Here is a 72,089-nt window from a genome sequence, read left to right on the forward strand (position 1 = left end):
ATTGTGGAATACATAAATGATTAAAATGGAGAATTACTGAAAGGAAGGGGGCACTTTGTGGATGCAACTTATTATCAATGAAGAACATTACAAAAGAAACGGCATATATAATATAATAAATGGTGAGAAATGATGATAGACAATGACTAGTTCAAAAACAAGGAATAGAAATTAAGTTCAATTAAATAATTATTACTTAATATGTCAATTCAAAACTTTAATATCTGTTTTTATATTTTACATATTATATTTATATATTTTATATTTTATATGTTTTTATATTTAATATACCTTCATTCCAATTTTTAAAATTAGCTAAAACATGAGATTTATTAGAAAATTTCACAAAGGTCTGATAACCATAATATATAGAGAATTGTTACAAATATATAAGAACAAATGCAATTTTCCATTGCTTATGGGGTCAAATAATATGAACAGATATTTCTAAAGTAAGTAAAATAAATATCAATAACCTTGCAAAAATGTTCTACACAATTAAAAATTAAGAACAATCAAATTAAAACTGTTTGGTTTTGCTATATACCCATCAAAGCAATCTTGGTTGAAGAAACAGACAGAAAAATTTATAAGAGAACTTGAACAAATGTGCTCAAAATGAAAAGAAAAAAAAACATGAATTTTTATTTGCACTTTTGAAGTACCTACATAAATGTTATATTTAATTATGATTATTAATTAATCTCAAGTAAATTGAAATATTTAAGTCTCAATTCTAAATCTCATTGCTCCTCCTGATTAGTGTTTTATTTTTAAATTACATTGGGTTATCTCATGGCTAATGAAATTGTGATAGACTACTTTGGTCCATTTCCCTGGGCACCATATTTTTTCATTTCTCTAAGGATTTTTGCTCATATTTTTCAGGGTTGCTAACTCAAGAAGTGATGAATTTAGAGATCTAAACCATTCATTTCACAGAAAGTAGTTCATCTGTACTTTGGTCCTATTCTACTTTATTCATGGTATCCGGTTAATTTTTCTTTCTCCTTCCACCATAGCTTTGAGTGAGTCACAATCACCTGAATCTTAATATGAATTTAATTTTGCCAGAATAAAAGAGCCTGTTGAAAAGAGAAATATTTAGCTAGTCAATCCATTGTTTCATTAACACAATACCAAAAAATATGTTTTACTGATTTATTTATTTTTATTGAAATGACTGATTTCTGTTGGCAATTGAAGATGTAACTCAAGTTATGGAGGTTATGTATTCATTTATTCATAAACAGGCTTTATTGTAGCACTATACCAGATGGGATTTTCTTTTGTTTTTGTGTTTTGACTTGAAGACGAAGCCTGGGGACAGTGTGAAAATATAAAAGATCATTTAAAAATAATTTACTTGTCTGTGATATCATCTATGCTAATATAATTGAACCAGGAAATAGCAACAAACATCAAAATCCTAGAAACAATTGCTGTTTTCACAATGTATTTATTAATTTTTGGGTAGGAAATATGCCTGGGTAAATATTCTCTGTCATAACATTTTAATTTCTGTGTATGCTTTTTAAAACTAAAACTGCCCTAAAAGTTTTGGGATCATATACGTGTACGTGTGTATCTATTTACATACATATTTACAAAGACATATGAGGTGATAATGAAAAATGAATAGAGTGTTGGTCTTTAGAATATACAAATCACATAGCTTTTACTATTAAATATAACTAATATCTTTGTGTCACTGATCAAACACCATATTTAAAAAAATGTTTAATTTTTCTAATTATTTGCAAAGGTAGTTTTCTACATTCATCCTTTTGAATATTTTTGAAATCCATATTTTTTTATTGCCACCCCCCCACTCTCCCCATATAGGTTACACATTACTCATGTGGAAGCACAACACTTTTCACTCATTCTTTTTGTTTTCCTGTTTAAAGTGGAGTTAATAAAACATTATACTATTTGTTGTTAGTACCCAATTAGTTAAGTGCTTTACAAAATTTAAAATTTGAGACAGTGGAGTATTGCTAAGTGGCTTTGGAGGCAAGGAACTTGGTTCAAATGAGTCTTTCATCCTTACTTCGCATGTGACCTTGGGCAAATCATTTATTCTGCTGAAATCTCAATTTCTTCATGTGTAAATTAAGGGCATCAGTTCAGATGTCCCCTGAGGTCCCTTCCAGTTTCATCTTTGTGATTCTTTGATATAACTGTCAGTTATTAATATGTACAATTTACTGCAGAATTTCCCCTCAAAGTTTATATGTGAGAATATTTTTCAACTTTTAAAAAATTAGAGTACTTAATGGTAAAATTATTAAAGGATTGGCACTCAAAGTATCTGCTATGAATTTATTGCTATCAACAACAGCAACAAAGAAAAAATACTGATAAGTAATTTCAGTTTTGGGGCAAATTCACACAATTGTTGAATTAATAAAAAGATCAATTGATTAAGACATTATCTATTTGAGGTTATAACACTTGTCAACAAAATAAGCTTCAGTCAAGGTTGAGTAAAATGGAACAAAGAAGGAATTGAATCACAATATTTTATAATATTGAAAGGTAGTGAATAATTTCAACAGGGAGTATTGAGTATAGAAACTTCATAGAATGTTCCCTAGTTCAACCTTAAAGGAGGGAAAATAAAATGATCCTCATGGACAATCAAGAGGGAATGTATTCTAGGTATCAGAAAAATTTTTTGTGAAAATGTATAATGATAGGATATAAGACTATAATGATACCAGAGAGCAGATAGAAGTTCAGTTTTGTTTGAATGTAGAGCAGTTGAAGGGAAATTATGTGAAACAATAATTTATTACTCGGAGCCCCATTTGGAGTTTTCTTTGGAAAGATAATGAAGGAATTTGTCATTTCTTTCTTCAGATCATTTTATAGATGGAGGAACTGAGGCAAATAGTGTTAAGTGATTTGCCCAGGGTCATATAGATAGTGAATATCTGAAGCTGGATATGAACTCAGAATTTGTGACTTCCAGTCCATCCAATGCACCCCCTAGTTGTCCCAAAACTGTTGTTAGAATCCAATTAGTTAAGTGCTTTGCAAAATTTAGCAAATGCTTTACATATTTTATGTTATTTGATCCTGATTTTCTTTTACCTACTATTACTATTATTTTCTGACTTTGTATATTGAGAAATTAAACTCTAGAAATTTGACTGAATTATCCATATATAGAGGTATTTTTCATACACACACATACATATATACATACACATACATATGTACACACATACTCAGAAATGTATATATATACATATATATATGTATATATATATACATATATATATATATATATATATAGAGAGAGAGAGAGAGAGAGAGAGAGAGAAAGCATCTGATATGAGAAATGAAGAATCTAACTCCAAGGTCAGAACCTTTTTCACTATGCAATGCTTTCTCTTTAATCTGACAGGATTTATTTTCTGCTGTATCCTTCTCCTAAACTTCAAATAGCCAAATTTTTACTATATTTTAGAATAAAAACGTTCCCTCTAGTTTTCTAACATTTCTTTCATTCCATTCTATTTCATTTTTACTTCCACTAAACAACCAAACAAAACATCATGTATGTTTTGCCTTCAATTAGACATTATTCTCTTATTCCTCAACCTGTTATATTGTTTTCTCCAACCCCCACCACCACACCACTGTGATTGATTTTTCTGTATTTTTTCTAATTACATGAAAAGATAGTTTTTCAATATTCATGTATTTGCAAATTTATGAATTCCATATTTTACTATCATCCTCCCTTCTTTCCCCATACCCATGGCAGTGTACACTCTAGTAATAGTAACTGATCTTTCAAAAAAACCCTGCTAATTGATAAATTAAATATATATCTAAATACTCATCTTCCTAGTTCTTTTATCCTCTTACACATAAAACAATTTCAAATGTTGTTTTCCTTCGGTTTCATAATATCTCACCATCCTTCTACTATCTTTTTCATTATCTCTTTTTTCTGGCCTCTACTCTTCTTTTTGATTCCTTAATATTTGTGACTTCCCAAGTTTCTATCTCCCACTCTCTTATCTCTATATGTACTTTCTGTCTCTTGGCAATCTTATCCAACCTCACAAAGTCATCAATCACAAAGAGTGATGGAAAAGTATAGATTGTGGTCCAGGTGTGCATGCACCAAGGAAGTAATCACATCCACCCTTCCCTTGAGGAGATAAGAGAGGGAGAATAACCAATGGGAATAAAGAGGGAGTTTTAGTACGAATTTTGTATACTCATCATTTTTATGTAGGTAACTAAAATATAACTCAAATTCTCTAGCTCTGTTCAAGGTATCATCATTAATATAGAAGTTACCTACTTTGAAAAATTTGATTTTTCCCTTCTCTTCCAACATTGTTACTTTTTTGGGTACTATCAAATATATCTTTAAAGTAATTCTTAAACCTTCAATATCCTTAAAATTCCCATTACTGCCACAATTTCATCAGCCCTTATCATCAAATGTCTGTCTAGATTATTGGAAAAGTCTGGTCTTGACAGGTTCTCTTATTCCTATTCCACAAACCATATATCACATTGGTGCTATAATATGCCTCCATTTACCAAAGTTTCATCCTGACCAACTTTTTGCTAAAATCATTCAGCAATATCTAACTTCCTTGGTGAATCTTCCATGCAATGAAGATCAGTTACCCTAAGTAATTAAACTAATACCCAATATATCTATAATCTCATTCATTCCAGTGATGCAGAAAGTCATCCAACTCAGTTCAACTTATCCAAATATTATCAAAATGACCCCTTTATTTCATTATAGGAAGTACACTAACACGGTAGGGACCATGCTTGACTTATCTTGATATTATTAAAGGAGTACCACAACTTAGAGATGGCATTGACTAGGTAAAAAGCATGTAGAAGATAAGAGTCACAAAAAGACCTTGAGTCCATAATGAAAAATAATAATTACCAAAGCATAAAGCTTGCTATGAGTCAGACACTGTAGCAGGTCCCTTACAAATACTATTTCATTTGATTGTCAGAGTAACCCATGGAAGTAGATGCTATTATCTCCATTTTACAGATAAAGTGATTGGACAAAAGCTTATGTGACATACACAGGATCACACATCTACTAAAAGTCTAAGGTAAGATTTGAACTTATATTTTCCTGAGGACAAGTCAAGCTCTCTATTCACTGTGATACATAGGACATAAGCGATTGCTTAAGTAACCAGGGAAGTTCTGCATGTAGAAGACAATATTCAGGGGAATAACTGCCTTTAAGTGCCATTATCATGTAGGAAAGGAGTTATTAGAATTAAACTATTTGATCCTACAGAACAAAATGAATAACAAAGGAGAATACTGAAACTGTCAATTTTAGTTTTAATGAAGGTGCGGAGGTGCAGAATGTAGAAAAAATTTAAGAATTGGTGAATAGAGAGTTTTCCCTCATTGAACGTACCTGATCAGAGGCTGAGTGACTGCTTGCCTTGTTGGGGATTCTTTTCAAGTTGAGTGTTAGAATGGAAGGCTACTGTGATTCTTTCTGTCTCTGAAATTCTGTTACTCTGTATTGTAACTGTATAAAAGTTCTTTTTCATGTGTGAAGGACTGATGGGAGATAATCTAACCATTTGCCTAAATCAGTTATTTCCTACAATATAAAATGAATTGAATCTATGACTGCTCTCATCAAGTGGAAACCATATGGAAGTTGATTTGATTTCAATTTTCACACAGGTGCTAGCTATATGGAAAAATTTCCCTTATTCATACGGAAGAGGAAACCAGTTTAAATTAATGGAAAGTTTGAGCTTTCAAATACTTTAATGAAGTATAAATTTATAATTTTAAATATGCTAAATAAGTTTATTTGATTAGCACTTCTATTACAAGGTCATGAATTTTAATAGACACAATCTTAAATGTCAAATGAATGAATGAATGACATAAAAAAGCAGAGTAATGCTTTATAGATCATCCTAGGCAATGACTACCATTTATGGAATTATTTGTAAATAAAAATGGTTCTCTAAAGTAGTTTATTGGAATATGAAACCTTCTACTTTACTTATGCTTGGTACTATTTCTCTTCACCCTTATCCTTACAGAGAGAACAATTGTAACCTTATGAATTAAAGCCAGATTTAAATTATTGTGAACTGAAAATGAAATACAGACCAAATTCTTGGAGTTTAACTGTAGTTGAGAAGCCAAAAGAAGATCAAAAAACTATTTTCATTGATATGTGCATATTATTAATATAGATGAATCTATATAGCTAAGTTCAAACTTTTTTTGACATGATCAATTGGATATAAATTTTGCAGTTATTCCAATGCATGAATTTTGGGAGGGAAGTGGCAATGCCTCAGCAACAGGTTTGTAGAAATGATAATTTTCATTAAGTTTTAGCAAGCCTTGAATGAATATGCTAAATAATTCACAATAAAATATGTTTTCACTGACTAGGAATATAAAATTTCATCAATATAAGAAAATATGACTGCCATGGAATCCCATACAGAATACATCTATGTGATCCTTAATAAATCAAAAACAACTGAACTGAACTGAAAAACAGTCAATCTTCCTGAAATAAAAAAAAAATCTGAATTTTCTAAACATTTTTGTACCTCTTGTACACCCATGAGAAAAACTAAAATGTCCCTTGGCATACTGACAAATGCTCACTTAACTGGAACTTGTCTTTATTTGTTTCTATCCTTTGAAAACAGTATATCCCAGGTTATATGAATCATCTGCTTCATAGATTCTCTGCAGAACTGTTTTATATTCATGATATTTGGAAATTAAACTAAAATTACAGAGTCTATATTTGTGAAAACTGATTTTAAAGAAAAGCCTAACAATAAAAATTCAGAGACAATAAAGTTTAGGAAGAATAAAAGATTCAATAATATACTTTGCTTTCAGTAGTTTTAAAGAAAGATTCATGTGGTCACTATTTGGAGAAAAATAAGGGATAAGGGAACAATAATCTAAATTAAATTAATGATACTTTTTCATGCTTTAAGTTTGTCAAAATGATGGTAGTAATGTTATAGAGAATGCCATAGAGTGGCACTTGTGGGGGCGTTGTTGTAAGATTTAGGGTTAGCAAGGGTTAGGAAGGAATAGAAGGGAGAATTAGGGGATGGAAGAGAAGTAAATAGCATGTCCAAAGCCAGAAATTAGTTAAAAATAGGTGTTAATTTGGACTGAATTTATAAATAGTTTCTAAATCTGTGAAATATGGTTTTCTGATACTAATTTAGTCTCTAAAGCTACTATATAAGTGCCTTCTATAGTTAAAATTCATAACTCTAAGGATAATTAAGTGGAGCAGTGGCTAGAACACTGACTTTGTTGTGAGGAGGAACTGAATTCAAATCCAGCCTCAGACCTTAGGTGTGTGACTTTGGGCAAGTCACTTAACCTTATTGCCTTACAAAAACAAAAACAACTCATAACTCTATGTCCATGAAGAAGAGGAGGGGATTCTTTGTCTGCTATTGGAATTCCCATGTTGAAGGATTTCTAAAGAGGGCCATCATTGGATTTTCATTTATACCTCTACTTTGAAAGATCACCTTCTAAAATTCGATCTAGCATTGTTTAGCTAGAACAAAGACCATGACAAAATAATACTTTGTGATAGAAACAATAATAAAGGTGATAAGACACTTCTGTATGCAGAACAAAAATGAGGGAAATCAACTTGTAGTTTAATAGCTGATTTGAATTAAGGCTAATGAAAGTGAAAAGGTATTGCCTATGACAATGGTATCTAAGCCTATAAAATTACTGAGCATAGTACAGAAGGTTTTTTAGCACAATGAAATAACCATAGCTTAGAGAATTGTAATGATTTACTGAGAAAAAATAATATAAAAAATTATATGTAGAAAAATATTAACTCAAGGAACCTTACTTACAAAGTTACTTTAAAAGTATAGTGCTTCAAGGTTAATTAATCTATCTTTCCAAGGAGTTAGCACTAGATAACAGAGACCTAAAGAGACAGAGAGTTAGAGATAAAGATCCCACATATACAGTGATAAAGAAACAGAGATGGAGACAAAAACAGAGAAAGACACAGATGGAGAAGCAGAAAGAGAGAGAGAGAGAGAGAGAGAGAGAGAGAGAGAGAGAGAGAGAGAAAATGTTAGTTAGCTTTTCTTAAGTACTCCCTAGTTTGCTATATGTTGAACAAGATACTAAGTACTGGAAATATATAAAACAAAGAAACAAAAAGGTAACTTCTCTCAAGGAGCATAAATTTTAATGGCAGAAGACAATATTTAAAGAGAAAAAAAAGGAAAACAGGACTTTACTCACACTGCTTATAAAGAGAACCAATGTGGCAGTGCATGTCATGGCATCATCTTCCTGATACCCTAATCTTTGATGAATAAAGGGCAAACATCAACAGCCACAACAGACTTAGAAGTGTCTGGGATTTCTAATGAAATGCCATTTCTGGGAAATGAGTCAGCAATCACTTGGCATCAAAAGAGAATTTTCCTCAGAGGGGCAAAACCAGCTGATGTACAAATAGAGTAGACTAGAGGTTTGCATAGGGAGTATCAGTATTACCTATTTAAGTTTGCGAGTTCAGGAATTAGGTATTCCTGTGGACAGCTAGGAAAACAGCAGATCTAGAGTCAGCAATCCATTCTGATGAAAGTGTACATGCATACAATAAAAGATATCTGTGTGTGTGTGTGTGTGTGTGTGTGTCTGTGTGTGCATGCGTGTGTGTGTGTACACCTATCTGTGTGGGAAAAAAGACAGAGAGACTGACATGGTATCATGCAATATGACATGCAATTTAGAGGAAGATTCACATAATGTAGTACCTGGTCACAAATTATGTGAATTTCCCAATAAGCTTCACTTATTGATATGATAGTAGAAATTCTAAAATTTCTCCAACCATGACAGGGTAGTAGTAATTTGGAGAAAAATTTTTAAAAACTAAAGACTGTATGTTGAAAACATTTACAAAGAGAAGTAAGAATAAAAAGATTTCAATTGTAGAAGGAAAAGATGAGCCAGAAAGAAGTGAAACACAATATATAATTACTTAAGCTATCATAAGAGAGAAAGAGAGAGAGAGAGAGAGAGAGAGAGAGAGAGAGAGAGAGAGAGAGAGACTGCCAAGAAGAGGTGAGTGGTCCAACTTTGAAATGTGTGGAGATGTCAAATAATAACAATGGGAAGGATTATCTTAAATTATGCAAGACATTTTGCTTATATTTGATTATAACAAGTATTTATCTCAAAGTATTTTTATTTCTATCTTGCAAAATAAAAAAAGCTGAGGTGAAGTGAAGTTAGATAACTAGAATTTGAGGTGAAATCAGAAGTCAAGTCTTCTGTATTTTTATTCATCACTCAAGTAATATTCCAGCTAGATGCATTCTAAAATTCATGACTGAGAAAAGATAATGAGATGTGACAACTTGTATTATGTCACTTGTATTTAGAATAGTTTTCTAATCTCAGTCTGTCTTGATAGCTTGAGCTACAAATAGAGAGCAGAACAAAGTGTGGTTCTCCTAGGGAACCACTGAATAAACCTCAACTTAAGGGAGAACCACAAAATTATTAATTTTTTTAGAACTATCAAGACTATAATGATCAGACTGAACTCATATTTTCTGAAAGGATGTGTGAATATTTCAATATTTTATATAAAGTCATCAAGTAAAGTTTGACTTGTTTCTCAGTACATCATCAATGACATAAAGATGTTAGATTAAGTAGAGCTCAGATTCTTTTCTTCTCATGATCTATAAATACTATGTTCTTATAAAACATTTTCTTAATCTCTTTATGTCATCGTTTTCATTAAAATTTTTACTTTTAATAATATTTCTTAATAATATTTTTAAAAACAAAAATCCTTCTTTATAATAATAATTCTGCTCAGTTAAGTATGAGATGTATATATGCAATATATGTATTATGTGTATCTATAGTATACATATATTTATATATAAATATATATATATAAACATAAACATAAATATATATATATATATATATATAAACATAAACATATAAACATTTGCAGTAAATTTAAGCTCTAAAACATCCAGAGATGATTTTCTGAAAGTCATTTTGTTTGGTCATTATCAATAAATGTTTGCTATTTTTAAATTTCTCTTAATTGTATTAATTGATTTAATTAGGAATTTCTGACGATAAACATGTGAGACTTTCACTTTAGCTATCAATTCAGTTTTGGTATATTAGAATAACAGTTATAACAATGATATGAAAAAAGTCTCCCCTTAATTCATTAACTCAGTATCAAGGAATCTGATTTTTTTAGTGATGAAAATTGCTTTTATTTCAGCTAAACAAACTCTTCTAGTATTTGTCCAAAAATAATTTGATGTTGATGCACTTAAATATCAGAATCATTTTCATTAATGATATTTTGGAAGAGGATATTTAATTTCTTCAAGTTTTTTCCTCCCAAAATCTATTTTTCTATAAAGAAAAGACTTTTATTGTTTTACATAATAATTTAGTATATCTGCAAATTCAAATGAATTATAACATATTAGAGTCATATAGAACCTTAGAAATCAACTCACCTGATCCTCTCATTTTGCAATTTCAATTAGAAGAATCTATACTATATAATCATTTATGTATTGATATATAGATATGTATATTATAACTTTTTAAAAATTGTCTGTAATACAAAGATAGATATATAAGCAAACAGACAGACAGATATTGTGGAACCTATATTAGAGTTGTTTGCAATACATAGACAAATACTGAGAATGAGACAGAGAGAGAGTCAGGCAAATAAAGAGTCAGAGAAAAAATAATCCTGGGGGGGGAAATTAATAAGTTTATGATTCATTGAGTAGATTGAGGGATAGTACTCTTCATTTAAAGATTTTTAATGGAAGTGATCAAAGGCATTCTTGGTAGATTTAATCCTTATACATAAGTGCAAATATTCATTATACTATGAGGATATGATTACCTCTTCAGAAATATGTAAATGCATGCAGAGAACTTTTATGTAATAAGTGATGTTGAACTTGGATATTTTTTCAATCCAAGAAATTTACACATGTAATTATTTTTAAAAAGAATAGAGAGATACCTCTTCTGAGCTTATTTGCACCCACCTAGACAAAAAACTATGAAAATTTTCCAAAATCAGAATTTTAAAAAGCAAGAAAAAGTGAAATGAAAATTTCAATTGGCAATGTTCTTATTGTCTTTTGACAGAAGAGCATCTACTTCCTCAAAGTAAATGTAAAGAAGAAAAATATCTGTGATCTCAGACTCTAGATAGACAAAAAAATAAGCTGAAGTGCCTAGAGTAATGTACTTCAATTCAGTAGGAAAGAAAAAAGAGGCAAATTATTTGAAAATAAGGTATAAATAGCTGTTTTATAAATTCTAATATTCTACTTCCAAGACAAGGTATTACAAGCTACTAGTCTTGTTCCATATACATTTAAAATCTTGTCAGTTCAAGCCTCTTGATGATTGGATACAATATAGTGTATCTTCTATATTTTAAACTTGGTCAGAACTTGAATTAAGAGGATTTTTCATTCCTTTCAACATGACTAGAAGGCAAACAAAATAGGTCTTTTTAGAATCCAATCATAATAGAGTTAAGGATTCAACCCTTTTCCATTCCAACTTGATATGTTTATAATATCTGATATTGTCAAGAATAACAGAACATATTAGCTCCTAATCAGGGACAGATTTTCAAAATAAACAATCAGATTAGTTTTACTTATTAGTGCAGTCTCTAGCTGAGGCCAAGTTTATGTTTGACTATTTTTATATAAACCAGCATCAAGAAATGCTTTTCAGCGAAAATGGTTTTAGCAAAAGGATAGCCCCCTTACCCAAATCCAAGTACCACCATCACCATCTATTTTTTTGAGTATCAAAAAATGATGAAATTCTTCATCTTCAGTAAAGGGATATATGCTCCTAAAACTCTAAGATCTCTTCCTTAATTATATGTACATTTTTTAATGTGTTACTTGTATGCAACTTCCAGGTTAGGACCCTTGGTACTGCCACAAAGAATGTATCTTATCCGTGAATTCCTGGAAAAGTGGTGACAAAAAGTCTGTGTGTGTGTGTGTGTGTGTGTGTGTGTGTGTGTGTGTGTGTGTGTGCTCATGTTTATTTCTAGGAAGTATAAATAAGGGGATGTTATTCTAAGCCTCCTGGTTTAAAGAAAATGCTGATGCTGGAAAAGGCTTGATCTAAGAGTAGGCTATTAGGTTCTTACGTACAAGCATAACTATGGTTGTACTCATTGGTTATAATAAAATAAAGACTTCGGATGCAAAGATATTATTCTCACATTTCCTCAATTCCACATTTTTTAATCTTTAAGAGAAAAATCACAATGGGACATGTGCATTCATCATGGATTCCCTGTGAGAATCTTTTACTCTGATCAGTTATTTTTCCTTCCTCAGTAGCCTTCTCCTGCCTAATTACATGATTTATCAAGTAGTAATTTGAATAAAAGTTAATTTTCAGAAAATTGTATATATATATAGTACTAGCAAATGAAATTATAAGGAAATTTATTCCTTGAAGCTTGAATTACAGGCACATTTTTATAAGACAATGAAATCATAGTAAGCTAAGGTGATTGGGAAGCCTACAAACAACCTGTTAGTGTCTTGCAGTGTAATACATGTTCAGGAGTCATTTGTTAAATTATCATTGTGAATATTTAGTCCTTATAAATTGGCAATTATTATAAAGCAGGGTCTGACTCCTTGTTTTAAGGACTGTCTAAGTTTAAAAAGAGCGGGGAGGATATTAATAATGTAAATTAAAATGTGAAAATTTTTTTCCTACATTCTCAGTTCTTAATTCTTTTCCCAAGAATATTTCTGCTAAATCTATCCTCTAACTGGCTATGTGGACAATAATATATGCTTAATTTATTAAGTAGATAGGTCTTCTAAGTAATAGAAAATATAAAGATATAGGGACTTTATCTGTGTAGAAGTAACAGGATTTGTGATTTAGAAAACAAACTGAGAATGCAGTATCAATTTTTTAAAAATAAAATGGTCATTAGTTACTTTCTTTGGTATTTGTACCCAGTTCTATTGTATAGAGATGAGTTTAGGTTATGGAAAGTTTTAATGGATGGTGTTAGGGTGAGGGGTGGTTAGAAAATCAACTTTGTATTCTCATTGACATCTTCTTGATTTGAGATGTAAACAAAAATTCTAGAATAATAGAATTGGAAAGGATATCAGCAGTTCTGAAAGCTAACCAACATATGAATAAAAATTTTCAAACTTGACAAGTGGTCTTTCATCCTCAGTGATGCTAGAGACAATAATACTGATCAATGCTATATGCCATTAATATAGTTGTGGTCAGACTGTCATAGTGTGATTGGATTACATTCTCAGAGAATTTTCCAGTAATTTTATAACCTATCCGCTATCAGAGAATTGCTTTAAATTCTTCATTAGGGTTAGTTCATTTTTCTTGCAAATACTTAATAACACATTTGTGCTTAAAGTAGTAGATGATAACCAAGTACATGTAGTAAAGTTTTCTAATATAAAATTGTAGTTTCTGTATCCTAGGGAATGATTTAAAGATAAATTTGCTTAGTCTAGATTTTCCAAAATCAAAACTAAGCATTAAATAGTGAATATACAATTATATTACCCCTCCTTGTCCCTCATCCCTGGAACAGCAATTGCTTTAGATTTGAAGGTTGATATTGTTTGAGAAGATTGTAGACTCAGAAAAATTTAGATAAAAAGCAAGCTTTAAGAAATTCAACTGACACCCATCCCTTATTTCCTTTTCCACATAGACTTACCCTTGAATACTTCTAAAAAATCTAAATTGATCATTTTTCTCTAATACTCTTTTTTTCTAAATTATTATTTAGCTTCTTTTTTCTTCTTTTGAAAATCGTCAGACAATAACAAAAAATTATTCCATCTCATTTGACTCTATAACCTATATAGAATTTTATGGTTTTTAGGAAATGTTTGAATCATACACTCCCGAAGAAAGTAGAAATACTCAATTATTACAAACTATTTTTCTGATTGCTTATTTATGTTTTCCTTTAAATTTTTTTTATTGCTATATTTGTATTTCAAGCTTCTGCTTCTCTCTGGGTTTTATTATTAGGAAAGCTTGAAAATCCTTTATTTCATTGAAAGTCCAGTAGCTAATTGCTAATTGTTTCCTGTATTTTTTTAGATGATTTTTAGTTTTCTCTAGCAATAGCATCATGTCATCTGCAAAGAGGGAGTTTTCTTTCTTCCTTCCCAATTATAATTCATTCAATATTTTTCCTTCTCTTATTGCTGAAGCTAACATTTCTATTACAATATTGAACAGAAGTGATGACAGCGGGCATTCTTGTTTCACCCTGATCTCATTCAGAATGCTTCTAGCTTATCCCCAATTCATATAATGCTTGTTAATGATTTCAGATAGATATTCTTTATCCTTCTAAATAACAATCCATTTATTCCTGTGTTCTCTAGTATTTTAGTAGGAATGGGTGCTGTATTTTGTCAAAGGTCTTTTCAGCACCTATTGAGATAATCATAAGATTTCTGCTAGGTTTGTTACTGATATAGTCAATTATACCTGCAGGTTTTCTAATATGGAACCATCTTGCAATCCTAGAATAAATGCTGCTTGGTCATAGTGTATTACTTGCTATAATCACTTTGTTACGATTTTATTTAGATGTTGCATTCATATTCATAAGAGAAATTAGTTTATGATTTTCTTTCTATGTTTTAACTCTTCCTGATTTAGGTATCAGCACCATATAGGTGTCCTAGAAGGAGTTAGGCAGAGTTCTGACCACCTATTTTTTTTTTAGGTTTTTGCAAGGCAATGGGGTTAAGTGGCTTGCCCAAGGCCACAAAGCTAGGTAATTATTAAATGTCTGAAACCGGATCTGAACCCAGGTACTCCTGACTCCGGGGCCGGTGCTTTATCCACTGTACCACCTAGCCGCCCTGACAACCTACAGAATTAGAATCAATTGTTCCTTAAATGTTTGGTAGAATTCCCTTGTGAATCCATCTGGCCCTGGAGCTCATTGATAGCCTGATGAATTTGTTTTTCTGAGATGGGGTTATTTAGATAATTAATTTCCTCTTCATTCAACCCGAGCAGTTAGTATTTTTGTAAATATTTTTGTAAATATTCAGTCAATTCACTTAGATTATCAGATTTATTGGCACACTTAAGCAAAATAGTTCCAAATTACCACTTCAATTTCCTTTACATTTTTAATGAATTCACCTTTTTTTCAGTTTTGATACAAGTAATTTGGTTTTCTTCTTCCTTTTTTATTTATTTATTTTTTATTTTTTTAGAGTTTTTTTGCAAGGCAAACAGGGTTAAGTGACTTCACCAAGGCCACACAGCTAGGTAATTATTAAGTGTCTGAGATGTGATTTGAACCCAATTACTCCTGACTCCAGGGCCAGTGCTTTATCCACTGCACCACCTCACCGCCCCTCTTCTTCATTTTTTATAATGAAATTAACCAAATATTTATCTTTTGTTTTTTTTCATAAAAGAAACTATTGGTTTTATTTGTTGGTTCAATAGTTTTGTTGTTTTCAATTATATTAGCTTTTCCTTTAATTTTTTAGAATTTCTAATTTGGTTTATAATTGGAGTTTTTTCATTTGTCCATTTTCTAATTTTTTTTAGTTGCATGCTTAAGTCATTGATTTCCTCTTTCTCTATTTTATTCATATAAGCATATAGACATATAATACATCCCCTAAGAACTGCTTTGGCTTTATCCCATAAGTTTTGGTATATTGTCTTGTAATTGTCATTGGCTAGGATTCCATCAATAATTTGTTGTTTGACTCACTCATTCTTTAAAAAGAGGTAACTTACTTTCTAATTAGTTTTAGGTTTAACTCTCCATGGGCCATTATTGCATGTGAATTTTTATTGTATTGTAAATATTCACTATTTCTGCCTTTCTGCATTTGATTACAAGGTTTATTTGGCCAATTACATGGTCAATTTTTGTGTAGGCCCAGAAAAAACTGTATATTCCTTTATATCATCATTCAATTTTCTCCAAAGGTCTATAATGTCTAGGTTTTCTAACATTCTATTTACCTCCTTAACTTCCTTCTTGCTTATTTTATGATTAGATTTATCTAATTCTGAGAGAGGAAGATTGAGGTCTCCCACCAGTAGATTATTGTTGTCTATGTCTTCCTGTAACTCATTCAGTTTCTCTTCTAAGAATTTGAATGCTATACTGCTTGGTATATACATATTTAGTATTGAAATTGCTTCATTTTGTAAGGCACTTTTACGGAGGATATAGTTTCCTTCATTATGTCTTTAATGAAATCTATTTTAACAGCTACTTTGCCTAAGATAAGTATCACTACCCTTGCCTTTTTCACTTCAGCAGAACCATAATATATTCTGCTCCAACCTTTAACCTTTATTCTGGTTTTTAATCCACTCTTCTATTCACTTACATTTTATGAGAGAGATCATCCCATTCATATTCAATGTTACAATTACTAACTCATTATTGCCCTCCATGCTATCTTCCCTCCTTTTGTATTTTTCCCTGTTTTTCACCTTATCCATAATCCCCAGTACTTTGCTTCTGATTACCACCTCTATCAGTGTTTTTGCCCCATTATATACAACCCCCTTTCTTTTCCCTTTCACTTTTTCCCTTCTTTCTTCCTTTCCTTTCCTTATTTTCCTCCCCCACCTTTGCCCTCTTAATATTTGAAAGGTAAGATGTTTCTAACCTTAACTTTGTGTGTGTGTGTGTGTGTGTGTGTGTGTTTCATTTTATTTTGTTTTTCTTTCCTCTACTAGAAGAGGATAATATAGTCCATAGACAGTATAATACTATCATCCTAGCTCTCTGGACTGCTGAGAGGAGCTGCTTCCATCAAGGTTGCTCATCTAACAATGTTGTTATTAATGTGTACATTGTACTCTTGGTTCTACTCTCCTTCACTTAGTATTAGTTCCCATAAGTCACTCCATGTTTCTCTAAAGTCTGATCATTAATGTTTTCTTATAGAACAATAGTATTCCATGGTATTTATGTACCATAGCCTGTTTACCCATTCCACAACTGATTGCCATTACCTCAATTTCCAATTATTTGCCAATACAAAAAAGCTACTATGAATATTTTAGAACATGTAGGATTTTCCCTTTTTTATCATTTCTCCTGGATATAGACTTAGAATTGGAACTGCTGGGTCAAAGGGTATGAACAATTTTATTCATAGTTCCATGTTCTAGAAGTCTGGATCCATTCACAACTCCATAATCAATGCATCAATATTCCAGTCCTCCCACAATCTCTCCAACATTGATCATTTTCCCTTTTCCTCATCTTGGTCAGTCTGATACCTGTGAGATGATATCTCATTATTGTTTTAATTTGCATTTCTTCGTTGTTGTTTTAATTTCCATTTCTTCAATTGAATTTTAATTTTTTTTGAGGCAATGGAGTTAAGTGACTTGCCCAAGTTCACACAACTAGGCAATTATTAAGTGCCTGAGGCTGAATTTGAACTCAGGTTTTGAACTTCCTGCTCTCTTCTAAGAAGTCTTTCTGGGCTGTAGACCAATTCATATTCTCCTCTGAAGCTCTAGTTCTCTCTGAATTATGATCATTGTCTTTGAGGAAACATTCAATGGACAGTGATTTCTAAGGTGCTTGTTTCATTTTCCTAAGATCCTCTATTAGGGAGGGACTGGTTCACAGATCATTGGTGTTGAATTCCCTAGAGACTTTGCTCCCTGGGCTTAGAAACTTCAAATGAGCCAGTCAGTAGGGGATCCTAGATACTTTCATTAGGCCTGTGGGGGTAGGAGGGCAACAGGATTCAGGATATACTAGAACAATGTGGTGTGCGCCGCCCCCCCCACAGCTATATAGTTAATAAACTCAATCTTCAACAGCACTGGGGGAGATATTCATCACACATCTGAGCCTGGGTGGGAGGGGGAGATGTGTGTGTGTGTGGGGTGGGGTCGTCATAAATGTGATTTTTCTGGGAACAAACATGGGAGCTCATGGTCCTGGTCTTCTAGACCAACCAAACTGACCGGATCGATGTCTAGCTGTTGCACTGGAGCTTTTCCACCCCAAACAGTAAACATGTCCATGCTAAACCTTGCCCTGTTACCATGCACACCCCAACTGTAAACATTCAGTAAGCTCTGGATAGTCAGCTCAGCATCATCGCCATCCTGGACTTATTTAGATTTTAGGCCCAGATTCTGTTCAAGGTATTACTGCTGTATACTTGCCCATTCATGACAATAATTATCCCATTATGATATTCCATTAGATGCTTGATTCAGACAATTTTGAATATTGCTCTTTTTTAAAATCTATTCCCAATTCCCTGATTCATTTTTGCAGTCCTGCTTGATTAGAACCATTCTGTTCTCTGATTTCAGTCCACAAACTCTTCTCTGGCCTAACTGTGAAATCTGAGAGCTAAATTTCTTATCCTGGATCCTTTGAGAGATACTATATTGCAAGTAACTGACTCTATATGCTGGCCATTCTGAAACTCAATGCCGCTGACTTGGGTCAGAGGTCATGTCCATGATCAACTCTAGGAAATTTGGTATTGCTGTCCTAGAATAGAATTCTGGATGTGGACTTCCTGATCCAACTCCTTTCCTACTATATTCACTTAACTATTGAGTGAATTTGTGATTTTCTACTATAATTTCAACTTCAGTTTTGCATTTATTATTTGATCTTACATTCTTCTGAGACTGTTGTAGTTTTCTGGAAGTAGCTGGACAATATTGTTTCCTACTACTCTAACATTTTGACAGGTTGACATACATTCTAAGATGGGGGGAAACAAGAAATATAAGGGAATAATGTCCAGGCAAGAATTTTTCACTGGTGAAGTTCCAAAAATGGTGAGATGACTTAAAGAGATTAGCTTAAAATTATTTTCCCAAAACAATAGGTAATTTTTATTTTGGTAACCACAGAAAGAAGAGGAAATTTGGGTGGTTGGGGAGGTTATTTGCTCAATGGCAAAGGAAATGGCAAAAAGATGGCTGAACTGAACAACTGAAATCATTAATAAATCTTATGAAAGTCTGAAACCAGCTAGATTGGATGAACATCATATGTGTTCACTTAAAACTTACTAAAATGATAATTTACGAGTTCCTAAAATGAATAGATTAAGTATATAAATGAATGTCTGATTAATATCATAAAGTTGATTGGTACTTAACCAAAATGAATGACCAACTATAAATCGAACTACAAGCAAAGAAGGTACTATCACATATATTGGTCACAAATAGTCCATTTAGAGCAGAGATGTCTCCAAATGAGTGCTTTTCAAGTTTCTTTTGATTTACTGAAATTCTGCTTCACTCATAGCACAGGACTCTTTTGGGTGTAGGCATGCCATAAGTGATCCTTTGCCAGTATCTCCCATGTCATGTAATCAATTCCAAAATTCTTCAGAAAGACCTTGAGAGTGTTCCTGTATTGCTTTTTCTGAGCACTATGTGAGAACTTGCCTTATGATTCTCCATACAGTAGTCTCTTACAGAGATACATGTTTTGACATCCAAATGCTATGGCCAGACCATCATTGTTACATTCTCTTCAGTGGTGTTTAGGTCTTTAGCAGTTTGGATCAAGAAAGGACTTCAGTGTCTACTACTTTGTCTTGCCAGTTCACTTCTGAATCTACCCCAAGACAAAATAAATGGAAATAATTCATTTTCCTTGCATGGTACCCTCATAATGTCCATATCTCACAGGTTTACAACGATGGAGTCAGAACAGTGACTCTATAAACCTTTGGTTTCATAGGTAGTCTAATACATCTTCTCTCCAATATTTGCCTTCAGAGTCTCCCCAAAATTGAGCTAGCATTGTCAATGCATTTGTCAAATTTACCGCCTATGTGAATTTCCCTAAAAGGTATACTGCCTAGGTAAATGTATTTATCCACAGGATTCAAAATTTGTTCATTCACTCTAACTGCTAGCTCCACATATGGATGGTGTGATGCTGGTTGTTGGAGAACCTATGTTTTTTTCATGTTAAATGCTAGGCCAAAATTAGTAGAATCAACACAGTTCTCTCTCAGCAAGAGTTCTTCATTCAGGTCTATGGGATTTTATGCTCTCCATAAACATCACACATTCTATATAACAATGGTGAGTTTGCAAAAGTTTTTGGAAACTTCTTTTGTGCTTTGATTGCAGGGAAGATCCCTGCTTAGCATGGTAAACAGAAGAGGGCTGATGACACAGACAATTTTAGGGTACTTTTCTACCCTATTCCTCATACTCAGAAGATAAGAAAGTCAAAAATTCTGCATCCAAAGTCTCCAGGAAAATATTAATTGGTCTCAGGCTATGGATGAGTTCAAAAAAGATTTTGAAAATCAAATTAAAAGAAGCTGAGGTAAAACTGGGAAGAGAAAAGAGAGTGATATGGGAAAATCACGAAAACCAAGTAAGCAGCTTGGTGAAGAAGATAGCAAAAAATTCTGAATAAAATAACCATTTTGCATGAAAAACAGTCCAAAAGATCAAAGAGGAGAAGAAAGCCATAACAAGCAGAATTGTCCAAATTGGAAAGGAGATACAAAAGTTCTCTGAAGGAAATAATTCATTAAAATGTGGATTGGAGCTAAGGGAAGCTGATGATTTGGTGGTAAATTAAGAAACAATAAGAAAGGAAAAAAAATGAAAAACTAGAGAAATTGTGAAATATTTCATTGGAAAAACAGCTGACCTGAAAAAATTATTTTATATAATTTATATAATTTAAAATTTTTCAGTAATTTAAAAATCACTGAATTATCTGAATGTCAGGATCAAAAAGAAACCCTAGAACTCATTTTTCAAAAAAATTATCCAGGAAATCTGCCCTGGTATCCTAGAAACAGAGGATAAAATAGAAATTGAAAGAACCCAAAATGAAAATTACCAGAAATATGATAGCCAAATTTCACAACTGCCACATCAAGGAAAAAAAATATTAGAAGCAGCCAGAAAGAAACAATTCAAATACTATGGAGCTACAGATAACACAAGATTTAGCAGCTTCTACATTGAGGAACTGTAGGGCTTAGAATATAATATTCCAGAAGTCAAGATCTTGAACAAGAATCAACTGAGCATGCCCTTTTGGGGAAAAGATGAATATTCAATGAAATAGGCAACATTTTGTTGGATGAAATGACCAGAGTTGAACAGATATTCAAGTACAGGACTCAGGTAAAGCATAGAGAGAGTGAATGGAAAGGGAAAATCATGAGGTACTTAACCATGCTGAACTGCTTATATTCATGGGTGGGTAGATTATACTGATAACACATGAACTTTCTTATTTACTACTGAAGTTAGAAGGAGCATGTATAGACAAGGCACAGGCGGGAGTTGAATTTAAAAGTATATTTTTTAAAAGATGCAGTAAATGGAGAATAAAGTAATGTACTGGGGAAAAGGGAAAGGAGAGAGGTAGAATGAGTTAACTTATTTCACATAAAAAAGTTAAGAAAAAAGTTTTTGTACAGGAGTGGAAGAGAGGCTAGGTAAGGGGGAATGAGTGAGCCTTACTCTCATCAAAGGTAGCTCAGAGAGGGAATAACATACACTCTCAATTGGGTATAGAAATGTCCATTAACCTAGAGGAAAATAAGAGAGAGAGGAAAGGGAAGGTAGAAAGAGGAGGGAGGGTGGAGGGGAGGGAGGGACGTAGTTGATAGGACAGAGTAGATCACGAAAGAGGATAGTAAGTTAAAGCACACTTTAGAGGAGAGTGGGTAAAAAGAGAGAGAGAGAGAAAACAGAAAAATGGGAATGGGGGAGCAGGACATAGGTAAATATATATCTAGCAATACCATATGTGGGAAAAAATATTGAAATAAGTTTCCCTAATAAAAACGTCATTTCTCAAGCATAGAGAACTGAGTCAAATTTATTAAAAAGTAAGAGCCATTCCCCAATTCATAAATGTTCAAAAGATATGAAGAGTATTTAAAATGAGGTTTTCATTTCAATTTAAATAATTTTTAATGTCCTTCATCACTATTGATAAGAGAAATGCTTGTTGCAACAATTCTGAGGTGCAACCTTATACCTATTGGATTGACTAATAAGACTGAAGGAGAAAATGAAAAATGTTGGAAGGAATGTAGGGAAATTAAGACATTGATGCACTATTGGAGGAGCTGTGAAAAAAATCCAACACTTATGTAAAGCAATCTGGAAGTATGCCCAAAGGTCTATAAAACCATTCCTACCCTTTGGTCTATTAATGCCACTGCTAAGTCTTGTATTCCAGAAAAGATAAAATACAGGAAGAAAAAAATCAATATGTAGAGGGATATTTATTGCATCTCTTTTCTGATAGCAGAGAGTTGGAGATTGAGGGTATATCCTGCAATTAAGACTGAACAAATTGTGGTATGTGATGGAGATTAAATGCTATTCTATTATTGGAAATGATGAACAGGATACTCTCAATGCAAAACTTACAGGAGCAGTGCAATGGGAAATGTACATTATACAAATTAAGAGCAATATTGCAAGATGGTCAGCTGTTTTCTTGAGATTTCTATTTTTTGTGGGGGGAATATCATGTTTACTTTTACAACATGACTATAGTAGTAATGTTTTTGCATGGCCTCACATTTTGAATCTACACCAAGTAACTTGCTTTCTCAATGAGGGGCAGTAAGGTGGGAGGAAGGGAGAGAATTCGGAATGCAAAGTTTTGAAATAAATGTTCAAAGTTGTTTTTGCATATAGCTGGGGAGAAATTTCTTTTTAAATAAATAAATACAGAAAAAAAAATTGCTCAGATATTCAGCAGTCTGCCAAATTCCACTGCTGTTTCCTGTCAGATGACCTTATGGACTTAAATGCCAATGTGCAATTTATTACCAGAACTTTCACCTTCATAGCTGTTGGAATAAATTTTTCTCATCTTTCCATTCTGTGTAGTGAAGTCTTCACAAGCTTGAGGTAGACACTTCCATAACTCTCTGAAGAGTTTAAGACCCTTTGCTTGTTAAGTACCCTCAATCTATCTGCCAAAATGGTTTACCAAGGTATGGATGCTTCTCAGGCTTCAGTTGCTTGGAGTCACAGGTGAGAATTGGATGAATCAAGTAGATGCCAAAAGTGGAAAGCAGTCTGAAAAAGGCCCAGCAGTTCTAAAATCAGAGAAGCTAGCCTTCCATGAAACCAGCCTATACCTCATCTGAGGGTACAAAAAAGGGAAGGAGCAGAGTAAATGGAAAGAAATTAGGCAAGTATAATAGTTCAATGAGCTGGATATGAAACACAATATAACAGTATCCCTTCCTTCTCATGCATGGAAGTTTGCAAACATAGGTTCAAATTACTCTGTAGCTCCTCCTCTATTCTACAGAATGGGTAATAAACCATAATTAATCTATTTACTTTTTCTTCAATCAACCAGAGAACACAATTCAAAGCCAACATATTTAATTAAAAAGATACAGTGAGTAGCTTGGCAATATATCATTTCCTTCCAAAATGTAAGACAATTCTTCCAAAATTTTCAAAAAAAAAAAAAAAAAAAAAATATATATATATATATATATATATATATATATATATATATATATATAATTCCACAAATACATTCATCATCTGTGAGAAGAGTGAGTACTTATGAGGCTCACGCATAATGGCTATTGATTAATTGTTTTATAAATATAGAAATAATAAAAATTTACTAAACATCTTTTATTTTGTGTAAAAAAGATAAAAAAATATCAGTGATACAATTTGCCCTAATAATAGTTACATTATATCTTGTGATATCTATACTAATATAATAAATGACAAATGTAATATAAAAAAGTCAACATTGGGAGAGATTTTGGAATAAAGATAAGTACAGGAGTATATCAACCCTGAAAAACGAATCTATGGATTAATACAATATGTGGAACTAAGTGTCTAGAACCAAGTAACAGTCTGGAGTTTGGAGTACATCAAAAAGTTTCTTATATCAAATGGAAAGTCTGAGTTAGGACCAATTATTCAATCCACAGAATTAAGGTGGGCATGAAGAAGCATAGTACCAAGATAATGTGATCATTAAGACAGTTCTATATAAGTCAAGATTGACATTTTTTATGATTGCAACTTAGGCTGGAGTCAATACAGTTATAATTCCCCTATGGTGTATGAATAGGACTGTCTGGATGAAGTGAAATGAGTATATACATAAGGGAATGAGGCAGTTTTTGGTGGAGAGGTCTGGACACATACTTCCAAGACTAAAAAAAGCTAAATTTTAAAAAGCAGTCTAAAATAATTTAAAGTGTATATTAAAGTGTTTTGTACTTTGTAAGGTTTTTGATAAAAGTTATTCTTTGCAGGCAAACAAAATGCCAACAGCCTCTAAGGATCATAAGGACCCAATAGCCACATTTGAGCCTCACTTAATTACCTGCAGGTGTCCCTATTAAAGGGAATTACCATCTCAATTAAGTAGAAGGTCTTACTATTAAGTATCATTAGATTTAATTTAGTTCCCAGGGATGTGTCCCAATTAAGTATATTTCCTGATTGAAAGCACATGCTTATTAAGTGGAGTGTATGGTATTTGATATTCAGAGTTTAAAGGAATAAGAAATGATGCACAAAGAATTAGCATTTAGGAAACCCTCATATCATTCTATAAAAAAGCAAACCGGAAAAAAGAATTCAAGAAAATTCTTATTTCCATTGCTTTTTCTGAATAGATAAAGATCATAGTGGCATGTTATATAATCCTTTGGTAGATTATACTTTCCCATATTGGAAACAGAGAGACATGAAAATAAGTACCAGCCACAAGTGAAAATTGAGTGAATCAGGTGATTATAAAAGGTAGAAAGAAGTCCTGAAAGGCTCTAACATCAGAGGTACAAAAGATGGAACTAAGTGTCTAGAGCCAAGTAACAGACTGGAGTTGAACATCTTACCCCTCCCCTTATGGTACAGAAAGGACAGGAACAAAGTGAATATGAAGAAAACAAATTTGTAGGACAGCTCAATGAATGGAATATAAAACACAGTACATTAGTATTACTACTTTCTCACACATAGGAATTTGCAAAAAAAAAGTTATCCTAGGTTCAAAGTATTCTGTATGTCCTCATATAATCAGAAGAATAGCTAATAAGTCACCATTCATATATTTATTTTTTCTTTAATCTGAAAACACAACTAATTCAAAGTCAACATATTTAATTTAAAAAGTCATAGTAAGGATAGTACTAATGCACATCTGACTTTGGATCTAAAATGAATATGATATATTCTTATGTACCTTACTTTCTAGCAATTTTTATTTTAGCCATATTGTTTACCTTACTTGGTATATTCTTCATTCTCATTTGGTCATTCTAAATTCTGTCTAACCTTCAATAATCAGGTTAACTTTCAGAATTCTTTGAAGTCTGGATTGATTATTGTAACACTTAAGGGACATAATTGCTACTTAATTCCTCCAGCTCTTATACCACTATTGACAATTTAATTATGCACAGTGGCTTTTACATTGTTTTATAAAGGAGGATCAATCATGCTCCCCAAATAGACAAGACAATACTTAAAGGGAGAGTTCATTTTTCTCCCATACACTGATTAGACATAATGTTAAATACAAATACTAAAATGTCTACAATACTGTGAAAATCTATGATTTTATCAATGGGATTCACCATCTGTTGAAATCTGTTTCAGTCTTTTCATACCTTAAAAAATAATTTTCATGATTTTTGGTATAGGTTAAGATTACTCATGACAATGATTTGAATGAGACTGTTTATGAGAGTTCTAGGAGTTTTTAAAATGAAGAGACTTGGTCACTTTCTCAAAAACATTTTAGCAAAGCTGTTCTAAATGAGTGATTAAATTGAAAAAGAAAATCCACACCACAAGGAAAGAACCAAAGTGAACAAAGTAGATTTATTAAAAGATATTCTATATGCCAAAACAGACCTTAGGATAAGGTTTGAAGACAAAGAAATTCTGCAAATCTTCAATTATGTAGTTATGTAGAGCATCTTTAGAAATAATCATATGATTTCTGTTAGGTTTGCTATTGATATAATCAATTATTCTGATAGTTTTCCTAATTTTTAAACTACATTCCTAGTATAAATCATATCCTAATGAAAGCTTGATGTAATTGCTTTGCTAATATTTTATTTAAAATTTTTGCATCCATATTCATTAGGGGAAATTGGTGTACAATTTTCTTTCTCTTTTTTGACTCTAACTGGTTTAAGTATCAACATCTATTGGTGTTATAGAAGAAATTTTTCAGAATTCCTTTACCCATTTTTTTCAAATAGTTTATATAGAATTGGAATTCATTTTTCTTTAAATATTTATGAGAATTCACTTTTAAATCCATTTGGCCCTGGAGATTTTTTCTTACTGAGTTCATTGTTGGTTTATTCAATTTATTTTTATAAAATGGGACTTTTAAAGTATTTAATGACTTTTGTAAATCCGAAAAAATCTATATTTTTATAAAATTCATTTCATTTAGAATGCCAAATTTATTATCATATAGTTGGGCAAAATAGGTACAAATAATTATTTTAATTTCTTACTCTTTAATGGTGAATTCACTTTTTCCATTTTTGATATGGTAATTGAGTATTCTTTCTTTTTTAATCATATTAAACAAAGTTTTCTTCCTATTTAATTGTGTTTTTTTTCAGAAAACCAACTCTTAGCTTTATTAGATCAATAGTTATCTTATTTTTTATTTTATTTATCTTTCCTTTTATTTTCAGAATATCTAATTTGATATTTAATTAAGGATTTTAAATTTGGTCTTTCTCTAGCTTTTTTCTTACTTTAATGTCAAATTCATTGATCTTCTCTTGCTTTATTTTACTCACATAAGCATTTTAGAAATATAAAATGCTACTTAATAACTGCTTTGTCTGTATAAGTTTTGGTAAGATGTCACTTTATTGTCATTACTTCAGATCAAATTATTATTTCTATGATTTGTTTTTTGATTCCCTTATTCTTTGTTTTTTAGGTTTTTGCAAGGCACATAGGGTTAAGTGGCTTGCCCAAGGCCACACTGGTAGGTAATTATTAAGTGTCTGAGTCCGGATTTGAACCCAGGTAATCCTGACTCCAGGGCTGGTGCTTTATCCACTGCGCCACCTAGCCACTCCTTGATCACCTTATTCTTAAAAGTAGGCTATTTAGTTTACAATTGATGTATAGTCTATCTTTCCATGGTCATTTATTATATGTGATTTTATTGAATCATCTGAAAAGTATTAAATATTTCTGCTTTTTCGCATTTGATTGTGAAAGTTTTATGCTCTAATACATTGTCAATTTTTGTGTAAATCCATATACTGCAGAGAAAAAGGTATATCACTATTTTTGCCCATTCAATTTTTTTCAGAAGTTTACCATTTTTAACATTCTATTCACCTCCTTAACTTCCTTCTTCTTTATTTTACATTTATAGTTATCTAATTTTGAGAGAGGAAATTTGAGATCCCCCACCAGTATAGTTTTGCTACTTATGTCTTCCTGTAACTCATTTAGCCTCTCCTTTAAGAATTTGGATGCTATACCATTTGGTGTATACATATTTAGTATTGAAATTACTTCATTGTTTATGATCCTTTTAGGAAGATATATTTCCTTCCTTATCCCTTTTAATTACCTATAGTTTTGCTTTGGCTTTCTCTGAGATAAGTATTTCTACCCCTGATTTTTTCACTTCAGTTGAAGCATATAATCTACTCTAGCCTTTTCCTTTACTCTGTTTCTCTCAGCTGCAAATGTGTTTCTTTTCAGCAGCATAGTGTAGGACTCTAGTTTTTAATGCACTCTGCAGTCTGCTTCCATTTTATGGGAGAGTTCATTCTATTCTCATTCACACAAGTACTCTCTCTTTATTACGCTCTATTATATCTCTCCTCCATTTATACTATTCTTTCTCCTTTTACCAGTGTTTTGGTTCTGCATACGACCTTCAGTCTATCCCACCATGTCTTCCCTTTCCATTTTCTCCTTCTTCCTTCCCTCCCTTTGATCAATACCTCCGTCCTCCTCCACCTCTTCCCCTCCTAATTCCTGAAAGGTAAGATAAATTTCTAAACCTAATTGAGTGTATGTGTTATTCCCTCTCCATACCAAATCTAGAAAAGTAGGATTCAAGCAGTTCTCACCCCCTCCCTTCTTTCCCTCTACTGTATTAAGTTGTTTTAAACTCTTTTTGTGATTTAATTTGAGCCATTATGCCTCCCCCTTCCTCCCTGTGTACATACCTTCAGCCTAAGAATACTGCCTCTAATTGAGTTGCAGTTCTCAAGTCATGTCCCACATAGGGACAAAGCCAGTTTAATCTTATTGAGTAACAGTCTTTTTTTTTTCTATTTTCCCCTGTTTACCCTTTTATGTATCTCTTGAATTTCCTGTTTGAAAATCATGTTTTATGTTTAGCTCTGCTCTGTTCATCAGGAAAGTTTAAAACTCTCCTATGTCATTAAATGTTCATCTTTTCCCCTGAAAGAAGTGTGATCAATTTTGTTAGGTAGTTGATTATTGACTGTAAAACAAGCTCCTTTGCCATCTGGAATACTTCAATCCTTTAATTTTGATGCTGCCAAGACCTGCATAATACTGATTATAATAATTACTTCTTTCTAGTCACATGCAGGATTTTCTTATGAACTGATAATTTTGGATTTGGCTACAATATCCCTCAATGTTATCATTTTAGGATTCCCTTGAGAAGGTAATCAGTGGATAATTTCAAGACTATTTTGCCCTCTAGTTTTAGGATATCAGGGCATTTTCCCTTGATGTTTTCTTGAAAGATGTTGTCTAGGCTCTTCTTTTGATCATGGATTTCAGGCAGTCCAAATATTTTTAAATTATCTATTCTTGATCTATTTTCCAGGTCAGATGTTTTTCCAATGAGGTATTTTACATTTTTTCTATATTTTCATTTTTTTAATTTTTAACTCATTTAACTGTTTAACTGATTCTTGGGGGTCATATGGAGTCATTAACCTACACCAGTCCCAGTCTATTCTTCATGGAATCATTTTCATTAGTTAACTTTTATATCTCCTTTTCCATTTTATCCATTTTATTTTCCATTTGCTCAAATGCATTTTTACAGGATGTGTTTTCTTCTTTAATTTTTCTGTTTCCTTTCGCAAGACGTTGCATTTTCTTTCTCAGTTTTTCCACTTGACTTTTAAATTTTGTTTTGCGCTCTTTCAAGAAGTCTTTCTTGGCTGGAGACCAATTCATATTCTCCTCTGAAGTTTCAAATATAGTAGCATTTTCTGCCTTCCTTTTATGAGATGGTGCTTTGCCCATCTTTATCTCTAAGTAACTTGTAATGGATTCTGCTATTCCCTACCCTTTCTTACTCATTTTGAGTTTTGTTACTGGGCACTACACCAAGGTTCCTATGTTGAGTGAAGGGCCCACTTGAAGATCTTCAGTATTGAGAACTCCAGAGGCTTGCTCATTGGTCTGGGGCTGTCTTAGGAACTCCAGGGGCTTGCTCACTGGACTCACCCATAAAGAACACCAACTCTGTTCTCTCTGTATCATCTGAGGCAACATCATCTACCTACTACCTAAATGCTCAAGTTGGGAAGATAGTTTATACTGGGGATACCTGGGGTTTGATCTCTGGATCATCTGCGTGTGAATGCCAGTATCTTGCTTTTTAGATTAGGTCTGTTGGGTTGGGAAATTAGGAGTTTGCAATCTGAGCTAAGTTCTCCTATCCAGTCATGTCACTCCAATAGTGATCAGGGCACCTGTTTGAATTTCTCCCTGTTTGCCTGCTGCACCATTGACTGACAGAGCCTAGACTCCATGGGCCTTCACTAGAGATCTCTCCTGCAGTCAAGAACCTCTGGTTATTCCCTATCTCATTTGGCTTGTTCTGGTTTTCCATTTCCTGCCCTGGGTACATTTTCTTTTTTTTATTTATTTTTTTTAAGATTTTTTTTTTTTTATAAGGCAATGGGGTTAAGTGGCTTGCCCAAGGCCACATAGCTAGGTAATTATTAACTGTCTGAGACCAGATTTGAACTCAGGTACTCCCGACTCCAGGGCTGGTGCTCTATCCACTGCACCACCTAGCTGTCCCTTGCGTACACTTTCAACCCTACCTCCCCATCACATACCTTGCTTTAAGATGTTCCATTCTTACTTGTATGGGTTCTGTTGCTCCAAAATCTCGTTAAAGGCTTAATCAATGTTTCTGAGGGAAATCTGTGGGAGCTTAAGAAAGTTGCTGGGTTCTCTTTGTCATGTTGACTGGAAGTCTCATCTTATTAACTTTTTTGTTGGCAAGGCAGTAGGATTAAGTGACTTGTTCAAGGTCACACAACTAAATAGCTATTAAGTGTCTGAAGCTGGAGTCATATCCTCCAGACTCCAGGGCTGGTGCTCTATGCACTCTTCCAATTCACATTTAAAGTTATAATTAATATTTGTGAATTTCTTTCAATCTTTCAATCTTATTTTAGTCAGTATTGTCTTTCAGATCCAATTTTCCCCTATTCCTCTTACCTAATTTTCTTTTATTGCCATTATTTTTCTTATTCTACCAGTATTCTAACAGTAACTCTCTTACTCTTTACTCAACATCTTCTAAATTTTAATCTACTCACCTTTTAAAGTCTCTCCCACAGTCTATCTCCCCAGGATTTTTACCTCTCCCCAAGATCAAAAGATTTTAGCCACACCTCCAGATGTATACATTGTTTGCTCTTCAATCCAGATCAGCTTTTAAGGAAATCTAGAATGGTAATTTGAAACAAAGGTTTATCTATCACCTCTGCTTCTGGATCAATATTTTATGCATAAGGGAATGTACAGAAAGTGTAATTCATCCCATTTATGAATGGAATTATTCTTAGAGAGAAAGGATCTTGCTCTTCATGACCCTGACTTGCCTCCTAAAAATTTCTCTCTGCTCAAATAATAGTACATTCATAAAAAGAACAAAGATATCGCAGTTTGTTCACAACTTCAATGTGCTTTAAATCTTTCTTCATTATTTTATCTGAGGACTTAAGATGATAGACAATGACCAAAAACTTTGTGACAAAAAAAATCTACCAACTGATGGCCAAACATCTGGTCTTGTGTATCTCAAAAATTTATCAAAATGGTGCTCAAATAAACCTAGCCTATCCCATTAGTCTATATGAAAAGCTATGATTGATTAGTGAGATGTTCCAGAATTTTTTTTTAGAGTATTCTTCAAAAATAGTCATTTTTAAGTCACAATGATTTATCAAAAAATTTTAGTATAATAGCATGTGTTAAGTATTCAATACACACACACATACAACATATATGTTAGAAAGTTCATGATCACTTATAATTAAATATTTGTGAGAAATAGGCTAGAAAACTTTTGATTATGTTTCTATATGGCAATATGCATATATCTCTATGTCTTTATCAATATCAGTAGTGATATATATATATATATATATATATATATATATACCAGTATTGATATATAAATATCTTTGCTGTGACATGAACAAAAGTCGGTTAAAAAAATTGCAGTGAGATGGGGGCAGCTAAGTGGTGAAGTGGAGAGCACTAGCCCTAGAGTCAGAGTCAGGAGGACCTGAGTTCAAATTCAGCCTCAAAAACTTAATAAAAATAATAATAATAATAATAATTGCCTAGCTGTATGTCCTTGGGCAAGTCACTCTTAAACCCACCCATTGCCTTAAATAAATAAAAGAAATTTTAAAAATTTCTGTGAGGCATGGATTAAAGAAATATTCATAATAGTTGATGTTTATGTTTTCTAGTCTTTTCTGCATATTCTTTTTATTAGTTCCTCACTTACAGAAGAGGGAACTGAAATTCAGATATGCTGAGTTATTGGCTTATGGCCCAATGTCAAAATCTGAATTTGAATCCTGGTCACTACTGACACCATATTACAATATACCACTCTCCTTCCAAATATAGATAGAACCAATGAAAAGAAAACTAGGTGAATTTTATATTTGGAAATCTAAAAATATCTAATTAATGACAGATATAAGTACTTCTCTCAAAGACAAATTCCTTACTTTTATTTTTTGAACCGAGGGACTAAAATATCTCAAAATTCATGTTTAGAATTATTGTAATCACCCCTCTAACAGTAACTCTTATTCTTTACTCAAAACCTTCTAAGTTTTAATCTACACACCTTTTAAAGTCTCTCCCCAAGTCTTAGAATTCAAACTTCTCATTTTATTATGCCCTTTCTGTTCAAAAAAGTTCAACTGAAAATATTTTTCATGCTTCACTTCTCATTCATATGCCTGTTCAAATTTTTAAAACTTTACCACAAAGTACTGAAATAAACTTTCAAATGCCATTAAATGGGTATATCTTCTGTGCATAACTTATTTCTATAGCTAATTTCCCAAAGACTTAAAGGAACAACAAAGCAACATACCATTATATAATTTTGATTCTATTTTCATTTCTCCTTTCTCCTCCATAAATTTTTCAGGTTTCCTATAACACACATATCTAAAAGGCAGAGTTGTTGTTGCTCCCACTGCTGTTGTTGCTGCTAGTGTTGTTGCTGTTGTATTTGTGGTATTGAACTCAGTGACTTCATTTGAGATTTCCTTGATATTCTGGAGTCAGTTGCCATTTACTTTTCCAGTTCTTTTTTACAGATGAAGAGCTGAGACAAACAGGGCTTAATGACTTGGCCAAGGTCACACAATTAGTAAGACTCTAATGTCAGATTTGAACTCAAGAAAATGAGCCTTCCTGACATTAGCCGCTGCAGCATTTAGCTTGAGAGTAGGATAACAAGCAGGAATCCGGTCTCAAAGCCAGAAAAGCTGACTGTATGATCTGAAAAAATCACTTCTCATTGCTAGTGCTCTAAGACAATAATTTGTAGAAAAGGTACCAAAATACCTCAACAATCAAGGAGATTTTAAATTATATAACAATAAGTGTTTAAAATTTTAAATGTATTACTGGGAGAGAGGACATAACCAGCTAAGTTAATCAAAAAAGAATTCCAAAAGTTGATTTTATATGAACTCATTTCGAAGGAAGCAAGTGATTCTAAAAGACAGAATTGAGGAGGGAGTGAATTCCAGACTTGGAAAATAGCAAAGAAGAAGAAAAAGGAATACTAAATATAAGGAAAAGGAAATGGTAAAATCTGACATCAAAGACAAAGACAGCCATTGTTCTATCTTTATTTTTCCTTACATCCCTTACTAATCAGTGTTCAAAATGCAGTACATTCCTAAAAGGGATTAAAGGGTAATAAATATGAAAATATATATGGAAGTTAGATGATATAATAAACACCAGGATAAGAGCTTGTATTTTATCCTAAATTCATATAGTCAGTGTAATGATAAGAAGAGACATGATTGGACTGAAGCTTAAGATATATTATTTCTGCATTTGTGTAGATCAATAGTTTCAAATTCAAATAGAAACAGATGCCTGAAGGTTACAGATTAACTTGAAAAATCACAAATTATCAGTATCTTTACTGTATTATAGATTTTTTAAAAAATTTATTTATAATTACTCATTACATTTTAATCTGTTTCTAGCCAAGAGTTTGACAGTTCTGATGGAAGAACTAGAAAAAGAGAGAGCAATTAGAAAGTTATTTCAATACTTTAGTCAAAAAGTTGATAACTACCCCCAAATAATTTGTAACCATTGTGAAGAGGAGATCATTGCTAAAGATGTTGTAATAGATGTGGAATTGATAGGTATTTAAAGCTGATAGTTTAGAGAAAGTGAAGAACAAATATTCAACACTTCCAAAATTAGAAATCTAGGTAAATAGAAAAAATGTAGACTCTCCAAAAATGACAGCAACAATGAAAAACTGAGGCATTTTAAGAGAGTTATGCTGGAGGGAATTAATAAATTTAAGATATCTATCAGGATTTTGGTGATGCAGCATGAGACTTCATGAAAGAGGTTAGACCTGAGTAAATACATTTAAGTGACATTTGCACAGAGATTGGAGTTTATGAGACCAACAAAAGAGTGAATAAAGAGAAATAAAAGATGTTCCATAATAGATATTTGGGCTTACCAATTCCCCCTATATCTCCCAAAGTTTAGCACATAGTGAAAATGTAACAATTTTTCATTAAATTTTACACCTGAATTGAATTGAACTGAATTAACTTTTAAAAGTCTCAGTGTGAGAGACATTTTGAAAATATTTGGCTTTCCTATTGGAAGATGATTTTCTTTTTCAAAGTATATTGGAATTTCTACAGAGAAACTGCTCTTTATAGTTCTTTAAGACATAGGATTAGAGAAAGTATAATCTTTTTTACAATGAAAAGCTGAAAGCTTTCATGCAAAGAATTCACTATAACAATTATATTTTACAAAGATACTTTTCAGTATGAATTAGTGATGTTAATTTTTACATTTGACTCATTAATGTCAGTTAGAATAAGGGAAAGTACTAAATTTCATTTGAGAATAAGGCACAATTTTATAATGCTTCCTTTAGTATTTTTATTATCTTAACATTTTGCTATTTCTGTTTTTAGAAATTTTAGATTAAAATGATTATTATTTATCTCCATTTTTTAGATCTGAAACTGTGTTTGCCAGAAAGGCTCTTATTTGTTTCATTTCTTTAATATATGTTGTCTTTTGCAGAATGAAATGTAATAATTATATTTATTCTAGGAATCATTTCTAATTAGCTTGCTAATTATTTCTGTTACTTTGAGTTTGGTAGAATAGCTGAATAAATTATACTTGTGCCCATATCAAAGTTATATATTTTCCATCTTAATAATGTAAAAATGAAATTTGAAAAGAAAATCAAGCATTACATAGCATTGAAATAAAAAAAAACTTAATATCATATTCACTTTTCCCCTTTCCCTTCTCTAAGGTAAAGTGTTGACTTTTGAAATTAAACTCCATATATATTTATATAGCTATATTTATATGAAGGATCTGGGATATTCATTTTGCCTATTTCTTCCAGAAAGCAGAAATCAATATTTAATAGATTATTATGTATATAATATAAAAATACTATTACATGTGATATACACAATAGAATAATATATCTATGAAGTTATCATTATATATTTATATATTTAAATATAATATAGTTAACTGCAGTAAATAGAGTAAATAATACATTTACATTTATAAATGTGTTCAATATTTATCTATTCATTCATCCACTTATTTATTCATTTACATAACTGTAATCATATATTTATTTGTTTATTCATTATCTTTTAAGCTCATAAAAAGGATGTGTAGTCTGAATTTGAACTGTTTAGATAAAAGTTAATACTGAATTCCAATAAATAATTTAAAATTATACATTTAATTCAGTTATAAAAACTCCTATTCATCTTCTTTAGTCTTACTTCCAAGTTTGAAGAAAACATGATTTATAGATGTGAATACTCTCTCTGACAATACAGAACATCTCTCTTTCATATATGCCCATCATTTGAGAATGTCATAGCACAAATAAACAATAGAAAAACTATTCTTCACATTGTGATTTCTTTAATATATCTTTATATAAAATAGAAGCATGTTGATGATACATTAAGTTTTTTAAAATATCAGAAAAGACCAAAAGTAAAATTACTGATTTTATTTTTTTCTTAAAGAAATTTAACTAATGTACTAATGGCTAAGGGGGCCAAAAGAGACCAGGAGTCACTACATTCAGTAAAAATGTAATTCTAGTCAAAAGGAATGACAAGGCAAAAAAGTCTAAAATATAAGCTTATTTGCAAAACACTAGAAAGAATGCAGGGAATATCAATAGTATCACCTCATAAAATACTGAAAAGTGTGTGAGGGCAAAAGAAATCTTCAGAGTTCTTGTTATACAGCCTTATTAAACTAATCATCATGAGGACATTTTTAGGTGAAACTTAAAAGAAGTCAACAAATCAAAGTGAAGTTAAATGGATCTGTCAGCACTTCTGTTGCAATCTAATTTTATCAGTGATGAGATGGTAGCACTATTATATTTGAACTTGATCATCTCAGAATACAAAGTGAGAAAGTAGCAAAGACACAGAAATCAACAAAAGCAGTAATTTCTCCCCAACTAAATCTAGAGCAAAGCTTTGGGGTTTTTTACAATTTTAAATTGTTGAGATTAATTTATAAAATATCTCAAGTATGGGAAAAATTCTAAAAAATGGTAAATAGTATGGATGATACATGCATATTAAAATAAAAGTGACTGGGAAAACTGCAAAAATGAATATCATAATTCTAAAATATTTTTATGAAACAAAATCTTCATAATGTATTTTACTTTTTATATTTTTTAAGTTTGTCTCCTAAATTATTTCCATCCTTTTCCCAAAGATCCATCTCAATGACATAAAGATTTTAAAAAAATAAAAGATGAGTAATATAAAATAATCAGCAAATTAATCAATACATCCAAATTTCTGCAAGGGAGGGGGGTAAAATATCTTCTCATATTTCTTTGTCTTTGTTCCCATGTGTTTTATTAATATACTCATGTTTTAGGATAATTTTCAATATTCTTATTAGTACTATATTTTACTGTGATTGTTCTTTCCACTTAAAATGTTGTAGCCATTGTGTATATTATCTTTTCTGGATCTGATTACTTAAATCAATTTGAGTTAATGAATGCTTATTCATGTTTCTCTGTATTTCATTCCATTTACATATCATATTTTATTTGTCATATTGCTATCTACCTTGTCAAATGCTTATCTACAAATCCCAAAGAATTGACTTTGTTACAAGTTATTTGCCAATGCAAAGACTTGTTAATATAAATGCTTTCATATTCAAGTGAGTTTCATTTTATCAAGGATATAGATTATATCTTTAGTTGCAGAATATCTGCATCAAAGACTATGCATATTTTAGTCATTTTATTTCCATAATTTTAAATTGACTTCCCAAATGGTTTTACTAATTCACAACTCCACCAAATAATGCACTAACTTTCCAGTCTTTCCACAAAACCTACAATACTATTTTTATCTTTTAGCATAATTATTAATTAGCTGGAAATGAAGAAAAATCTTGTTATTGTTTTGATTTCCATTTTAATTATTACTTAGGCTATTCTTTCACATGGTTTTTAAATAGTTCCCAGTTCTTCTTTTTATGTATGGTTTATTATATCCTTTAATCACTGATCTCTTTGGGAATGGCTTATTTATTATATGTCTTTGTTTTCTATATATTGCAGTTGCAAATTTCTTATCAAATAAATAATGGGATTTTTCCCTTTCAACTCCTTTCATATTAATATCACATACATTATTTTGTTTTTGTTTGCTTTTCAATTTCATCCAATCAAAATTACATGTTTTTTATTTTGTAATTTCTTCCCTTGTCTTAGAGACAATCAAGATAGTAGAATAAGAGGAAGCAATATATCTCAGGACTTCTGATAACCAACCCAGTGAGGATCTTAGGATTAACACTGACGAGTGAGCAGAAATATAAGGAAAAACCATAGTGGATAAGCTATCCAAGCACAAATTCAATAAATATAGGCAACTGAATTGATCAGCAACCAAGAAATAGGGACAAACCAGAAAAAAAGCTTAACACAAGAATGGAAAACTGGAGAACTATCTCTTGAAAACATTAAAGGAGTTTTTAAACTATTACTTTTGAACAGAAATAGATGTCATGTTGATGGAACCCAATAAAAAATATAACATCAATTAAGAAAAGTCAGGATTTTCCATAAGAAAAAGTCAGACCCTCCAGAGGTACAAAGAATATATTCAAAGCATAAAGTTCCAATTTTGTATATAAGGCCAGAATAATGGCTTTATAAAAAGACCATTGTAAAAAATGATAAAAAAGATAAAATATCATCATGATATTGGTATAACTGATGGAATAAAAAACTAATCTCAAAATATTTTTAAACATAATCTCAAAGTCATGAAAGATCATATAATAAATTAAACAAATTTGTCCTATTTTTTTCTTTGTGAAAAATGTCATTAAAATGAAATGAGAGTGCAAGAGGAAAAAGACATGAGAAATAAGACTTGGAATAAGAAAAACTATAAATTTTCACTTTTCATCGTACAAATACAAATAGAAACAGTCATTTTTAAAGGATTATGAACATACACTGATACCTTGTTAGTGCTAGAAATTGAATCACCTATTCTGTGTATCAGTATATAATTATGGAAGAAATGTGTTAAAAATTACTAATCTGTAGACATTGTTTATCACAAATATATATGTACAATGTGAAACTGATTGTTCGCTGCTGAGGGAAGGAGGATAGAAAGAAAGGGTAGAAGGAAATTTTGTAACTTAAAAATAAACATATGCATATGAATGAATGTTGAAAAACTTTTATAATTTGTGCTTGTAAAAATAAAATGTCAATAAGAAAAAAGAAATGTGATTAAAAATTCCTTTTCTTTTGATCCAGTAATCCTAGTAGGAATTATGCCACACTGTATACCCCATGACAGAAAAAACTAAATAAAAGGGCAATTTTATGTCAAAATATTTAGAGCTGAATGCGTTGTATTGAATTGGAAGCTTAATTTATGAAAAATTGCTTAGAAATTAACAAAAATAAACTTTGATATATGTAATAACAATTAGGAGAAATAGAGAGAAGCATATAAATATTTGAAGGAATTGAAGAAAAAATTTTGAAATCAGAGCTGATGTGGATGAAATCAAATGTTATCAAAATAATAAAAATTTTTATGCAAAAAAAACAGAAAAAATCACTACTATGAAAAAAGATTACAAAATGCAATTGCATTTTTTGTTTTATGACTTCAAAAAAAGTATGTCTGTCAAACAAAACTCAACTTCACAGTATCTCATTCAACAAATATCATCAGTGGAAAAATATATGAAAAATATTGTCCAAAATAAAGTACAATTCAGTCACCTACTAAATATATGGAGAAAATAGTTAGACACAAGCTCAACAAAGTTATTCCCTAATGTCTGAGGGGAGAGTATAATTCAAATATTTCAAATTAAGGTAATATTTCACTTCTATTCATTCTCCGGATGTTTTTATTTGACAATGAAATGTTGAAGGAATCATTGAACCCCTAAATACTATAGGGGTTTCCTCAATAAGACACATGCAAATTTCAAAGAGAATAGACTAATATGGAAAGCAATATGGAAGTATGCTCAGAGTCCAATAAAAATATTCATTCCCTTTAATCCAACAATTCCAATTCTAGGTCTATATCCAGAAGAAATCATAAAAAATGGGGGAAAAGTCCCACATGTTCCAAAATATTCATAGCAACTCTTTTTTGTAGTCACAAAGAATTGGAAATTGAAGGGATGTCCATCAACTGGGGAATGACTAAACAAGTTATGGTATATGAATACTATGGAATATTATTATTCTATAAGAAGACATAAATGGTCGGACCCTAGAGAAGCATAGAATTATTTTCAGGATCTGATGTTGAGGGAAGGAAGGAGAACCAAGAGAACAATAGACACATTAACAACTGATCAACCTTAATGGAATCCTCTCTTTTCAACAGTTCAGAGAGCTAGGAAAACTGTATTAGGCCACCTATGGACAATGTCCTTCCCACCCAGAGGAAGAAAAACTAAGTGAACCAAAACAGCAATAACAAAATAATTTTTGTAACTTAAAAATATAATTATCATATGAAATAAATAAATAAATAGATACCTAGATAGCTAGATAGATAATGGAAAATAGAATAAATTAAAAAATACATATTGTCTAGACTATGCCATGGAGTTGAATAGGAATCTGCAGTAGTTAAAAAGGGAGACAAAGGGAGACAAAAAGAAAGAAGAGAGAATGTTTAAATAAACATGCAAACATTCATACAAAAAATATTTATGCTTTTCAGAATATCCATTGCTTGTCATTTCAAATTACTCACTATTGTTCTATTACATAACACAATCTATTTTCCCAGCTATTTACTTTTTTAATCTTTAATTTTTCTTTTGACATGTAAAACAATTTTAACATTCATTTTATTTTAACTTGGAGTTGTAAATTCTATCTCATCACACCTCACTTTCCCCATTATTGAAAAGGTAAGCAATGTGATATCAACTATGCATGCTTAATAGTGCTAAACCTATTTACTTTCATATTAGTCACATGAAAAACAACAGTCCCCCATTAAAAACACCTATAAAAATAAAATTAGAAAAAAATGTTTTGATTTTCATTGTAATTCTGCCAGTGCTTTTTTTGAAAGTGGTTAGCCTTTTTCCTCATTATTCCTTCAGAATTGTCTTGAATCATTACATTATTGAGATTCACTAAGTTATTTTCAGTTGAACATCATATAACTTCAATTTCCAATTCTTTGAAACCATAACAAGAGCTGATACAAATATTTTGGTAAATAAAAGTCATTGTGTTTTTAATCTCTTTGAGATACAAACTAGAAGAGATAGTATAGGAGTTAAAGGGCATGCACAATTTTATTGCCCTCTAGATTTAGCTTTATATTGATTTCCAGAATGGTTAGATCAGTTTACAAATTTTATCTTCACAATTTTGTCTCATCATCTCCAACATTTAATCATTTTCCTTTTGTGTATTATTAGTCAATCTGATTAAGTGTGAAGTGGTAGCACAGAATTTTTAAATTTGCATTTCTCTAATAAATAGTGGTTTAGGAGGCTTTTTATTATGACTACAATAATTTTGTTTCTTCTTCTGAAATATACCTGTTCATTTCCTTTAACTATTTTTAATTAATCATTTTTGTTAAAAATTTTCATCCAATTGCATATATTTTGAAGTTACAAAATTTCCCACCACCCTTCCTTCCGCCCCCTCCCCTCAGTAAGAAATAGTCAGATTAGCATTTTACATACTTATTTTGTCAAAGCCATTTGCAAATTAGTAAATTTTGGCATAAGGAATTAGTATTAAGGGAAAGAGAAACATAAGAGATAATTTTTATAAAATGTTCATCACAGTGGGTTTTCTTTTACTATGTGTTTTTTTTTTTTTGTTTTGCTTTCCTTCCTCTGGTTGGGAATAATATAGTCCATAACCAGTCTAGCACAGTTATCTTAGCTCTCTGGACTATTGAGAGGAGTTGCTTCCATCAGAGTTGTTCATCTCATAATGTTGTTCATGTGTAAATTTTATTCTCTTGACTCTACTCCCTTCACTCAGCATCACATTCCATAAGTCATTCCATGCTTCTCTATAGTCCAACCACTTGTGTTTTCTTTTTTTCATTTATGGTTTCTTATAGGACAATAATAATCCATATTATTCCTGTATCATAACTTGTTTAGCCTTTCCCCAATTGATGGGTATTTCCTCAATTTCCAAATCTTTGTCACTACAAAAATAGCTGCTATGAATATTTTGAAACTTGAAGGACTTTTCTCATTTTTTTTATAATTTCTTCTGGATATCATCCTCAAGTAGGAATTACTGGGTCAGAGGGTATAAACAGTTTTGTTGCTCTTTGGGCATAGTTCTATATTGTTCGCCAGGATTGTTCCCAATCCTCCCACAATCTCTCCAACATTGATCATCTTCCCTTTTTCTCATCTGAGCTAATCTAATAGGCGTGAGATGAAACCTCATTGCTGTTTTAATTTGCATTTCTCTAATCAATACTGACTTGGAGCATTTTTTCATATGATTTTATATATAGCTTTAATTTCTCCATTTAAAAACTGTCTGTTCATATCCTTTAACCATTTAGGAATTGGGGGATGATTTGTGACCTTATAAATTTGATGCAATTCTCTCTATATTTTAGAAATGAGACCTTTATCAGAACTCCTGGTAGTGAAGATTGTTGCCCAGCTTTCTACTTTTCTTCTCATTTTGGCAACCTTGATTCCATTGGTGCAAAAACTTTTTTAATTTAATATAGTCAAAATCATTCATTTTGCAGTTTATAATGTGCACTAATTCTTGTTTGGTCATAAATTCATCCCTTTTCATATATAAATAGAGTATTTTTTTGGTTTATTAATTTATCTATGGTATCGCTCTTTATGTCTAAATACTGTACCATTTAAACCTTATTTTGGTATAGGGGTGAAATGTGGATCTATGCCTACTCTTTGCCATATCATTTTCTAATTTTGCCAAAAATTTTTGTGAAATAGTGAGTTCATATCCCAAAGGCTGATGTCTTTGGGTTGATCAAATAGCAGATTACTGTAGTCATTTACTGCATTTCTTTTAAACCTATCCTAATCTGCTGATCTATTACTCTATTTCTTAACCAGTACCAGGCAGTTTTTATGACTGCTGGTTTATATTATAGTTTTAGATCTGGCAGAGCTAGGCCACCTTCCTTTACATTTATAGTTCCCTTGTTTTTCTTTCACTTTTGTTGCTCCAGATGAATTTTGTTACTATTTTTTCTAACTCAGTAAAGGAGTTATTTGGTAGTTTGATTGCTATTTCACTGAATCAGTAATTTAATTTGGGTAGAATTGTCATTTATATTATATTAACTTGACCTAACCATGAACATTTGACATTTTTCCAGTTATTCAGATCTGACTTCATTTGAATGAGGAGAGCTTTATACTTGTCTTCCAACAGTTTCTGGGTTTCTCTTGGGAAGTAGAATCCCAAGTATTTAATGTTGTCTATGGTTATTCTAAATAGAATTCCTCTATATGTCTCCTGTTCTTGGGCTTTGTTGTTCATATATGAGATGCTGATGATTTTTGTGGATTTATTTTATATACTGCTATTTCGCTGAATTTGTTAATTGTTTCAAGTATTTTAGAGTTTCTCTGGTTCACTAGGTATACCATCATATCATCTACAAAGAGTGAAAGTTTTGCTTCCTCATTGCCAATTGTGATTCCTTCAATTTCTTTCTCTTCTTTTATTGCTACAACTAGCTTTTCCAATACTATATTGAATAGTAATGGTGATAATGGGCATCCCTGTTTCACCTCTGATTTTATTGGACATGATCCAAGTTTATTTCCATTACATAGAATATTTGCTGATGGTTCTAGATAGATACTATTTATTATTTTATGGAAAACTCCATTTCTCCCTAAAATTTCTGGTATTTTTAAATAGGAAGGAATGTTGTATTTTACGAAAGGCTTTTTCAGCATCTATTGAGATAATCATGAGTTCTGTTGGTTTTGCTATTTATATGTTTAATTATGTTGAGTGTTTTCTCATGTTGAACCATCCCTGCCTGCCTGATATGAATCCAACCTGATCATGATGTATCATCCTGCTAATAATTTGCTGTACTCTCATTGTTAAAATTTTGTTTAAAATTTTTGCATCAATATTTATTAGGGAGATTGGTCTATAAATTTTTGTCTGTTTTGGTTCTTCCTGATTTAGTTATAATGCTGGTGTTATAAATAGAGTTTGGAAGAACTCCTTCCTCTTCTATTTTTTTGTTTTGTTTTGTTTTGTTTTTAGGTTTTTGCAAGGCAGTGGGGTTAAGTGACTTGCCCAAGGTCACACAGCTAGGTAATTATTAAATGTCTGAGTTAGGATTTGAACTCAGGTCCTCTTGATTCCAGGACCTGTGCTCTATTCACTGTACCACCTAGCTTCCCCCCCCCTCCTATTTCTTTAAAATAGTTTATGTAGAATGGGAATTAATTGTTCCTAAAATATCTGGTAGAATTCACTTGTAAATCATCTGGACCTGGAGACTTTTTCTTAGGGAGTGTATTGATGGTTTCTTCAATTTCTTTTTTCTGAAATGGAGTTACTTAAGTAATTTCATTTAAGTAAATGCTAGTTGGAGCTTATCTTTTTCTAAATAAATTTGACTCAGTTGTCAGGATATTTGAGAAATGAGACATTTAAAAATAACTTGCAAAAAACAATTTTCCAATTTTTCCTTCCATTTTCTTCTAATCTTTGCTAAATTGTCTGTATTTTTGCAAAAAAAACTGTTTTAATTAAATGCAATTAAAATAATTCATTTTTCATCTTATAATATTATCTCTATTTTGTTTGTTATAAATTCCTCCATTATCCAAAGATCTGAGAGGTAAACTTCTTCAAGCTTCCCTATTTTGTTCATGTATCACCATTTATGTTTATATCATGTATCCATTTTCCCCTTCTCTCCAAATCTTCTAGCATGTTTTGCATAATGATTTTGTATTCTTAAAGTACTATTTGAGATGATCAAATACTAGATTTTTAGGTATTGGGTAACTAATCTATACCACTTATTTTCCTAACCAGTACCAGATAGTTTTGACAATTACTACTTTGTAGTACAGTTTAAAACTCATAAAACTTTATCACCTACCTCCAGAATTTTTTTATTAATTAATAGTTTTGACCTTTTTTCTTCCCATATAAAATAATTTTTGGTAATTTGATTTGTATGACCTTGAATCAGTAAAATAATTTAAGGAAGAATTGTGATTTATATTATGTTGGCTTGACCCACTCATGAAAATTTAATATTTTTTCCCATTTGTTTGGTTCTGACTTGTGTGAATAACATTTCTTGAAAATATGCTCTATCTTGGTTTTGTCTTGGCATGAAGATGCCCAAGTTGTTTACATTTTGTATGGTTCTTTTAAATCAAATTTCTCTTTCTATCTCTTGCTGTTGGATAAATAAATGTTGTTGTTTTGTGGGGGGTTATTCTATTTCCTGCAATTTTGCTAAAGTTGTACATTATTTTAATTAGATTTTTAGTTAATTCTCTAGAATTCTTCAAATATGACATTGTATCAACTGTAAAGATAGTTCTTTCTTCATTGCTTATTCTAATTCCTTACTTTTTTCTTCTCATTCTTTTATCTTGCATTTCTGATGATGATGATGTTTGTCCTTTGTTCTTGAATAAAACTATGATATCAGGGAGGTGATGCCATGACATACATATGAATCAGATTTGAATGAGGGTCTACTGTGTTAAGTCACCAGTCTTACTTTCTCCTCTTTTTTCATCTAGTGGCCAGATATGGATCAGTATGATTGAAGATGACCTTGGCAATCAGGGTAAAGTGTCTTGCCCAGGATCACACATCTGGTATGTGTCAGAGGTTTGGTTTGAACTCAGGTCCTACTGACTCTGGGGGTGGCACTCTATTCATTGTATCACCTAGCTGTAACCAGTACCTTTCATTTCTAGTACATTATTGAATAATGGGTGATAATAATGAGCATCCTTTCTTAACCCCCAATCTTATTAGGAAGGCTTATAGTTTCCCCCTTTTATAGATGTTTGCTGATGATTTTAGATAGTCACTCCTCATTTTAAGCAAAGTTCATTTGCTCGGAAGTTCTCAAGTGCTTTTAATAAGAAGATATGCTACGTTTTCTCAAGAGTTTTTCTAACTCTAGAATTTTAACAATATCCATAAGGAAACTGTTCAATAATGTTTTTCTCTGTGTTCTTCCAAGTTTAGGATAAGCAGCATATTCATGTCATAAATAAAATTTGGAGAATTCTTTCTTTGTCTATTTTCTCAAGTAGTATAAAGAGTTCAAAAATTAATTATTCTTTAAAGTTTCTGCAGAATTCACTTATGAATCCAATTGATCCTGTTCATTTTTTTTTCTTGTGGAACTTGTTGATGGTTTGTTCAATTTCTTTTTTCTAAATAAGATTATCTTTGTAAGCTGTTTCCTCTTTTGTTATTTTGGGCATTTTTTCCAATTGATATTTTATTTTTCCAATCATATTTTCCAATATAATTTCCCATAAATGTTATGAAGGTTTTTCAATATTCATCAGACACTAACTTGCTATAGGACCCTAGGGATGTCACTTAACATTGATTGCCTCACATTCAGGGCCATCTCCAGTCATCCTGTTACATATCTGACCACTGGAATCAAATGACTCTGAAGGAGAAAGTGAGGCTGATGACTTTGCACAGCACCCCCCCACTCCAATCCATATCTTGTGCTTGTCTTGCTATCACCCCTCCTTAAGTCATTGGCTTCTTTGAGAACTAAGGGCAAACATTATCATAATTATTGCATACGTATTTATGTTACCTAATTTTCTTCCACCCTCCCTTCACACACCCCTCTCCTCAGTTACGAACAGTCTAGTGAATACTGCACATGTACATTTTTCTTTAACATGTTTACTGAATCTTTTTGAAGTAGGATGAAGGGGAAAAAAGAAAACAATAAAATAAGAAAGAAAAACATATGAAAAATTTTTTAAAAAGAAAATAATAGTCATTCAGATTCTGTAATTTGTTTTTGTTTTTTTTTTGTTGGCTTTCTTTTGTTTTTATTCATCTGGATCCAGACAGCAGGTCTTCTAGGTTTATCCTAGCTCTCTGAACTGTGACAGGAGTTGTAGCCATCAATGGTAGATTTTAATGTGTACAATGCACTCTTGTACATTGAGTGAGTACAATGTCCTCATTCAACATTAGTTCATGTAATTCTTTCCATGATCCTCTAAAGAGTGAACATTCATACTTTCTAATATTGAATGATTTTTATATTACTGTAATATATCTCATCTGCTCATATAGTATGATATAAAGTGATATATGGAAAGCATAAATTTATTATCTCTGCCATTCTGCTTTTGACTGTAAGGTTTTATGCCCCAGAACATTTTCAAGTTTGGTATACAAGCCATGTATTCCCATACAGGTTCATTCAGAAGTCTAACATCTAAGTTTTCTAAGATGTTTTTCACCTTCTTAATTTCCTTCTTTTTTAGTTTGAGGTTAGATTTATCTAATTCTGAGAGAAAAAGGTTGCTGTATCCCATTATTTGCTTCCCTCACCTCACCTCCCACAGAAGGCAGTCTATTAGTCTTTATGTTGTTTCCATGGTATACAATGATCTAGGTTGAATGTGATGAGAGAAAAATCATATCCTTAAGGAAGAAAATTAAAATATAAGAGATAGCAAAATTATATAATAAGATCATATTTTGTCCCTAAATTAAAGGTGATAGACTTTGGTCGTTGTTTAAACTCCACAATTCTTTCGCTGGAAAGAAATGATATTTTCCATCATAGATAATTGAAAATTGTCCCTGAGTGTTGCACTGACAGAATGAGCAAGCCCATCAAGATTGATTATCACCCCCATGTTGTTTTTAGGGTGTACATTGTTTTTCTGGTTCTGCTCATCTCACTCAGCATCAGTTCATGCAAATACTACTAGGTTTCCCTGAATTCATATCCCTCCTGGTTTCTAATAGACAATAGTGAACCATAAAATGCAGTTTGTTAAACTCAATTGAAGAACATTCACTTAATTTCCAATTCTTTGCCAACACAGAGCTGCTATGGTATTTTTTTATATTTGACTCAGTTATCTGTTTATTTTGGAAATGAGTTCTTTGACTGAAATACTAGTTGTAAAATTTGTTTCCCAATTTACTACATTTCTTTTGATCTTGGTTACAGTGATTTTTTTTCTGTGCAAAAGCTTTTTAATTTGATGTAATCAAAATTATCTCGTTTCTTTTTAATGATGTTCGCCATATCTTCTTTGGTCATAAACTGCTTCCCTTTCCATAGATCTGACAGGTAAACTACTCTTTGATCTTCAAGTTTGCTTATAATATTGATTTTTATGTCTAAATCCTGTTTCCATTTTCAATTTACCTTGGTATAGGGTGTGAGGTGTTGGTCTAATCCAAGTTTCTTCCATACTAACTTCCAATTTTCCCAACAGATTTTACTGAAGAAAGTTTTATCCCAATAGCTGGACACTTTGAGTTTTTCAAACAGCAGATTACTATAATCATTTCTTTCTACTGCACCTAGTCTATTCCACTTATCCACCCCTCTATTTCTTAGCCACTACCAGATACTTTGGTGACTATTTATAATATAATTTTAGAACTGGTAAGGTTATACCACCTTCTTTTGCACTTTTTGTTCCCTTGAATCCCTGGAAATTCTTGACTTTTTATTTCTGCATATGAATTTATATAAAACTTTTTGTAACTCATTGAAGTAATTTTTTTAGAATTTTGATTTGTAGGGCAGTAAACAGGTAGTTTAGTTTTGGTAGAACTGTCATTTTTTATTCTATTACTTCTGTCTATCCATAAGCACTTAATGTTTACCCAGTTATTTAAAACAGATTTTATTTGTGTGAGAAATGTTCTGTAACTGTTTTCCAAAATTTTTTGAGAAGCCTTGGCAGATAGACTACCAGGTATTTTTTAATATCTGAAGTTACTTTGAATGTGATTTCTCTTTTTCAGTTCTTTCTGCTGTACCTTGCTGGTCATATATAGAAATTCCACAGATTTTTGAGAGTTTATTTTAAATCCTGCAACTTTGCTAAAGTTGCTAATTATTTCTAGTAGTTTTTAAGATGATTTTGGGGGATTCTCTAGGTATATTGTCATGTCATCTGCAAAGAGTGAGAGTTTTGTCTCTTCTTTCCCAATTCTAATTCCTTCAATTTCTTTTTCTTCTCTTATTGCTGTAGCTAATATTTCTAAGACGATATTGAATAGAAGTGGTGATAATGGGCATTCTTGTTTCACCCCTGAGCTCACTGGGAATGCCTCTAGCCTATCTCCATTGTATATAATGCTTGTTGATGGTTTCAGATAGATACTGCTCATTATTCCAAGGAACAATCCATTTATTCCTACAAGCTCTAGGGTTTTTAATAGGAATGGGTGATATATTTTTGTCAAAACCTTTTTCAGCTTCCATTAATATAATCATATGATTTCTGAGAGGTTTGTTATTGATGTAAATAGTTATACTAACAGTTTTCCTAATATTGAAACAATCCTGCATCCCTGGAATAATTCTTACTTGGTCATAGTGTATTATCCTACTGATAACTTGTTGTAATCCTTTTGCTAAGATTTTCATTCAGATTTTTGCATCTATATTCATCAGGGAGATAGGTCTATAATTTTCTTTTCCTGTTTTATCTCTTCCTGGTTTAGGTATCAGTACCATATTGGTGTCATAAAAAGAGTAAGGCAGAGTTCTGTCTTCATTAGTTTTCCAAAGGGTTTATATACTATTGGAACCAGTTGTTCCTTAAATGTTTCATAGAATTCACATGTGAATCCATCTGGCCCTGGAGATTTTTTTCTTAGAGAGTTCAATAAGGGCTTGTTGAATATCTCTTTTCTGACAGAGGGTTGTTTAGGTATTTAATTTCCTCTTTACCTAACCTAGGCAACGTATATTTTTGTAAATATTCAAATATTTCACTTAGATTCTCAAATTAATTGGCATAGAAGTGGGCAAAATAATTCTGAAATATTACTTTAATTTCCTCCTCAGTGGTGAGTTCAACATTTTCATTTATGATAATAGCAATTTGTTTTCTTCTTTCTTTTTTTTAAATCAAATTGACCAGAGTTTTATCAACTTTATTTTTTCTCAGAACATCAACTCTTGGTTTTGTCTACTATTTCACTAGCTTCCTTGATTTTGATTTTATTAATTTCTCCTTTAATTTTTAGAATTTCTATTTTGATAGCTAATTGGGGTGATTTAATTTGTTCTTTCTCTAATATTTATTTGCATATTTTGTTGCATTGATTTCCTCTTACTCTAATTTATTCATGTAAGCATTTAAAGATATAGTATATCCACTGAAAGCCAAGTTGAGTGAATTCCATAGTTTTTGGTATGTTGTTTCTGAGATTTGGTTTTGAGTGAATCCAATAGGATTGGTGTGTTGCTTCTAGAATTATCCAGGATGAAATGATTCATTCTTTCTATAATTTGTTGTATGATTCACTCATTTTTTTAAATGAGGTTATTTAGTTTCCAATTATTTTAGGCATATACATACATATATATATATATATATATATATATATATATATATATATATATGTATGTATATCCCTGGCCCCAAAATTTCATATGATTTATATTTCATTATGATCAGGGAAAGATGTATTCATTTTTTCTGCCTTTCTGCAACTGATCTTTAGGTTTTTATGCCATAGTACCTGGTCAATTTTAGTGTAAGTTCCATGTACAGCAGAAAAAAAAGTACATTCCTTGCTATCCCCATTCAATTTCTTCTAAAAGTCTATCATATAAAGGTTTTATAGCAATCTATTTATGTCCTTAACTTCTTTCTAGTTAATTTTATGAATGTATTTATCTAAATCTGAGAGTGGGAGTTTTAGGTCTCCCACTAGTAGAGTTTTGCTGTCTATGTTTTCCTGTAGTTCTTTCAACTTCTCTAGGAATTTTGATGCTCTACCATTGGGTGCATACATATTTAGTACTGACATTATTTTATTGTCTATGGTACCTTTCAGGAGGATATAGTTTCCTTCTTTATCTCTTTTAATTCTGTTTATTTTTGCAGCTGCTTTGTATGAAATAAGGATTGCTACCCTTGCTTTGTTCACTTCAGCTGAAGCAAAATATATTTTACTCCAACTTTTTATGTTTACTCTATACTTATCTCTGCTTCAAATGAGTTTCTTGTAAGCAGCATATTGTATGATTCTGCTATTTACTTACATTTTAAGGTAGAGTTCATCCCATTCATATTTAAAGTCATAATTACTAACTCTTTATTGTCCTCCATGATATCTCCCCTCTGTTTATATTTTCCCCCTTTTTTCTCTTTTTCCATATTCCCCAGGATTTTGTTTCTGAATACCACCCCCTTCAGTGTGTTTGCCCTCCTATATCAACCACACTCACCTTTCTTTGCTCTTTCCATTTCCCCTTCTTCCTTCCTTTCCTTCTTTTAGTCCCCCCTTTTCTCCCCCTCCCTGTCCCAATCTCCCCCTTTCCACTTTTAATACTTGAAAGGTAAGTTAAGCTTCTTAACTTAACTGAGTGTGTGTGGGTATATGTTTACTTTAAGACAAGTCTGATAAGAGGCAGAATCAGGTCTTCTTATTTTTTCCCTTCTTCCTCTCTATTACAATAGTTCTTTTGTACCTCCTAATGTAATGAGATTTTTTCCATTCAATCTCCTCCATCATCTCATCTCCTTTGTAAGGAGATATTGTTTTTAAAATCATTCTGAGTCTCAGAAAGGTCATAAATGTCTATCACTTCTTGCTAGGTATATTCACTCTAATAGAGTTTCAATTCTCAATTTATAATAATCTTTCTTCCAGGTGGGGATATAGCTCGTTTCATCTTATTGGATAGCAATTTTTTTCTTTACCATGTTTTACCTTTTCATGTGTCTCTTGAGCCTCCTATTTGATATCCAAATTTTCTACTTAGCTCTGGTCTTTTCATCAGGAAATCTTGGAAGTTTCCCATTTCATTAAATGTCCATCTTTTCTCCTAGAAGAGAAGGCTCAGTTTTTAATGGGTAGTGTATTCTTGGCTGCATTTCAAGCTCCCTTGCTCTTCTAAATATCTCATTCCAGGCCTTTCAATCCCTTAATGTTGATGCAGCTAGGTCGGTCCTGTATAATCCTTACTGTGACTTCTTGGTATCTAAATTATTTCTCTCTGGCTGCTTGCAAGATTTTCTCTTTTTCTGATAGTTCTGGTATTTGGCCACAACATTCCTTTGTGTTTTCATTTTTGAATCTCTTTCCACAGCAGATTGATGCAGTCTCTCAATTACTATTTTTGTCCTCTGGTTCCATGATATCAGGGAAGTTTTTCATCTCTAAATCTTGTAATATTAAGTCCAAGCTCATTTTCTCTCCAATGTTTTCAGGAAGACCAATAATTCTCCAGTTGTCCTTTCTTGATCTGTTCTCGAAGTCAGTGGATTTGCTGATGAGGTATGTTATATTTTCTGCTATTTTTTTTTTTTTAGATTCTTTGGTTTTGTTTAACAGTCTCTTGCTTTCTCATGAAGTGCTTAGTTTCCATTAGACACCATTCCTTGTTTAGAGAATAATTTTCTCCATTTTCCTCTTGTAACCTTTTTTTCCAATTAGTCAATTCTATTTTGTAAGAATTTTCCATTTGACCAATTGAGGTTTTGAGAAAATTATTAGATTTTTTCATTTACCCAATTGAGGATCTGAGAGAATTAATTTCATTTTTGTATTTGTCCAATTGTATTTTCCAAGGAATTGTTTTCTTGTTGCAATGTGTTAATTTCCTCTCCTAAATTTTCCAATTGATTTTTAAGCTCCTTCCTGATTTCTTCAAGGAAGCTTTCTGTGCTGGAGATCAGATCATATTCTCCTCAGAGGTTCAAGGTCTCTCTGAGTTAGTGTCTTTTCCTTCTAGGAATATTTCTATGGACCCTCCTTTCCTGGCCTTTCTTCATTTTTCCTAAGAACTTGGGTTGGGGAGGGTTTGTTTTACAGAGTTTTATTGTTGGGATTCCTAGATGCTTTACTCACTGAGTTTAGCAATTCCATGTGGGCCAAATGATAGCAGGTGCTGGTTGCTTTTTCTGAACTGTCTGTGACCTTCATCTGAGGTCCTCTCCCTTTGCCTGGAGGGGGTGGTTTAAAGCTGCTGAATGCTTTTATCTTTGAACAATCGTGGGCTTTGCCCTAGGGTAAGGTAACTGCTCTCCCTGTTCACAGCTGAGGGAACTCTGCTGCTCACACCTGAGCCTGGAGTAGATATGGACTGTTATTGTGTTTGTTCTGGGAAGAGGTTTCAGCTGAAATGAAGGTATGGACTCTGAGTCCTCCAGACCAGAGGAGCACAGGGATAAATGTCTGCATTCTCCTGCACTGGAACTCACCCTCCAGCCCTGCCAGCAAGCTCCAGTCAATCAGTTCTACCACCAATACCTCTGCTCCTGCAACAGATCAGGCTAGCCTCCCCTCCCCCCACTTCCTGGTAGAGTAGGGTAGATTTTTTTTAAACAAATTGTATATGTTTGATATTCCCTCTCTGAATTAAATATATTGAACAGGATTTACTCAGTTAATCCCTCCCTTTCTTCCCCCACTACTATAATAATTCTTTTTGCCCCTTTAACTAGTATTATTTATCCACTAATACCCAGCTTTCTTCTAGTAAAGAGTGGGAGCTTTAATTGTTTAACCCTATCTTGTATTTACATTACCATTGTCAAAATATTTGTCCTGACAGAAGTACTATTTTCAAAGATTGATTGATTAGTTGATTGAGTGATAAACAATATTGCCTCATTATCATTAAGTAACCTCTTTTCTTCTGTTTCATTAGAAATACCCTTCGCAAGAATCATGAATCACAGCAAATTATACTCACTTTATGACAATCTTCATGAGCCAAAGCATCATGAAACACCCAAATCATTTAATGAATTATTTGTAACTCTACCAAGCATACGCCCTCCAATTGTAGCCAAAGTATTAAACAAAGCATATCTCTTTAAGATGTTTTTCTGTCCAATTCTTCTAATTATACTCTCTTCCTCCATCTCTAGTACTCCAGCCATAGCCATATAGCTCTCCTCAACCAAAGTATCTTGTGCACTCTCTCCCACTGTCCCTTTAGAACTTCAAACATGACACTAAAACCCTCTTTATCTAAATATGGAATAAGATGAAATCACTTTCTAATCTCTTTATTTCCAGCCCTTCTAAGTGTGCTCATACCCTCTGCTTCATTGTACTACAAACCTCTTACAATCTAGTAATGTAAAGTCATTTCTGATTTAATTATGGAAAGAGCATATAAATACTCTAATTACTGGGAAACCCCAAAGGTCTCTTTTAAGAACCTTAGCCTTGATTGTACAACATGGGAATCAGTGGCATAGGATCACCTAGCTTAGTGTAGTGTCATCAGAGCAAGGGCTGAATCATATGAGCAAGGCAGAATTCAAAGTACCTTTGTCCTCTAAAATATTATATTCCAGTACCTCAGATCTTTTAATGTTGATGCTGATAAGTCTTACATATTTATTATACTTCCTTTGTATCTAATTTGTTTATTTTTGGTTGCTTGCAATATTTTCTCCTTCATTAGAGAATTACAAAATTTGGCTCTCATAGTCCTTGGAGTGTTTATCTTGCAGTCTCTTTCTGGAGGTGTTTTGTGCATTCTCTCATTGGCTAGTTTGTCTTCTTGATCCAATCTGTTTGGACAGTTTACCCTGTTAATTTGCTGAAAGATATTTTCAAGGTTCATTTTTGGTCTAGCATTTCTGGTAAACCAACAATTTGTAAATTATCTCTTCTAGATTTATTTTCCATGTCGTTTGATTTTTCAAAAAGGTACAGCTTAAAGGAAATATGAGATTCATAAGTTTAGAGTAAACACCCCAGGTGTTCACCTGGTCTGCTTTTACCCAATCTGTGGGAGAGCATTCTTAGCTCATATTGGTCTGAATAGTCCAAACAAAATATTGTGTATATTATCTCCCACTATTTAAAACCCCAACCATTGTACTTAAACTCTCCTTAAATAAAATATGGATTAAAATAAGATTACTTCCTAATCTCTTTATGTCCAACCCTACTAAATAGGTTCACACTTTCAGTCCCTATGATACTACAAACCTCAAAGCATCTAGTAATGCAAAGTCACTCCTAATTTCATTATGTTCTGTAATATGGAAGAAAAGACTGAGAAAATGGAAGGAAAAGGTATAAATGAAAGTAAACAAAGTTAAATTTTTAAAGAGTTGAAGGGGAAAAGGAACAAAACATAGTTGAGGAAGAAAAGGAAGAAAGAAAAGAGAAAAGTATGAATGGGGAAAGATTACATGTAGGGAAATAAAGAACTGGGAATCTTATCTATAAAGGTGAATGGGATGAACTGTCCCATAAAAGAGAAGCAAGTAGCAGAATAGATTATAAACCAGAACCCTACACAATATGTCCCTTGCAAGAAACAAGAGATACACATAGGGTAAACATAAAAGCCTGGAGTAAAATATATTATACTTCAACTGACATAAAAGATGTCAAAGGGAGTGATCCTTATCTCAGACAAAGCAAAGCAAAAAGACATCTCATTACAAGTGAAAAGGAAGGAAACTACATCTTATTAAAAGGTACCATAGGCAATGGAGTCATCATTATTAAACATTTATACACTTAGTGGTATAGGTCAGATTCTTAGAGGAGAAACTAAATGAATTATGAGACATAGACAGAAAAACCATAATAATGGATGTCCTCAACTTACCTCTCTCAGAACTAGATAAATATAACCACAAAATATACAAGAAGGAGTTAAGAAGGTGAATAAAGTTCTTAGAAATACTTGATTTGATAGTCATTTGGAGAAAACTGAATAAAGTTAGAAAAGAATATACTTTTTTTCTTTGTGGTACATAGCACTTATACAATATTGACTATATACTAGGGAAAATCCATATAATTGAATGCAAAAAGGCAGAAATAATAAATGCATACTTTTCAGATCACAATGCAATATTTCATATAAAAAAGGGTCATGGAAAGATAGACCAAAAGGGAATTTGAAATTAAATAAATTAATATTAAAGAACAAGTGGATCAAACAACAAATAACAGAAATAATAAATCATTTCATTCAAGAAAATGATTACAATGAGACATCATGCCAAATATTATGGGATACAGCAAAAAGCCTGTTTTAGGAGAAATTTTATATCTATAAATGCTTAAATGAATAAAATAAAAAAGAAATCAATAAATTGGAGGTGAAACTAAAAAAAGAAGAAATAGAACAAATTAAAAATCACCAATTAAATACAGAATTAGAAATATTGAAAATCAAAGAAGGAATTTTTAAAATTGAAAGCAAGAAAACCATTAATGTGAAAAATAAGACTAAGCATTGTTTTATGAAAAAAAAATAAAGCAAATAAACCTATGGCTAATCTGATTTTAAAAATGAAAGATTGCCAAATTACCAAGATCAGAAATGAAATGGAGAACTCACAACCAATGAGGAGGAAATTAAAGAGTAATTTGTAGCTATTTTTCCCAACTGTTTACAAATAAATTGAATAACCTGAGTGAAATGGATGAATATTTACAAAAATGCAAACTAAGAAGATAAACAGAAGAGGAAACAAAATACATATAATTCATTTTCAGAAGAAGAATTTGAAGAAATCATCAATTAACTTCCAAAGAAAAAGTCTCCAGGTCCTGATGGATTTGCAAATGAATTCTACCAAACATTTAAGGAACAATTTTTTTCCATAAGCTATTTTAAAAAATAGGAGGGAAGTTCTTCCAAAGACCTTTTATGACACCAATATTCACAGCTAGAGTTTCTTATAAAAGTGTCATATCTAAAATGTTTTGAGAATTGAATCAAATCTAGGAGTTTACAAGTCATTCTCCAATTGAGAAGTGGACAACAGTAATGAACACTCCTTCACTGTAGAAATTAAAGCTTTATATAATCACATGAAAAAATACTTCAAATCATTATTGATTACAGCAATGAAAATTAAAATTACTAGGCAGTGTCCCTTCACACTTATCAGAATGACTATGATAACAAAAATGGAAATCAATCAGTATTGGAGAAATTGTGGGTTGATTGGGACATCAAGGCATTGTTGGTGGAGTTGTGAATTAATCAATCATTCTGGAGAGCAATATGGAACTATGCCCAAAGAAAACTAAAGTTGATCATACCCATTGAGCCAGCAATTCCAATACTAGGCCTATATCCAGAAGAAATCATAAAAAATAGGAAAATTACACATGTTCCAAAATATTTATGGCAGCTGTTTTTGAAGTAACAAAGAACTGGAAACTGAGGGAATGCTCATCAACTGGGGAAAGACTGAACAAGTTATAATATCTGAATGTTATGGAGTAGTATTATTCTATATAAAACCATGAATAGTTAAACTCTAGAGGCGTATGGAATGAATTATAGGATCTGATGTTATGTGAAGGGAACAGAACCAAAAGAACAGTGTACACATTGACAGCACCATTGTGAAATGATCAACTATGATCAATGCAGCTCCTCCCAGCAGTTTAGAGAGTGAGGGTAACCCTGGGAGACTTGTTATGGACAATGCTATCTATATCCAGAGGTAGAAATCAAAGCAAAACAAAAAAAGAAAAAACTGAATGTACATTATGTTCATTTTTCAATTTTTTTATGTTTTTCCTTCTTCTTATCTAATGTTTTTCTTTCTTTCTTTTTCCTTGATCCTAACTCCTAATTCAGAAAATCTATAAACATGTTAAACCCCAAAGTATATGTCCAATGCTCATCAGGCTGAGGGGAGGGGGGGGTTGGGAAGGGAAAGTGGAAAGAAATTATGTAACTAATAAATATGCATATTCATGTGGATGAATGTTGAAAAACTTTCATAAACCATAAGTGAAAAAGTAAAATAAAATATCAACTGGAAAAAAGATATTGCTTCTAACAGAATATACTGAAATATGGGAGCTTAAAGTAGCATAAGTTAAAAATGACAATGAAGAAGAAAAAAATAGTAGGAATGACACTTTATCTTATCAGACCCTTATGCACATTTTCTGCCTTTTTGTGGCTTAAAAAAAGGGAAAAACAAAGAAGCAGAGTAGAGAGAAATAAATCATTTATATCTAAATAATTTATAAGTTGATATTGCTATTTTATCAAGTCCGTTTATTTATTTTTTATAAATTTTTCCCATTGCTTTACATCATATAAATATATACTATATATGTAAATTTTTAGATTTCCATGTTTTTGTATTCTCTCAATGCATTGAATCAAGTTCAATTTTTTTTTTGTTTTTGGAATTGAGGGTCACTTTGCTTTCTATACCCTTCCCAGTCTGAAGAGTTAGGACACTAAATTTAAATTTCTATAATAGAATATCTATCACTGAATCACATGCTTCACTGAATAGAAGTGCTATCCAAGACCTCTATTCTTTTTTTTTTCCATTAGACTTCCTTGTCTTTGTATCTCTTTCCACCTGCCACCACATTTGCATCTGATCATAACTAGAATTTCCATCTCTTAATACTCTCTATATTAACAGTAAGGTTGTCATTAGCTGCTAGAGAATAAAACAATGAAATCCACAAAAAACCTCAAGGAATAAAATTCATTGTTTTACAATCATAAGTGGAAATTTACTTTGTTATTTAAAAAGATCTTTAAAACAAGTGACCAATTTGCTTTTGTTAATGTGACTAATTCACATGACAGAATCATTAAATTAAACTGATACAAATTAGTCATTCTTGTTTGCTTCCATTTTTAGAATGTGTACTAATAAAATCACAACTTCAGCTGAAGTGATATTTTTAGAATGAGTTTTATTTTTATGTTTTATTATTATGCCCTATTTGGAAAAAAGGGAAACTAATGACTGGTGATATATTCCTAAATGGAAAGACTTCTGCACATTCTTTACTGGAGTAAAATAAGTAAATCATCGCAAACTAAAATTACACACACACACACACACACACACACACACACACACACACACATACACACACAAACACAAACACAAACCTTACATTAACAAGCAGAATTGAATTTAATTTTGTAGCCAATGGTTACTTGTGTTCAGTTCTGCCTATGAGGAATCATTATTCACACTCGGGAAAGCATGGGTGGAAATAAAATTTAAAATTTTTAAAAAGGTTACAAGATATAGTAAAGGTGGTGAGGGAGGAAGGGAGAGAGAGAGAGAGAGAGAGAGAGAGAGAGAGAGAGAGAGAGAGAGAGAGAGAGAGAGATGAAAGAACAGCCAATCAGTGTTGGCTGGGCCATGGTCAGAGAAGACTGCCAGCCCTGAACTGGAGTCCAGCTCAGGTTTTTATAACTTGCCTCTCATCCAGAATGCAAAAGATAAACTCCCTTTCTCTTACTAGACCAGGAATTCCTTAGAGGGTAAAGCCAAAGAAGATCAGGATACAAATTTTACATTAAACTATGCATCAATGGTACATTAAGAATGGGGAGGGTCTCTATCCAAGATTACAATTGTTTCTGTTGCAGTCATAATTCTCTACTTCAAGTCAATTTACATATCAAGAGTCAATTTACATCTCCACCCAAATTCTTTCTGTTACATTCACAATTCTCTTCATCTTTCCCCTGCATCAATTCCATTCAGGTCTCTAACTCATGCTGACATCATCATCAATTCCCATATATACTCCTTTCAATACAGAAATAATCCTCAGTAACAGAAAAATCTTAACAGGAAAGAAAATATTTAATACTATCCAGCCAGGGTGGCTCATTCTATGCAAAAGTTTCACTGAGTGGAAAGGATGCTTCTTATTTTTAAGATTTTGATTAGGTATTCTATGCTGGAAAAATTAAAAAATGTATTTTATAAATGCACACTAGACACTTAACATATACAGTCTTTTTATTTGGGTTAATAGAATTAACTTGAAAGAGACTGTATAAAAGTGAAGAAAACACTGGACTAGAATAGATTCAAAAAATTATAGATTAAAAGTTAGAAGGATGACATTGGGCTATTTTTTTGATTCCCACCAGATGTTTTCAGAATCTAGGAATGACTGATGATCTATAGGGTTTCTTGTATGATTCTTGGACAATCTTTCTTAACCTTAGTTTTCCAACTATAAAGTAGGTATAATAGCATCCTCTTCACAGGATTGTTGTAAGCATCAGATGAGATATTAAATATAGTGCTTTACAAATAATTAGGTGCTATAGAAAGTCTGTGTAGAATTATTTTATATCATGAAACCTTGTAAAAGCTATATTTGTGGCAGCTAAACTCTAGGTGACTATTGTTCTTTAAATATACCTCCTTGTCATCTCTAAAACAAGATAACTTTGTTTCATCCTTAGTCATGTTCAATCCCTTAATTTCCTTTTCTTATTTTAATTTTTTAGATATTTCAGAGTATCGACAATGAAAAATATAGATGGAGTGAAATCTCTAATTTTTATAAAATCTTTTAAGTTCAATTTAATTGAAATTTTCCATTTTTTCTTCTATGAACCTATTTCTTGTTTGCTCCTCTAATTAAGAACAACATTTTTAATCTCTAAACTGTATCCAGTTGAAAATTATCTTGAAAGTAATTTATGACCAAGGAAGAGATGGAGAACATCATTAAAAGCAAACTAGATAATTTTGATTACATTAAATTAAAAAAGCTTTTGCATGAACAAAACCACTGTAACCAAGATCAAAAGAAATGAAGTAAACTGGGAAACAATTTTAAACTAGTATTTCTAACAAAGGACTCATTTCTAAAATATATAGAGAACTGAGTCAAATTTATAATAAAACAAGCCATTCCCCAATTGACAAATGATCAAAGGATATGCAAAGGCAATTGACAGATGATGAAAACATAGTCATATGAAAAATTGCTCTAAATCATTAGTGATTAAATATTCATTAAAGCATCTCTGAGATATCACTTTACACCTCTCAGATTAGCCTATATGACCAGAAAGGATAATGAGCAATGTAGGAAGGGATGTGGGATATCTGGGACAATAATACATTTTTGGTGGAGCTGTGAACTCATCCAACCTTTTGGAATTATGTATTTGGAATAATTTTGAATTATCCACAAAGCACAATAGAAATGTACATAATCTTTGATCCAGCAAAACCACTACTGGAACTATAACCTGAAAAGATTATGAAAAAGAGTAAAAACCTCACTTGCTCAAAAATATTCATAGCAGCTCTTTGGTAGCAAAGAGTTGGAAATCAAAGGGATGTCTATTAATTGGTGAATGGTGGAACAAATTGTGATTTATATATGTATATGTATGTACATGTGTATACACATACACATATATATGTGTGTGTGTGTGCATGTGTGTGTGTGTAAAATGGAACACTATTGTTCTATTAAAAACTAGGAGGGATAGGATTTCAGAGAAGCCTGGAAAGAGTTGCATGAACTGATGATGAGTGAGATGAGCAGAACCAGAAGAATATTGAATACCATAACAGCAATACGGGGGTGATGATCAACTTCAATAGATTTGCTCATTCTATCAGTGCAATAATCAGGGACAATTTTAGATATCTGAGATGGGGAAAACAATTTGTATCCAGTGAGAGAATTGTGGAGTTTAAACAAAGACTAAAAACTATTACCTTTAATCTTCAATTTAAAAAATAAAGTTGTCTTACTATATAATTTTGCTATGTCTGATATTTTATTTCCTCAAGGAAATGATTTTTCTCTCAACACATTCAATTTTGAAAAATGTAAAGCATGGAAACAATGTAAAGATTATTACACTGTCTTCTGTGGGGGGGAGAAGCAAGGGTGGGGGAAATTATAAAATTCAAAACCTTATTAAAATGATAGCTAGAAACTACTATTATATAACTGGAAAACAAATAAAATACAAGAAATAAAATTGAAAATAAAAAAGAAAATAAAATTATCTTGATAACTGATTGAGATGTAGGTCTATATATAATTTCTCCGAGACTTGTTTCCCTCTCTTCTCAGAAATTTTGTGTGATTAGTATCAGGAGTCTGGATGTTGTACTATGCTACATTATCTAATCTGACTATAGGTTGACTTACCTTTTAATAAGTTCTAAATAATTTTTGATAATTAGTGTTTTGTAGTATAATTTGAAAACTATTACATTTTTTTTCTTCTTATATATTTTTTCATTATTTCCCTTTAGATTATTTGCCTTAATACTTGAGAGGAGACTTGGATGCAGAAAAGATTCTGTAAGGTGGAGGTGAAGAAGTAGAGCTCATACAAAATCCAATCATGAAAAAAAACATGATATTTATACAGGTTTTGCTATTTATGTGATTACATGAGAGGAGAGGTACAATCTCAAGAAGAAAAAATAATAGAAAACAAATAAATATATATATATATAATATATATATATATATATGTAATGCTTGTATATCAAATATAATAATGTGTCTATCTATCTTTTTATCAATCACAACTTTTAAACATCATTTTCTTTGATTACCAGTCATGGTTTCCAGTTTGTTTCTATGTCATCCCCTTCTATTTTATTTTCTCATCTCAGATGGATATACATACATACATATATATATATATATATATATATATATGCTAAAAACCTGTTCAGTTACAGTGAACTCAAGATATCCCCGTTTTCTAAGCCAGACTGTCTCCTAAAGAAGATTGACAAAAGGAATCACTTATTCAAAGAAATCCAATTATTATTGTGTGAAACTCTTCTCACAATATATCTTCACCCTCTCTTCCAAGAGCAAAACAAATGTTTGATATGCTACAGGCCGAGCTGTCCATTGTTAACCTTGTTTCCTAATAAGTTAAAATTTTTTGTTTTCCTTTTTGTCAGCTTATTCTGTTTGCTTTCTCCATATGGAAGCTATTTGCCTGTCTTATTGCCTAGAGTACTATTCCTATACTATTACTCACACGCAAGTATTATTAGTCAATTAGAATCTTAAATTCTGGATTCAAAGAGTAGCTCTGTTCTATTCATTGTTGTATCTCTTGCCAACTTCATAGTTAATAAAGAATATGTACTGGATGTGATTAACATAGAAAACTTTGTCTACATTTATAAAACAGCAAAGAAGGGAAGCAAAGAAGGAATAACGAAATAAGTTGAGTGAATTGATATAGACATAAGCACACATAAATACTTTAAGAAATTACTGGAAACTCTACTAATTTAGAATCTTCTAAGGGAAAAATAGATTTACTGACAAATAAAGATTTATTACCAAAAAACCCTACATATTCAAGGTAATTGCAATACAGGATATCTGAGGAAACTGAATGAGAGAATAAAGTGCAAAATAAGGATAAGATATCATCAATAATGATGAATTGTGTTAAAAGAATATTTGTATCCCTAAAATATGATCATTACATTTGAAGAAGATGGTTATATCCAGCATTTTCTCAATAGTTATTGAACTATGTTTTCAGTATACTTTGGAGGTTCCCAGGCACCTGCAGTTGGAGATGTTTGCAAAATGTTTATAAAAAGAACTTCCATAAAAAGGGCATGCTGACATTAGGGAATTACTTTAGCATCTTAATTGTATCCAACTTCACATCACAGTACATTTTTTTTATCTTTTGTATGGGTAAGTAGAGAAAATCAAGAAAGAAGAAAACAGTACATAAATAATTGTGGTCTCAGAATTACTATTTTAAAAAGGGGGGAAGTTAGCTTCTATCAAAAGAGAAGCATTGGAGAAAATATTGTCAAAATTACTACCCACAACTCATTTGACTTTAAATTCCTTCTTTTTTATTCTGTTTTGTTAACTTAATTATTTATTTTTCCAATTATATTCAAGGATAGTTTTCAACATTCAATTTTGTAAAGTTTTCTCTCTCTACCTTTTCCTTCCCCCCCACTCTGTTATCCAGTAATCTGATTTAGTTTACACACATAGACAGATAGATAAACATAAATATAGATATAGATATACACATACATACATACTCACATTCACATTACAAATATTTCCATATTATAGACTTTTAATTCTTATGATAAAACTGACACAGCAATTATCTTTATATCTTATTATATAAATTTATAACTTTATCTTTGGGACATTTTGTCGGAAAACTAGAATTTTGGTGAATTAACTAAAACTTAAATATTCTTTCTTATGGATAAATATATTTAACAAAATAATGATTTCAATGATCTCAACTTCTTTTAGCCTTCATATACCATTTACTTCTGTCTTGGATTCTTTTTCTCCTTTCCCCTATCACCTGAAAAGATGTTATTACTGAAAACCTGGGCAGTTGCATTCATCACAATTTATCGTTGTTTTTTAAGCCAACCAGAAAGACAGTCTAGAAATACCAGATCTGAAGTTATATCATAAAGCAGTAATTATCAAAACAATCTGGGTCAGATTAAGAATTAGGGTGGTAGATAGGTATATAGATCAGAAACACAATACAAAGTAATAAATTATAATAGTCATATAATGTTTGATAAAAACAACTTTTGGAATAAAACGTCACTATCTGACAAAAGTGTTGGGAAAACTGGAAAACAGTTTGGGAAAAATTAGATATTGGCCAAAATAAATTCAAAATGTATATGTGATTAACCATAAATAGTTATGTAATATGAAAATTAGGGCTGTAGGAAATAGTTTATTTGTCAGATCTGTAGATAATTTTGATTTTATTAAATTTAAAAGATTTGGCATAAAGAAAACCAATGCATCAAGATTATAAGGAAAGCAGAAAACAAGAGTACAAGTAATTTACAAATTTTTGAGTTTTCAAAGAATATCAATAGGCAATTTTCAGACTATAGTCACATAAAAAAAGTCTAAATCATGATTGATTAGAGTCATGCAAATTGGAACACCTTGGAGGTACCACTTTATAACCATCACATTGACTAATACAATAGGAAAAAATGACAAATTTTGGAGAGGATGTGGAAAAAACTGGAACACTAATGCATTGTTGTTAGAAATGTGAATTGGTCTAAACATTCTGAATTACAATTTGAAATAAGGTCCCAAGGAATATAAAAACAGCATCTTCTCTTTGATCCAACTTTACTACTACTTGGTCTAGATTCCAAAAAGGTCACCAACAAAGGGAAAGGACCTCTACATACAAAGTATTTAAATCTGCTCTTTATGTGGTGGTAAAGTATTAGAAATAGAAGGAATGTTCATCAATTGGGGAATGACTGAAAATATTGTGATTTATGATTGTGATGGAATATTATTGCTTATTAATTGGGGAGAACAGTAGTTTCAGAAAATCCTGAAACGACTTATATAAATTAATTCAAAGTGAAGTGAACAGAATGAGATGCATGCATATTATGTAATAATAGCAATATTGTATGATGATTAACTAACATGATCAAATATAATAATTCCATTCATATATTTATCATTAATCAAAAAATAGGTATACAAACATACATATATGTGTTTATGTGTTACATATACATATTTAAATATATACACACACACATATATATATATATATATGTGTGTGTGTGTATGTGTGTGTATTTAAAACAACACAAGGATAACAACAGATTCCCATGGCATTCCAAACTGGACTAGTTTTCATGCTGAAAATAAAAACATTAATGATCCTTGAGGTTGTTAGTTGCAAAATTGAAGTGGTTCTGAAACTATAATCATAATATGGACTACTTCACATCTTATCATCTTTTTTTTTGTAGAAATAGAGTAAGGCATATTTTTTTCTTCCAATGTTAATTTATTTTATTTTTCCAATTCCATACAAAGGTATCTTTCAACATTCATTTTTTATAAATTTCTGAGTTCCATATTTTTCTACTTCCCTCCCTTACCTCCCTCCTCCACATGGCAGTGAGTAATCTAGTTCTCTATATATTTTAGAAATAATTGTTTTATTTATTTATTTTTAAACTTTTAAAATATTTAATTTTTTAACATTTTAACATTTTATTTGCTTTGCAATTATATACAACAGTAATATATACCCATCATTTTTTTCAAGCCTCAGAATTCTACAATTTTCCCCTCCTCCTCCTGCCTTCCCCCCTCCACAGAAGTTTGTCTGACAGTCTCTACATTGTTTCATGCTATACACTGATGTAAATTGAATGTTATAAGAATAAACATAACATCCCCCCCCCAAGAAGATGAGAAACCTCAAGAACAGAGAGAGAGAGAGAGAGAGAGAGAGAGAGAGAGAGAGAGAGAGAGAGAGAAGAAAACATTTTTACTTCAGTTTGTGTTCAGTTCAGATTTCAATGGCTCTGTCTCTGGTGTGAGTTACTTTCTTTATCATATGTCCACCAGAGAAGTTGCTTCAATATTTTCCCTCAGTTGCTGTTACTAACCTTACCTCCACTCTGTTTCTCTACACTCTCATTTATTTTATTCTCTCTCTCCTTTCATCCTGGCCCTGTCCAAAAGTGTGTTGAATCTGACTACTCTCTCCCTCAAGCTTTCCTCTCTTCTATCACCTATTCCCCCCTTCCCTCCCCCCATTCACCCTCATCCTGTCCCTTTCCTCCCATCTTTCTCCACTCCATTGAAACAAAAGCTTTTTCTTGACTCATGTGAAATCTCTCAGCTTCTTTTTCATCTCCTTTTCCTTCCTCCCAGTATTTTCCCCCATCACCAATTGACTCCTTCCCTTTACCACATCATACCATTATATTCTGCTCCTTCCTATGTCCTGTCTATATATGCAACTTCTAACAGCTATTATACATGAGAAAGTTCATATGAATTATCAATATCTTCTTCCTGTGCAGGAATGCAAACAGTTAAACATCATCAAGCTCCTCATAGTTAGTTCCTCTAAGGTTCACCAGAGTCCTGTACTTGGAGATCAAACTTTGTGTTCAGCTCTGGTAATCTCATTAGGAAAGTTTGAAAGTCCCCTGTTTCATTGAAAGTCCATTTTTATTCCCTGAAAGAGGATGTTCAGTTTTGCTGGATAGTTGATTTTCAGTTATAAACCAAGATCTTTTACCTTCCAGAATATCATATGCCAATCCCTATGAACCCTTAATGTAGATGCTGCCAGATCCTGTGTAATCCTGATGATGGAGCCTCAGTAGTTGAATTGCTTGTTTCTGGCAACTTTTAGAATTTTCTCTTTGATTTGAGAGTTTTGGAATTTGGCTACAATATTCCTGGAAGTTTTTCTTTTGGGATCCATTTCAGGAGGTGAATTCTCTCAATTTCTATTTTTAACCTCAGCTTTTAGGATCTCAGGGCAATTTTGCTGTATTTTTTTGTAAAATGAAGTCTAGGCTCTTCTCCTGATCATGGTTTTAAGATAGCCCAATAATTTGTAAATTATTCCTTCTGTATTTGTTTTGGAGGTTGGTTGTTTTTCCAATGAGATATTTCACATTTTCTTCTAATTTTGGGCTTTTTTTTGGAATAGTTTTATTTCTTCCTGATTTCTTGAAAAGTCATCAGCTTCCTTTAGTTCCATATTGCATTTGAAGGAATTATTTTCTTAAGAGAGTTTTTTTTTTTTTAATCTCCATTTCCAGCTGACCAATTCTACTTTTTAAGGCATTCTTCTCCTCATTTGCCTTTTGTTTTGCTTTTTTCCATTAAGGCCTAAACTGGTTTTTAACATATTATTTTCTTCAGTATATTTTTGTATATCTTTCACCAAGCTTTTGATTTGGTTTTCATGATTTTTCTACATTGCTCTCATTTCACCACCCAATTTTTCCTTCATCTCCCTTAATTGCTTTTCGAAGTCTATTTTGAGCTCATCCATAGTCTTAACCCATTTTCTAATTCTCTTGGAGGTTTTCGATATGGAAGCTTCAGTTTTGTCATCATCTGAGTATGTGTTTTGATCTTCCATGGGACTAAAGTAATTCTCTATGGTCAGATTCTTTTTCTGTTGTTTACTCATTTCCTCAGCCCAAGACAAATATACAGCACTTCCAAAGCTTTGGGGTTGTTTTTTTTGGGGGGGACACCACACTGGGACCTTTATTCCTCCAAGGTCTTATGCTCTCTATATTATGCTTTGAAATGTGTCTGGCCCATTACTTCCCTCTGCCCTGGGGCTATAAGGAGGTATCCAGCTATCTTAGTATGGAGGCCCAAAGTGCAATACATGAGTATAGGTAAACAGCAGAGTTCTACCCCAGGGAGAGCAGAGAAATCTCTGCAGACTTCCCGAACTATCTCTGGGAGCGCAGGCTGCTTTCTCCCAATTCTCACTGCAGATTCTGCGGTCATGCTCCTCATTCCACACTCATTCTGGTGGAGCAGAGTTCTCTCACCGCCCCTTCAAGCTGTTGCAGGTGATCTCTGGGCTGGGCTGGACTGTGCCCAGATTTTTTTCCAACCCTTGGTCCTGGTGAAACACATCTTTCCTGTGGAACTTCTAAGTTATCTTGGACTGGGAAAATGTATCACACAGTCTTTCTGTGGGTTCTGCCCCTCTAAATTTTGGCTACAGCTATCATTTGTTTGTTTTGGGTGGGGTTTGGGGGGGTGGTTCTCTGGAAATGCTGTCTTCAGCCATCTTGACTCCAACCCCCCCCCAGAAATAAGTACTTTAGCAAAAACATTGGATGTGAAAATTTATTTGCAGCTTCTTGCATTCCTTCTAGTCTTGGGTGCATTGATTTTATTTATGCAAAATGTTTTTATTTAATGTTATCAAAATTATCCACTTTTCATTTTTTAATTTTCCCTATCTCTTGTTAGGTCAAAAACTTTTCACTTCTCCATAGATCTAACAGATAAATTATTTCTTATGGCATCGCTTTTTATTTCTAAATCTTGTACCTATTTAGACCTTATCATGGTATGAGATATGAGGTTTTTTTTCTATGCCTAGTTTCTGTTATACTAGTTTCCAGTTTTCCCAGCAGTTTTTGTTGAATAATTCTTTTCCAGAAGTTGGAGTCTTTGGTTTTAAAATAGGAGGCTATTATAGTAATTTATTACAGGATTTTTGTAATTAATCAATTCCATTTATTAGTCACTCTTTTTCTGAACTAGTATTAGACAATTTTGATGACTACCTATATACATATATATATATATATATATTATTTGTTTCCTAATTTTATAAAATAATAGCAGAATATATCAATTTGGAAAGCTTTTGAATTTTATAATCCCCCCTCCCTTTCTTCCTTCCTCCCTACCACAGAAAGCAACATAATAATCTTTACATTGTTTCATGCTATGCATTCATCAAAACTGAATATGTTGAAAGCAAACCATAACCTTGAGGAATAAAGAAAATATTAGAGATAGCAAAATTATGTAATACATAAGATAATTGTTTTTAAAAAAAATAAAGGTAAGTCTTTGGTCTTTGTTTAAAATCCCTAGTTCTTTCTCTGGATACAGATGGTATTCTCCATCACAGATTCCCTAAAATTTTCCCTGATTATTGCAATGATGGAATAAGTACTACCTCTTTATAACAGTTTTAGATATTCTATGGCTAGGCCACATTTCTTTGTAGCTTTTTCCCTTTAATTCCATTGATATTCTTGACTTTTGTTCTTCCACATGAATTTTGTTGCTATATTTTTAAGATCTATAAAATAACTTTTTGGTAGTCTGGTTGCTATGGCACTATAAAACTAATTTAATTTAGGTAGGATTTTATTTATATTAGATTAATTCAGCCTACCCATAAGCATTGACATTTTTTTCTAATTCTTCATATCTGACTATTTTTGTGAGGAGTGTTTTGCTTATGAATTTGTATTGGCAAATAGATTCCCAAGTATTTTTTTTTAGGTTTTTGCAAGGCAAATGGGGTTAAGTGGCTTGCCTAAGGCCACATAGCTAGGTGATTATTAAATGTCTGAGGCCAGATTTGAACTCAGGTACTCCTGACTCCAGGGCTGGTGCTCTATCCACTGTACCAACTAGCCACTCCAATTCCCAAGTATTTTTATGTTATCTATTGTTACTTTAAATAGAATTTCTTTTTATATCTCTAGCTAGTGAGCTTTGTTGGCAATGTATGTGGATTTATTTTATAATATTATTACTTTGCTGAATTATGGATTGTTTCAAGATGCTTGATAGTTGATTTTAAGGGATTTTCTTTTTTTCACATTTTAAAGATTTTATTTATTTTGAGTTTTACAATTTTTCTCCTAATCTTACTTCTCTCCTCCCACCCCCACAGAAAGCAATTTGCCACTCTTTACATTGTTTCCATGGTATACATTGATCCAAATTGAATGAGATAAGAGATAAATCATATAATTAAGGAAGAAACATAAAGTAGATGAGATAGCAAGATGAGACAATAAGATATAAGGGTTTTTTTTTTTTTAATTAAAGGTCTTGGTCTTTAATTAAAGGTCCTTGGTCTTTGTTCAAACTCCACAGTTCTTTCTCTGGATACAGATGGTATTCTCCATTGCAGACAGCCCCAAATTGTCCCTGATTGTTGCACTGTTGCAATGAGCAATCCATCAAGGTTGATCATCACCACCATGTTGCTGTTAGGATATACAAGGATTTTCTGGTTCTGCTCATCTTGCTCAGTATCAGTTCATGAAAATCCCTACAGGCTTTCCTGAATTCCCTTCCCTCCTGTTTTTTTATTTTTAGGTTTTTGCAAGGCAAATGGGGTTTAAGTGGCTTGCCCAAGGCCACACAGCTCAGTAAATATTAAATGTCTGAGGTCAGATCAGAACTCAGGTACTCTTGACTCCTGGGCCGGTGCTCTATCCACTGTGCCACCTAGCTGCCCCCCCTCCTTCCTGGTTTCTAATAGAGCAATAGTGTTCCATGATATATATGACATATGTATACATACACACACATATATATAATATAATATAAATAATATATATATATATATATATATATATATATATATATATATATATATATATATATGTGTGTGTGTGTATGTATCACAGTTTGTTAAGCCATACCCCAATTGAAGGACATTTATTCAAGGGGTTTTCTAAGTAGACCTTCATGAGCTCTGCAAAGAGTGAGAGTTTTGTTCCTCATTATTTTTTGTAATGAATTCAATTTCTTTTCTTTTCTTATTGCTAAAACTAGCACTTCTAATACAATACTGATAGACATCCTCGTTTCAGTTCTCATCTTATTTGAAAGGTGTCTATCTACCATATTTATTCCTATGTTCTATAGTTTCTTTTATTAGGAATGGGTGGTGTAGCTTGTCAAAAGCTTTTTTTTCAGCATCTCTTGAAATAATCATTTGATTTCAGTTAGTTTTGTTATTGATATAGTCAATTATGATTATTGTTTTCCTAATATTGGAGCATTTCTGAATTCCTAGTATTAATCCTGTCTGATCCAAACATAATATTCTAATGATAACTTGTAATACTTTTGCTAAAATTCTATTTAATGTTTTTGCATAAATATTCATTAGAGAACCTGATTATAATTTTCTTTCTCTGTTTTGCTTCTTCCTGGTTTTGGTATCCACACCTTATTATATAATAGAAGGAATTTGGTAGCAATATTTCTTTACCTATTTTGTTCAAATAGTTCATATAGAAATGGAATTAATTTTTCTTTAAATATTTGATAGAATTTACTGGTGAATGCATCTAACCCTGGAGATTGTTTTCCTTAGGGATTAGGGAGTTCATGGGTGGCTCTTACAATTTCTGTTCCTGAAATGAAGTTATTTAAGTATTTTGATTTCTCTTCAGTTATTCCAGGCAATTTAAATTTTTGTTGATATTCATCCATATTACATAGAAGTTGAGCAAAATAACTTTAATTTCCTGCTCCTTGGTATTGGATTCACCCTTTTTCATTTCTGATACTGAAAATTTTGGTTTTTCTTCTATACTTTATTAATAAAATTAACCAAAAGTTCATCTCCTTTATTGTTTTTTTCATAAAACCAACTTTTCCACTTTTATTAATTCATTAGTTTTGTTAGTTTCAATTTTCTCTCATCATAATCTCTCCTCTGATTTTCAGAATTTCTAACTTGATATTATTTATTGTTCCCTTTTTCTAGCTTTTTTAAATTACATGACATATTCATTAATATCCTTTTTCTCTATTTATTCATGTAATCATTGAGAAATATAAAATTTCCCCTAATGAATGCTTTAGCTTACATCCTGCAAGTTTTAATATATTTCCCATATTGTCATTGTCTTAAATGAAATTATTAATTATTGCTTTGATTTGCTCTTTGACACATTCCTTCATTAACATTAGGCTATTTAATTTCCAATTAATTTTAGCCTACTTTTCCATGACCCTCCATTTCACATAATTTTAATTGCATCATGATCTGATAATGATGCATTTAATAATTCTGATTTTCTGCATTTGATTGCTAGGTTTTATGCCCTAATACATGATTGATTTTTGTATGGGTGCCATGTACTACTGAGAAAAATATTCTTTTCTATCTCCATTCACTTTTCTCCAGAGGTTTATCATATCTAGGTTTTCTAAAATTCTATTCACCTTCTTATCTTCCTTTTCATTTATTTTGTGATTAGACTTGTCTAGTTCTCAGAGAGGAAAGTTGCTTTGGTGTTAATGTTTTCCCCATTGCATTAGAAGGGAAGTTCATGGCTTCTCTCCATCATATTGACTTTGTCCTGTAAAGTTTACTTTTTTAAGAGTACTGTTAAAATGTAGTTAAATTATGTCAAATTGCAAGCCTCTGATCTAAAAGTTTGATAACCTATTTAAAATAACCACAACAGGAAACAACAAAGAAAAA

This window comes from Macrotis lagotis, chromosome 6, assembly GCF_037893015.1.
Source record: "Macrotis lagotis isolate mMagLag1 chromosome 6, bilby.v1.9.chrom.fasta, whole genome shotgun sequence".
Lineage (NCBI taxonomy): Eukaryota > Metazoa > Chordata > Mammalia > Peramelemorphia > Peramelidae > Macrotis > Macrotis lagotis.